The sequence below is a fragment of the Grus americana genome, chromosome 6, assembly GCF_028858705.1.
Source record: "Grus americana isolate bGruAme1 chromosome 6, bGruAme1.mat, whole genome shotgun sequence".
Taxonomy (NCBI): Eukaryota; Metazoa; Chordata; class Aves; order Gruiformes; family Gruidae; genus Grus; species Grus americana.
Window position 1 is genome coordinate 17,157,313 of NC_072857.1, and position 72,089 is coordinate 17,229,401.

Genomic DNA, 72,089 nt, shown 5'->3' on the forward strand with positions numbered 1-72,089 from the left:
TCTGCCCTCTTCTCCAGGACTTATTCACATCCCACCCAGATGCCAGAAAAGGTTGAAAAGAACACTGGAAAATCCAAAAGATGACAGTTGGGAGCATAGATATTTTCCAGAGTTACAACCTATTGACCCATTTTCATCAGGCTCAATGGCATAGCCTGTATATCAAGATCAGTGAACATCACCAGAAGAAGGAAAAGGAGAGTCTAAAAATCAAATAAAAATCAAACCATTCTCCTACTATATTTAAAGCAGCCAAATACTACCTTCCTTAGCTCCCCAAGATCTTCCTGGAGATCTAGCATCCATTCTGACTCACGTCACAAAAAGATGCTTTGGAGTTCAGCAGGGGACTGACATCTATTATCAGAGCTTTTTTGGGGGGGAGAGGGGGAGGGGTGGAATATGAATGTATATGGGTCTATAAATCCTTCTGCTCTTACTATTATATCCCTTGTTATCTGTACATGCTCAAGTGCAAGAGTTACAGAAGCAGGCAGGAACACAGCCAGCAATGGGAGAAAAGCAGTATTGGAAACCTGGAGTGGGCTGTGAGTTCCACTTAAATCCCAGTGGCATAGGTCTCAGAAAGTTTGCAAGTTCACATCTGAAGCTCAGCTTTGCAGCTGCTTCTGCTCTTTATGGGATGCAAAGAATTGCTAAATCCTGGATCCTAAAATTGAGCATTAGCTCTCCTTCTGTATCCCAGTCCACAGCTTGGTTTCATCTAAGCTCTTGGGGGTTGGAGGCCAAGGTAGACCACTGGAGATGCAAATACCTGATTGTTTATAAGCACTAGGCACCACCAAAGCAACTTTTTAAAAATGTTTTTTCCAATCTTCTGAGTTTCTGGAAACAGATGTTTAAAATGAATTCTGTGGGACTCATTGCCACAGGTTACTCTGGAAATCAAAGGCAGAAGTGCATTAAAAAACAGATAGGTTTTGGGAGAGTAAGTCCATTGGTAATTAATACAACAGCCTAAATCCAGCCTCCAACTTGAAAGGCTCCTAAACAAGTGATTGCTGAGAGGATATCATGGGGAAATACTACCTTATAAGTGACCTGATTTTATGCTCTCCCTTCGCACATACACTATGGGTCATATTGCTGAGAGTGTCCTGGGAGAGATGGCTCATCTTATCTGAAACTTGGAGAAAAGTGGGGAGAAAAAGTGAAATATGTCTCCTTTTTTACCCTTTAAAACATCCTCCCTGAAGAAGCCTGATTCAAAGTGGGAGCTAGTCAAGTTCAAACTGGAAAGTCAGAGAAAATTCTAACTTCCTCCAAATAGCTGTACGTAGGGTCAGGGGGAAAAAAAAAAAACAACCAAACAAACATGGCCTTCCACAGGGTTTTGTTGCCTTGGTACTCTCATGGGAGCATTGCTGTGATATTTGAGAACCTATAGCCCTTGCAACTAAGATCCAGCTGTGAAAGTGATGATATGCAGTAGTGACTAGGAATAGCAGGGAATCAGTGACCCAACTGCCTCTTCTAGTCCTCACTTCTTTGTTTGCTTTCTACATTAATAGTCAGATATTGAAAGCTGGAGAGGGATTTTTTACAAGGGTATGCAGTGATAGGATGAGTAATGGCTTTAAACTGAAAGAGGGGAAATTTAGATTAGATATTAGGAAGAAACTCTTTACTGTGAGGGCACTGGAACAGGTTGCCCAGAGAGGTTGTGGACATCCCCTCCCCAGAAGAGTTCAAGGCCAGGCTGGATGGGGCTTTGGGCAACCTGGTCTAGTGGAGGGTGTCCCTGCCCATGGCAGGGGGGTTGGAACTAGATGGGCTTTAAGGTCCCTTCCAACCCAAACCATTCTATGATTCTATGATTCTATGATCTTTCCATTCAATACCATTGTGGTGTATTGGTGTGGCATGGGACTTGTACCTGGGGATAGGTGTATATTTCAAATAAATTTTTTGGGGGTCATACAGGGGGTTTTGCGCTCTTCTCAGCCCTTGGCTTCTGCCAACTACTATCAGTTGGGAAGAAAAAAAAAAAAAAACACCAGAAAAGCATTTTACTTTGCTCCAGTTGGCTTTAGCCCACTAACACGTTCCACACAGAGTCAAATCCAGCTGTCAAGCAGTAATGGATTTATTTTTTTTTTTCCTTTCCCTGATCATTCCTGGGCTGAAGCTGAACTGATAACCTCAGAAACTGTCTTTTTGGGCTGGCTGCAGACCAAGAATGTCATTTCACAAAGAAGTGCTGAGGTTTCAGAAACAAGGTTTCGCTGCAATGTGGAATGAAGCTGGGACGTTTTAAATGCTGTCAAAAGACAGTGAGTACCCTCGCTGCCTCGTGCTCCTCGCCGAATTCCCCACTTTCCTCCTGGAGAGCAGAGCACTGATCTGCATTGTGAAAAATACGGGTTTGATGGCTCCTGAGTGAGTTCCTACTTACTTTTAAATTTTGCATGCCCAGAAATTCATTGGACTGTGGGGCAGAGTGAGTACAATGTCTTATTTCTTGCATGCCAGGACAGGTTAGTGGAGCGACCACCCAGCACAGCCTCCCTTCAGCAACAGGAGTGGGACTCCCTGGGGCAGGGGCACCAGTGCGTTGTCTCCAAGGAAGCAACCAGCTGCTTTATCTCTCTCTGGCTCCTAAAACTCATCTTATCCCCGTGCCACAGACTTCTGCCTTTTCAGTTGAAGCTGCTCTTTACGTGGCTTTGTTCAGCTGAGGGGGCAGAGCTGCCCAGCAGGAGCTGTCAGTGAACAGGGACCACTTCTAAGAGCACCCAGGTGAAATGATCCTGGTTTGCACCCAGAAAACCAGCAAAACACAGCCAGAATCTCAGGCTGAACCTCCCCACTTCAAAAGAGCACATACTCCCTCCTTTTTTGACCACATCTGCCATTGCAGATAAGAGACACTTTTCTCTGAAATCAATACATTTCCACAAAAACTTTCTGTTTTAATAACAACACTCAACAACGAAATTTTCACAAGATCCCAAGCAAAATCCACTGTCAAGTGTGGTAAGATAGATTCATCGCTTCCATGGAACCTGCTTTAACACTGCCAGAAAATACCCACCCTGATAATCAGTTCACAATAAAGCCACTTGGGCCCCTTTGCAAAGAACTAGACTGAGTGGCAACTCAGCCTAACAAGACAAGGGTGATTTATGCTAATGCCATTATCCTTCCCAGGAATATTCAGAAAATCCCCAGGTGAATTTTTCTGAGGCTTGGATATGCCTATCAGCCCCACACCACCTCCTGTTTCCTCTTGCAAGCCTTGAGATGGTCCTCAAAACTTGCACCTTTTTTTGGCAGGGGACAAAGCTGCAGCAGAGCATAGTCTGTGCCTCCCCATCTTCCCTCCCTGGTGTCAAAAGGCACAAGGGAAATGCTGAACATTGCAGATTACCAGCTTAATCAGAGACGCATGCTCCTGCCTCTGCTGAGGGCTTTTCTGCCCTCCCAAGTATGGTGCGGCTGAAGAGGATTCTGGAGCTGCTAGAAAGCCAGGTGCTAAAAGGCGTCCGTATTTATCTGGATGCATAGCTGAGTGGCTTGCATATGTTCCCTGCTGCTGATCTGCACTCTATTAGTCTGCTTAGTGGATCTGTACGACAACAGCCAGCCTTGCGTGGTATTGCCACGTTTCCAGACAAGTAAAAATGCAGCTAAAACTTTGAAGGGTTGTTTGTAGCTTGAATTTTCCCTCAGTGCATTTGTTCCTTTGCTTGTGTGCATGAGCATGCATGTCAAGGAGGAAGGGAATGGTTCCTAAAAGAAATAAAAAAGTTTGTGGAATGGTGTCTGCTGTCTTATCTGACAGTAGTTCACCAGCCCCAATGGAGAAATCCAGGTCTAGACACCATGGTGTATGTGTGTCGGGGGGGGGCACGTTGTGAAGGAGAGGGAGAAAAGAGAAAAAGTGCAATATTGTTCTTTAAGTGGCTTATTTCCTTCCTCTCAGATACCAAACAAATTTTTAATGATGAAACCTGCTAACAGCTGGGGCTAATTTGAAGGGGTTTTTTTACAGCAAGAGCAACAAAACAATAAAAGGCCAGCCCCAAATGTGGCTCAGTTGAAGCGTTTGTCCCAGCACACCCTCTAAAATAGTTCTGATTCGACCTCCTCCATCCCCATTGCATCACCTCTGCCTGGTAGCCATGTGTCACGGGGATGCAATCCCATGCTACATCTCTCCTCCAAAGGATGCGGAAGCCTCTGTAGCTCCTTGCTTAGAAAATTGCAAGGCAGGGCCTGCGAGGTTCATTTGGGGAGTCCCTAGAAATGACGTCAGTGCTTACATTTATATGTCACCAGATTTTGAAAACTTTTCCACTTTGCTGCTGTTTGGCCCCTCTCTGTCTAGGGTCTTCCACATCTACTGTGGAGGAAGACTTGTCCCAAAGTTGTTCAGGGCTCATGGGAGCTTCAAAGCCATTTGTTACCATAGGATGCATGGCTCTCGCTGCGTAATGACACAAAATGCAACTTGCTCCTGGGACTTTGAGAAGGGCTGGGCTGCAGTCAGCAGCCAGCTTTGTAGGATTACCTCCACATGGACCTGAGCTCGGGGGGTTGAGAGGGTTGGGGTGTTTGGAAAAGCTGATTTTCTAACCCTGACCCTATCTGTACCCAGGTCCCCCAAGAGAGCCTACGGTGGGGCACGGATTGGAGGCGGAGTCCCACCAGCCATCAAGGGAGTCCCTCACCCCGGGACGGGGGGAAGGAACGTGACAGACACAAGCTTAGCATTCTGGTGTTGCTTGGAGCCTAAATAACCACCATAGGTTGTTAAACTAAAGCCATTGGCTCCGGGGATAGAGGAGGGCACCAGCTGAAGGGTGAAGAAAGCCTCCTTTCACGAGCGAGAACCAGCGCCTCTTGCGACGCTGCCATATAAAATCACGCAGCACCTGTTAGATCTTTTTTCGCTCCACTCTCAAGACGCAGGAACAGCTTGGCTCTATAAAAGCCCCGATGTGTTTGTTTTCATTCTGAAGACCTAATCCAAACCCCTCTCTTCCCAAAGGACAGGGAAGGAGGGGCTGGAGGGGGTATTTTTATTTTTTTCCTTCTGCTGGGGAAACAGGTTGGAGCTGTTAAAATAATTGGCAGCAATAGATTCCTGCAGATTTCTTTGGCTGCATTTTAAAATAGAGAGGTTTTCTTCTTCCCCCTCTCTCCCTTTGTTTTTTTGTCTTCTGATTTAGCCATAAAATTGCCACTTATGGCATTAGCAGTTGCAGAAAGCAGGAGTTTTCCTCATTAGAGCGGTTCTGCTCACGGGCTCTGGTAATATCATTTGGTGGGAAGGACCTTGCCAAGAGGCTATAAAACCAGCTGAGGACTCACACGGCAGTGTCAGGAGGTTGCTTTCTTGGTTACTTTGGTAACACGCAAGCAAAGCTTCCCTCTCTTTTCAGGACAGGGAGATGGGTTTAGTTTCAGATCTACCTCCACCTCCTCTATCTTGTGAAGGAGTTTGCAAGCAAGCAGCAGTGGGGGACGCAGGAGGATAGGAAAAGGCCCACAGCATGTGCCAAGCCCGTCTCTGAAGGCTGTGACTTTCAGGATAGCTCAGCTATGTGCATACCTGCCTGAGTCCTCCTGAAGTCCATCAGTGGCCAGCGGCATGCAAGCCTGCACCTTTCCCAGTCCCCAGAGCACACATGTCACATCCTGCAGACCCAGATGCTGCCCACCTAAGGCAGCTGGCAAGTGTCACCTCCTGGCTGGGACCAGACCTTTTCATCAGTGGGCAGTCAGCAGGGTGTATTGCCTTCACAGCCCTTGAGCATCATTGCTGGCGGCAGCGAGCACTCTGCCTCCTTGCAGGTGTAATCAGCAAGACACCTAAAAAAAAAAAAAAAAAAGAAAACTGCCTTCAGCTCACCAAATTGTACCTGCAGCCCTTTTACCCAGATTAGAGTCTCAGCAAAGACCTGATCTTCATGGGGTTTCCCCAGCAGTTTTATTGCTCTTTTTCTTTAAAATAAAAGATTTGAAAGGGTGCTTTAGTCCTCAACAAATTAAAAGCTGTGTTACGAGACCAGATGCGATCTTATTCTGAGTTAATTGAGTCCTACCTACAACACCCCCACCCAACCCTACGAAATAATTCAGGAAAAAAAAAAAAAGAGGGGCAAGACAGAGTCCTGTTCAAGCACACTACCAGCCTGCTGAAACTCCTCTTGGTGAGATAAACACACCTTGCAAAGCTCAGGAAAAAAACATGTCTGGAAGATATTGTAACATTGCAACTCCTGCAAAGATGTGTCCTTATCAAAGCCGCCTGGTCAGGTGCAGATTTAGACTCTCGGGGCCACACGGCATGGCTAGGAAAGCCAGAATTACTGGCATTTCTGCCATTTATGCCTTGCTTTTTACCTCCACGGAGTTCAACCTGGCCAGCCAAACACATGATGTATTGCAATTGAATACGTCTTCCTGTGAAATGGACCTAAATTTGATTCTGGGAGCTGAACATGTCCTGCTTTGGGGACAGACTTAGGTGAAATGCCATGTTCCTTAGCTGGGCCCCCTCCTCAGTAAGGCAACATGGGGCGAAGCCCAGGAGCTGCAGGTGGCCAGAGCTGCAAAGCCCAGAAATGCCTCTGCTTCATTCCTTGCTGTGAAATTCTAGGAAATCCCTCGTTGGGAAGGAACAAGCCTGAGAGTCCTGATTTAAAGAGCAGCTAGATGCTTGCTCGCCATCAGAGATGACACAGCGTGTTCAGTGGCTGTGTTTGGAGCTGGAGCACAACAAGCAGGCGAAGGACAGACATTTGGCTGTTCACTCACAAGAGTCAACCCTCTCTCTCCCAAACTGGGAGAACTTGTATCAGACAGTGCAAAACTGACTGATGCTTTCATTCTGATGCTGCATCCAGCGTGGCCATTGTAAACCTCCATTTGTTACAGCCCGATCAGGAGCAGTCCTCACACCACCTCCATAAGATCAACCATCTAGTCAATCTTCTAAAAATCAGGCTTTCAGCATGAAGTCTCAGCAAAGGGGTCAGGAAGACTGGAGAGTCCTCTGCCCTTTCCTCTGTCAGCTCCTCCTACCCTCCCCTGAACTTTCCTCCTCTTTGGCAAGACATTTCAGAAGTCAGTTCCATGACTTTATGGACAGATCTATATAAAACAGTGACTCAGTCTGCACTCACTTACTGGCAGAAATGTATCAGCTGCAAGCCACTTAAAAATGGTAAAATAGAAAAATAACAATTAAACAGAAAAATAAAACATTCTGGGCCAAAACTTTTGGGTGTAAGGTCTTCCATATGTGTCAGCAGTTTGTGCCATTTAATTTTAGAGATGGACCCAAAGAGCTTCTTTATTAATCTCTTCTTCCTCAAAGCCCAAAGATTGCCTCCAGTGAGGATTTCTGTCTATTTGTGCAGAACTCATTGCTACCTGCTTTCACAGTAAAGCTCATGTAAAAATAAAATGGGGTTGGTGGTGTGGTGATGGTATAAGCTACTCAATAGATATTCTTAGCACCAAATTCACAGCTGCAAGCAGGAATCTTAATTCAGGATCGTCCAAAAAGGTTCCTGTTCTGAATGCCTGGAGGATATTGTTCTGCTCATTGTCAAAAAATGCAATCATTTTTGGTCACTTGAAGTTACAAGTCTCAGGAAAAAAAGAAAACTGGTAGTGATTTCAGATGCTTTTTTCCTCCTCCCAGAAATTAAAAACAGTGCCTGGACTCGTGCCTTTGAATTTATTTATCTTTTTAAAATTAAAACAACCACTTAAAAAAAAAGTAGCAGCTACTGGCTTTTACTTAAGCTAAAAGTTTCTGGCAAGTGTAATGCCAGGATTTTTTTTTTTTTTTTTTTTTTTTTTTGGTGTGTGTATGGGAACTTAGGGGCAAGTTGGTGTGAGAAACTTTCCGAAAGAATCTGTGTAAACCACACCAAAACCCAACAAACTCAACCAGTCTGGAAAGGTCCGGGAGTGAGAGGAAGGCACATCTGCAGGCAGGCTGGGGACATCAGCAGTTTTCAGCTGGCTGCGGGCAGCAACGGCTTCTGCATCCCCTCAGGCGACAGGGGGTTGGATTTGGGGGTGCTGGAGCCAGCAGGACACCTGGTCTGGGCAGCCTTTGGATTTGAAGGGAGCCTGAGGAATCGAGGCACTCCTTCCTTGAGGGCAGTCTGAGCACCTGACTCCTGCGGGCTGCTGGGGAAATCCCAGCCAGCACCTCTTAGTACGGCAGGCAGGTGTCCAAATCTTTGGGCCAGAGGGCAAGTGAATCCTTGAAACTTTGCTGCAGACACAGGAGAAATCCCCATGGAGGACTGAACTAGAATTTCTCTGCAGCCACAGGTGAACAGGTCTCCAGAGGACAAACCAGAACAGATCTGTACAAGCATCTTCGGTGATGTGAATTAGGAAGGAGCTGGTACAGGGTTGGAGAGCACAACATCCCAGTTAAAATGTGGCTTTTTGGTGGGGGAGATTCAGAAAAACAGGCAATTCTCATTGGAGGTCTATTTGTTGCATGCCTTTGGACAATGCAGTGTCCTCTGCTCTGAGCTCCTGCATCCTCATCACATGAGCAGGGGCATTTCGTACCAGCACTTGGTGAGTTACAGAAGAGCCTTCCTTCAGACTTGGACAGGGTGCCGAGTGCTTCCACCTGCCTCCACAGAGAGTTTTGAAGTCTAAATACCCCCAACATTAGCCTCGTAGGCACCATCACAGTCTTTCTCCCCTGCTCCAGGCTGTAGAGGGAAGCGTGGTCCTACCTGTTCACACCAACACAAGCCCCGGTTCACCACCTTTCTCTTAGAGGTTGTGGTACGTCAGCCTGAAGCCAAACCTCTTTCCTGGCTGCCATTTTTTTCTCCCCTCCCCTTCCCAATTCAACTTGTTTCCTGTTCTGAGACATTTGCAGCAAATGTGTGTCTCTTGCTTTGTCCCATAAACTCCCTGTGACCATGGGAACGGTTCCTGACCCAGCTGGCAACCCATGTACTCTTCTCATTAAACTTTGGCTCTTGCCTCAACTGGATCTTTAGGCAACATCCAGGTGAGCACAGCTGGGAAAGCACTTTCATCCATCTCAAGGATGCATACAGCATCGCTTCCCAGCCTGCCTTTCACTGGGGGAAGCTTCGCCCCATGTCTGCTAAAACACCGTCCCTCTCCCTGCTCCACTGCCTCTCCTCAGATCAGTCCCATTACTCAACTGCCTCCCCAAATCCTTTTTTCAGGGCGCACAGCCAGAGAAAAAACAGAGGAGGTCTGCAAAGTGGCTGGTGCAGAGAAAGCCTGTACCAAATGAGAGAAGGCCAGAATTTACAGGCAATGGTATTTTGTGGAGCACGAGCTTCTTATTGAACCTGTCAGGGCATCTGATATATTTTTGCCAGTCAGAACCAGTGGTGCACAGGGTCCTGGTTCCTGAATGTGTGCAGAAAACTTCAAAGCACTGTTACATGGCTCAGAGGGCCACATGGATCCCACCTGTTTCTTAGCCCAGCCAGGTGATTTAGTGCTCCTTGGACATCTCCCTCACACCAGCTGGAAGCTCACAGCTTGAGCAAGGAACATCGCTGGCTGCAGTCAGCACCCACCTGTTGTGGTCACACCTTCTCGAAGCCCTGAAGAGGGGCTACAGTCACTAACGGGGTGCAAATGGCACAGGCTCCATGCTGTCCCACCAGGAGAGGGATGGGGAGGGAGGCAGGAGGGCTTGCAAGCCAGCCCTGTGCCATGGTTATACCCAGTGTTTGACAGAGGTGCAGGGCAGCCTTCAGCCCTTCCTGAGAGCACGAAGCAAGCCAGGGAGCCCACCTGAAGGCACTGGCACCAGGTCACCTTACAACCCAGCTCTGCACTCCCAAGGAACCATGGTCATCTGTGAATTTTCCCAAGTCCCTCTGTCATCCAGACCCCTGGAGTACCTGGCAGAGGTGGTCCTTCGTGTCAGGAAGGCAGACCACTTGCGAACCATTGCTTTCTGGAAAAAGCCTGCAAATCTTCCCTTAAACATCTGGGAGAGGAGGTGGGTTATTGACGCGGTTCAGCCCCAGCCGCAGCTGAGCACCACACCACTCGCTCACCCCCCTCCCCCGGCGCGATGGGGAGGAGAACGGGAAGCCAAAGGCAAAGCCTCGTGGGTTGGGGTAAGGACAGGTTACTGGGACGGCACGGGAGAGGGGAACAACGACAGCAGTACTGATAACAGATAGTCACAGCGGGTGATAACAGAAAGCAATTCACCGATCCCACGACCGACCGGACGCTGAGCCCGTCCCGGAGCCAGGGCGAACCCGCCCCTCCCCGACTAGCCCCCTTTCGTGGTGAGCATGACGTCACATGGCATGGGACAGCCCCTGGCCAGCTTGGCTCACCTCTCCTGGCTCCTTGGGAAGATTAACTCTATCCTAGACAGGACAGTTATCTACCTGCCCCCCCCCCCCCCCCCCAACTTCGTGTGTCCAACCCAGAGCTGCAGTGAGTAAACAGGGTGGAAGATGACACAGAGGAATGGGTTTTGACCATGGAAATGCGTGTCTCTTGCTGCTTTAGAAGGCTGCTGACATTAGCCCAGAAGGAGGATCCGAAGCCTGAGAGGGGCTGTGAGAGCCGTTTTTGTAACCACCGTATGAGAGTTACTGTAAAATAAACTCTCATGGCTGTCCCCGGGGAGCACTGAGCGGCAAGCTGCTGTGTGCGTGTGCACGCGCGGGCATGAACAGAGAGCACTGCAAAGCGTCGACTGCGTTTTGAAGAACGTGGTTTAAGGCCATTCTGGGGATTTCCCGGCTCTGACAAAGAATTTAATTTCCCTCCGTGGGGTGGGAAAATTCAGCAGGGGTTTACTCAGGACATTGAACAGAGCAGCTACTACGTGGAGGCAGGGTCTCCTGCCATCAGCAGCTGCGTTGGGTCCAACCACAGCAAAGTATTTAGGCACACTGAGAGCACTTAGGGTCCTGACGTCTGTGGGTTTCACCTCTTTGGATCTGGTCCTGACAGAGCTGGAGCCAGGTCTGTCTGCTTTATGTGCAGCAACAGCCCCCAAATCTCATGCTAAAGTAAGGAGAGGGTGGCAGAAGGTCATTTCCGTGGGTTAAGTTGGAAGCGCAAGAGCTTTCACTGACAGGGCAGATGGCAAGGCCAAGCTTGCCAGACCTCTACCCATTCCTAACAGAAGAGAAAATATGCTTTTCAAATCAGAAATCTTCCAGATTTACAGTGAAAAAAAGCAGAAACAGAAAATATGCAGGGAAGGGGGAGAGAGGGAAAGCGTGTCCTAACTCTGTGAAAGATAATTTCCCAGGGAAAAAAAAGGAAAGAAAAGAAAAGAAAGAATATCTCAAAACATGAAAAATCGTTGGCACCAGTTCTTACAGTCCAATTCATTGGGTGAGTTCTGAAAAGAATTTCACTTGGTTTGCAGAGTGAGGAGATAATTGGAGAGGCTTTGAAGAGAAGGGTGAGTCCCGGTTCATGCACTTTCCTGCAGAACCCTAGGACTGAGACATCTCCATGCAGCTCTCTGTCACCAGTGCCCTGTGTGACCTTAGGTAAGGAATTTAAATCACCTATTCTACAAGCTTCGTTGATATAATAGGTGATAGGGATGAAAAAATGTTTTGGTTTATGAGCCAGGCTTAAAAATCTACATTAAAAATATGTAGACTGGGATTCATCTGAAATGTTTCCAGTAAAGCATCAACAACAAAAAGCAGTTTGTTTTATTGGGAGGTCAAATATAAATACTCTATCCAGTCCAAAATAAGCCTTTTTGTTTAATTTTCACGGTTTGGAAAAAGGTGGGGAGAAAAGTATTATCTCTATTTCAGAAAAGTTAAATACAGATACATCCGTCTAATGTTTCAAAACAAAAACAGGAATAATTTCTGGGATGTCAGACCAATTTATTTTTTTTACCTAAGAAATTCAACATGAGCGATGTTAGTTGAAATTAATAAGCATTTTTGGAGGAAATAAATAAAAAAGTATATATATTGGGAAGAATTCATCAGTGCAAAAAAAACAACAGCACCTCCTAACCTTACAGGAGTTTGGGGAAGGTAAAATCAGACATATGAAATCCTCAGAAACTATGTGACAAGATGCCAGATAAGTGTCTCAGAAAGACAGGATTTGATTGTCAGGGGCCTGTTCTCACGGAAAATAAAAGGCTCCAGTTTCTGTACAATTATGTACAGACAAGACATGTGTTTTCACTGCATGGCACCAAGCCTGGAGTATATTTTTTGCTCCTGATTTACAAGGAAAACTTGGCACGAGGATGACCCACACAGCAAGAAGTGGGCAGATTTAATACAGATGCATGGAATAGCCTCTCAAATTCAAAAACCTTTAGCATCAGGCATAGTTGGATTTGCTCAGACCTATCTACACAATACCCTCCATAGGGGCTTTCTGAGCTTGGGCTGGGGCTTTTAGGCATTACCACCGTGGATTTATAAAGGAAAAACAATCTATCTTTGTGCGCTTCCACCTATGCCTGGGATTTTGCAATAGCAGGGCTTTTGGACTACCACAGGCTGCAAGAGAAGGTGAGGTTGGGCTGGGAATGGAAAGGATTCTCTGCCTCTGCTCGTGATTACAGCAGTCATTGAGGCTTCTGATTTGGGTGCTTTTTCACATGCGTTGTCTCCAATTCCTTCCAAGGCTGCAGGAGCAGGAGAGTGGAGATGCTTTTTCATCCCAGTCCTGTTCAGGACAGCGGGAATTCAGAGAGGTGGGGAGTAATTCTGCTTCCCAGCAGCACCAGCATGTCTGTGCAGCCCCTACAGCCATTCAGAGCAGTCACCAGGCTTGGAATGGAGCTTTTGAACTTCCCTCCACTGGTCCTCCCTCTCCTGCCTTTGACGGTGAGTCCCTCAGGACGGTTTTCCAGCTAGGTTAGCCAGATCACAGTCGGCCCAGGACCAGCAGCACCTCAAGGCCCTGATGGCTCTTCTCCCTCACAGACTGGCTTCTTCAAGACATGCTGCAGAGTGTTTGCACCACCAGCCTTCATGTCTGTGGACCTCCGCTGGCAAGCAGCCCATTCACCATCTTTCATGAGCGGTAACATAACCAACACAGAGAATTAATGTTGCTCATTTAAAGAGGAGGTTGGCAGTTAGTACCAGGAACAGCTGTGCCCCTTTCAAGATTTAATCAAGGTCTACAAACAAGCCAGAGGAAGAGACAACAGGCTTCGAGTAACAAGCTGACTAAGTTTGACTCTGACATTTTCCTTCTGTATTCCCAAGGAAGACCCTCCCCTCAGGGAAAGCAGACAGCACAGTTACAGAGTGCTAGAGGTATTATTTGAAACCATAAAATGGAAAAGTCTACCTTTTCAAGCAGGTCTCCAGGTGATCCTCCCTTGTGAATGTCACACAAAGCCATACCACAGAGAGATGTGTCCTTTGAGAGTTAAAAACATCAAGTCTGTCTCACTGAGGACAAGAATTCTAGTTTAATTTGTGTTCCAAAACATTGCTAATAGTAGCATGGATCTGTCCTGGCACATGAAGTTTTCAAGGACAGCATGAAAAATTTGCTTGTGTGCATTCAGGGTAACCATGGGTGTGAAGTATCACACACATAAGCACGTATCTCTGTATGTGTGTATGTATATATATACACACACATATATACATATATATATACACTGCAACTGTGATGGGCTGAAAAATCAGGCCCTCAATATTTATAACTTTGGCTCATATCCCAAGCAAAGCAGCCCTATTGCAGAAGCTCTATTTGTGGCAATGGGATCTACACACTCCATTTTAGTTCTAATCCTAGGCAAGCTGGCAGACGTAAGGTTTTATGGGAAGCAGAACAACTGATCCGTGCTGAAGTGCAATGCAGAAAGTTTCCTAAGTATAGCGTCCCCTCAGAAATATGAGGGCTCAAATTAACCCCCTAAATCCTCTTTATCAAAGTCAGCCAAGCCTGGGGATGGTAAATTGATTACGTGGCCAACTCCAGCAGCCCAGGCTCTTAGAGCAGATGGAGTACTTATGGGAGAGGGCTCTGAGGGAAGCGTAGAAAAAGGACCGAATTAGCACAAGTACTGACATGGAAATTTCCCGGAGCTCGAAGTCTGAGCACAGTTCTGCTGAATCCACAACATTCACACCAGAATTTGGGTCTTGCTTGGAAACCCTGATTAAGCTGTGAAGAACAGAGACGTGAGTCCCTGGCTGAAGCAGACCCTTGGGTTTTCCTTGAACATGAATAATTATGACCCTGGAATGTTGTCTGCTGCTCCTTGGCATCATTGCCCAGTGCGGGGGGGTGTGCTCTTTGGCCCCTGATATTCCCATCTCAAACCATGGCTATGTCCAGCCCTGCCCTAGTTTCTGGGCTGCATTAAACAATCAAAAAGGGGTGTCATTCTGCTTTGTGAGTACTGGCTCGGGGCCAGCTGCAGAGTGGAGGTCTGGTTACAAACTTTCTTACAACACAAAAGCATGGCCAGGTTCAGGCTTTGTGCTTGGACACATCTCTCCCAGTCAAGGAGAAATTTCCAGTTGTTTGGATGCTGAGTCAGCAGAAACGTTGGGAATTAGCAAAGGTTTTTTTTGTTTTCTTTCCCCTTTGAACCTTGAAACTGGCTCAATTTTTTTTTTTTTTCCCCCAGCTTTGGCGAGTGGTTCACATGGCCTCCCAGCTGAGATCTCTGACAGGAGATTGCCAACTGTACTGGGAGTCTTCTGTGACCCTGACAATTGGTCCCGAAAGGAGGGAGCTAAGACCTATTGCACTCATTTCATGTGAGATCCTGGAGGGACTTACAACCAAAGGTCCTTCTTACCAAAGTGCAGCTCACAGACTCAAAGCAGCAAAGCGGGGAGAGGAACACAATGAAAACATCTAATGTAGAGGAGTTCTTGGATAATATTTCTCTGCTGAACAATCAGTAGTTTGTGGGATTTTTTTTTTTCTTCAATGGGTAATTCTGGGAGAATTAATATTATCTAGAGGAAAATTTTCTGATAATGAAAACCACAGATTCTGGCACAAAAATTCAGCCTTATGAACCCTAAAGTAGGAACAGGTTCACCGCCTTCTCCCTTCTTAATGCCCATAGAGTAAAGAAGAAAGACTATAGAGCCAGCACTTTAAAATTCTTTTTTTCCACTACTGACAGCTGCCACAGGAACCTCTGCTTCTATAGCACTGATCCAAAACTGAAGGCCTGACCCAGGGAATAGCTATGTACTGACAAATATGCCCACTTATCCTGTGACTCTTCTGACTTAAAGTCTCAGTGAAGATTCAGTGTAGTCCCAAACTCACCTAAGAAAGACTAGTGTAATTTGAAAGCTAGGGAAAAGATACTTCAGACAAATTAAGGGTCTGACTTGGGGGCTACAAATAATAAACCCCTAAAACTAACAAAATATAGTATGTAGAAAAGTCTTCTTGCACCAATTTATCAATGATGCCAGACAAAACCCCTCGTCTCCCTCACTCTGACAGCTGAGCACCTAAATGTCTAGGAATAATGGTTGTGATTTCCTCTAAACTCAGATAACCAGATGAAAAAAGAAGTAAAAGCATGCATCCCTTTTACATTCTTTTGCCCTTATTTTTTCTTCTCTTACTTTTTTCACATGTGAGACTTTTCAAGAGAAAGTGGTGTCTCAGGTATCCTGGGAATGGAGAAGTAGTTGGGGCAAAAAACATGGTGAAGAATTTCCCGGGCCTCTGCTGGGATGGAAGTTCTGTGAACTGCAGCCCAAACAGTTTTTGTGCACCCTCAGAAACCTATAAATGTTTTCAAAGAATATTTACTAGCAACCTTTTCACTAACATTTGCCAAACTCATTTAAAAAGACGAGAGAATTTTCTGTCAGAGGAGCAATTCCTAGCAAGGGAGTCACAGGCCCCTTTGAGCTGCCTTGAAAAAAAAAAAAAAAAAGAAAGAAAAAGGAAAAGGAGAAGGAGGGGGGAAAGCATCTGTAAACCATAGTCTGCAATTTTGGCTTTGGAGCTCAAGATAATAAGACCACTGACTGACAAATTCCAAGACTATTTTCCTATTTATATTAGCTTATATTTATTTGTTCAATATGTGAGGATGTGATTTCTTGCATTAATCATTAGCTTGGTAGAGCTTTTCCTGCTTCCTTGCCAAGACTAAAAAAGAAAAAAAAAAAAAAAAAGATGCACATCAAAAAAAAAAAGTAGTTTCCATGTAGATATAAGTAGTGTTACATGGAATAAGCCCCTCCCCCAGGAAAGGGCAGGAGAAGTTGTCAGGACAGCCCTGCAGTCTAAGGTTTTATTTATATCATTGTTGCTGGGAGATTTGCTAAAAGGCGTGCAGATGCTCTCCTCATGGAAACAAACAGGCCAAGTTTGAGCTGGATTTCAGAGAAGGTCTGGATAAACCTCTCTGAGCCATGTCACCCTTGAACTCAGTCCTCCATGTCGAATAACACAAATTACCGCTTTGGTTTCTCTTCAAGGATAGGGTGTTTGAGACCCCAGCCTTCCAACCTGCACCACAACAGCGGCCATCATCATGACACACGCCCTGGCTCATCTGTCTTCCATACCCATAGCAGCTCCTCTGGAGATGCCCACCAGCCTAATAATGTGCTTAGTACCATGCCAGGGTCCTAACTTCTGGGACACGGTCCAGTGTACATTGACACTGATCCCATTCAGACCTCCAAGTGTCATTCTGGTGTGGAAGTATAACTGAGATGTGTAATAGGAATCTGTCCCCATTTCCTCAAGAATTTGCCCTTTCTGTGTTTAGTGCTGGAATTAATAAGTATGTCCACTCAGTGCAAACATGAGCAATTGTTTCCATCAGTTGCCAGCACCAGTAGGAGGAAGCAAGCAGTTGGGAGATGCCTTCCAAGAAGCTGTAAATGAAAAGGGAGGGGGAAAGTGAAGGTCCTATACTGGGATCCGCTGAATTATAGCGGAGCCTTCAAAGAAAAGGAGACTCTGCCTTGCACCTAGAAAAAGTCACAGGCCACTAGTAGAATCAGGCTTGGATTAAATAGTCGAGAGCAGCTATGTGAGCTAGTAACTTAAGTGTCTATGAAAAGATAGAGTTCATTTGGGTTGGGTAAGCAGAGAAGATTCCTCTCCTGAACAACACACAAAGCAACTGCAGGGTGAGAAAAAGGGAGAACTATAGGTGGGCTCAGTCTGGTGAATGGAGGAGCTTTTGAAAATGGTTCTTGGGGTTCTTACGATGCTGTATAGGGCTGTTAAAAGTTGCACCCTCAGTCTTCCCAGGCACTGAACCATCTTCCTCTCCTCCATTCCTATGTATTCAATGACTTCAAACAGTCTCTTCTGCACCATAAACATTCATCAGCTGTCAGGGTCGGAAGCAGGAAAGGTAATGTTTTCTGTATTTCTTTCATGTTGGTGTGTAGAGGTGGCTTAACAACTGCTGATTTCTGGTATGCTTGCAGAGCAGGTGAAACTTTAGCGCTATCTAAGCAATGAAGTCTTCCCCTCTCAGCAGAGACACACGTGTCCTGGCAAGCATTGCTTAGGCAGTTAACCCACCAACTTAAAATTCATCCTGCACTTTGAAGTGAATCATCTACTGGGGAATTGAAATCTCTGAGGTACACAGGCTTCTCCCTGCCCATGTGGGATAGCTCACCGCAACAGTTCTTCAGAAACAGGGCCAGTCCAGGCTCTATGACTCAAACAATCAGGTTTCCATCTCCTGCTTTGGGAGACTAGTCCACTCGTAGGAAAGTTTTCCTCAAGCTAATTTTTCCTTTGCTCAGCCTCAACCCACTGCTCTTAATTCTCTACATCTTGCGTTAGCCCCTCTCCACCCTGGACCTCCCTGAATGACTGATCTTTCGTCTTGGATGATCTTCAGATATTTGCACATCATTATTTTTCTCTCCTGCTAAGTGGTCTTGTAGCCCATAGTAATGTTTTTGTGTCATAATGTTTTGGGTCTTGTGTTTATCTGGAGTCATTTTCTTGTCTTCTTTTTCAGAAAAAAATGTCAAAAAATGTAAATGGAAAGCAAAATCAACCAGATTCACTCACAAGTCAGGATGCCATCTGCCAAAGTGTCTTCCAGAATGCTTTTACTTATGGCTGACTTTCAAAACTTTGCAAATGAAGCTGCATAATGGAAATGTTGGCACCACCTTATCTTTTTTCTACACTATGAACACACCAGGGATTCATGGGTGTGATACTTTGACCCTGTGGAAGCCCAGCTGGGAAAAAATAAACATCCCTTTGTCTTCACCTTCTTTCTTAGAACGTCCTTGGGTTCATTAGTAATCATCCTCACCATTATCTTATATATCTAGAATGTCGGGCATCCCAAAGGATAGTTATGTCCTGGACACTGTATCCATCTGTTTTTATACTAGGAGCAGCAAATGCTATAGCAGAGGAGCCCCACATCCCATTTAACAAATATCAGCTCCTTAAACAGGAAGATGCATTAATGAGAAGGTGTAAAAATTCATGACAGGGCCAGTGAAGGAATCTCCAGGGAAATATTTTGGAACTGGTTAAACATGTATGTTTAGACAGGGGAGTCACCTTCTGATAGTGACTTCTCTCCACTCCTTGCAAACAAGCTTGGATAACTTGCTTAGCCTGCAATATCTCCCTTGTAGACATCTAAAATTAGGGTAGGAAGAAACACTGAAGTGTGAGAGTTATACTTTAACTGTCCTCTGTAAAATGCAAAATTAGCAGCAATGCATACTAAGCGGAGAAATATCTTACAAACATTCTGAAATGCTCAGATACTTCAGACACTGAGACCATGGGAGAAACTGCTTTAGACGGATTGTATTGTAGTTCATTTCCTCTTTCTCTCTATGGAGCTTTTGACTGAAGTCGTTCATACCCAAAAGGTAGGATGCCACTATTGGAAGCACTCCATTCCTTCCTCTGGAGTGGATTGTGATGGCTATTTCACACTGAGGCTACACAGAAGCTCTGAAGCACAGTGCTGCAAGTACAGGTCCATGATTTCCATCCCCGGTTCTGTGGATTACTTCTAAGAGGGACATGAACGATGACTGCAATAAAATAGTTCATCTCTGCCGTAAGACAACCTTCTCATGTGACGTTTCTAAGAGTCAGCGCCTTCATTGGAAAACCCATAAAATAAGCCACAAACTGAAAGGGACATCACTACTGTAGGACGCGTGGTGAAGTGGCAGTGATATAGAAATTGGCCAGAATCTGAGAGTTAACGATACTGACAACTTAGAATTTCAGTTTTCAGGAAGAAAGTTTATCTCCATTTCTCCCCATTGGCTGCAGTGGCCATACCCATAGCATAATGCTCCAGGCCCCAACTGCTTAGACATTATCGCTGCTGACTTTTTTTCCTGCAACATATTGCATTCTTTCTAAACATCTGTTTGCACAGAGAGATGTGTTGAAAAGACTGTGGTTATTCATTTACTCACATTTTGACATGGCATCACTGAGTGATTATATTAGCAAGGCTGATGAGTTTTCTTTACAAAGGGAAGCCCTGTGGAACAAAATGAAACAGGCATTGTTGCAATTTTGCTGGAAAGAAAGAGGGGAAAAATTCAAACCCAAAAAAAGCCTTAGCTCACGGCATGTCCCCACCCAGCAACAGAAAGGCAAGCCAGAGATCTCTGAACAAGTCCTAATTAAGGCAATAAGTTCACAGAGCAACAGGCAGTACCAGGGGGACAGGGTGCCTGGTCTAAGAGTAGCAGGGCTGAATTCATGTGCCTGATGCTGTAAAACCCCATTATTCCTTCGGAACAGAAGTGGCTTGGGCACAGCACTGCGTGATCGCATCTGGACTTCTGCACTCACATCAGATGGAGGGAGAGGCTGTGAGTCATGCAGTGACCTGGACATCAAGAAGCCTGTGTTCTGCTCCAGGTCTGGTAATTGATTTGCTATATGCAAAAAACCCAGCTATGTACAGTTCCATTATGTGTTTGGTACTTCAGTCTCCTCTCCCATACAGAGGCAAGGAGAGTGATTTGAGGCTAACCCCTGAAGATCTTGTACTGTGAGGATCTTCCATCTACAAGCAATGTGAATGACTGCCATGAATAACTTGTTTGATTGCATAATTGGCTATTGTTTGGGGTCTGCAGCCTTTCTGTGGCCTTCAAGCTCTGCATCTCTAGGAAGCATGCTTTCAGAGCATTTTCCTACCATTATAGTGAAGGTCCAACAGAAACCTTTCTTAAGTTAAGCCTCCTCTTTTTTTTTTTTTTAGGTTGAAAAGTAAAGAAGATTTAGAAGAGCTTTGTTTCTGCTGCTTTCACTGTGAATTTGTTGCTCATGAAAGGGACTAGGCTGATAGTTCCAACAGCTTCGTTTCATTTTCAGAAGAGCAACTGCAGAGGCGGGCATTGGCTGATCCCGCGGGGCTGAGCTCCAGCACTCGTGCAGAGTCAGCAGGTGCCCATCCTCACCACAAACTCAGCTCTCCTTCTGAGCTGGCAAGCTGGGCTGGGACAGTCACGTCAATGCTACGTGCCATGGCACAAACAGGATCATCTCTCCTGCAGTCGTCACCAGGAGGGTTAGAGGTGGGGGGGCTGCTTTATGTGTGCTTTAATCTACTTTAAATCCAGTTCCTGGAGGGCAGATGGTCCTCCAGGGCCAAAATCCTGAAGCCAAGACTATCTTGAAAGCTTGTCCCCAGTTCAACCATAAGTCCCCAAATTCTTTTCTGTTCTCTCCTTCAGAAGGAGAGGTAAATATGTTCTCTGAGAACATTTCAGGCTAAAAACTATGACTTATATAGTGCCAGAAGCCACACTAGATAATCTGCTGGCTTTCAGAGGAGTGAACTGCTTCCTTCCCACAGCACCCCACTGGCAATCTCAGTAGAGATTAATGGTGCAGACAGATGTGCCCTCTGCCAACAGCTGTGCTGATGGGAGAAATCATTTCCCCTTGTACTTGTCACACCTCTCCTGCCAACAACTTCTCCCATTGCATGTTCCCTTACCCGTTTCAGCCACAATGAGCTGGATTAGTTAACTACTTAAATAACAAGGTCTTTGCAACCTTGGGCCAATCAGATTAGAGACAAGTTGGGGAACTTTTACACAAGAAGCTCTACTGTTGGATGGCTCAAAATAAAGAGCATGTGTCCACAACCTGGACACCTTTTCTTCTCCAAGGGCCTTGTGCTCAAATAGTACAATGGACACAGGTCCCTGGGAAGCACATCAGGGGAAAGTTGCTCTGCTGTTAATTGCTTCGTTTCTTCCTGTGGCTAAAATCAGAAGACTGTGCTGGACTGCAAATCCCAGCCTTCCTCCCTTTTGGAGACCAAATATAAAGGTTCCCCGTGGAAAAATCTGTAACACTAATTTGACAACCTTTAGGAGGTGGCTTCATAGCAATCCTGGAATCTTTTTTTTTTTTAAATTTCCAGCAATGCAAGAGCGTTCAGGAGCAAGGATCATTTGAGATCACAGATTTTCAGCAGAATCTGTGTGTTGAGTTTCTTTCCTTCTTGTGGAGTGCCCCATTTAGGGAAGACACGCTGAGCAGGAGGCATTCTGTGCACACACAAGGGTGCCCCATGCAGCCCCATACTTCATGCAGCTGTGACAGCAGGGAAACATGTGGAAGCCAGTGGACAGTGCTCATGGCAAAAAATCTACCAGTCTGTATTTGATGCAATGGTCTGTCCTGTTCCTTTAGTCTCTGGGTCAGGCAGACCTGTGACTGGGACACTGGGTGCACAGAGTCCCATACTGGGAGAGAAGCCATGTAACCGAGGGTGTGCTAGACAGCAGGACCCTGGTTCATGGGATCTATTAAAAGCAATTTCCTTCCCTCCTTTCTTAGCACCCCAGTTCTTCCACTGTCACATGCCTTGACAAAATGTTCTTTCATGTGTCAAAGTGGAGCAATTATTCTACACATATATTCATCTTCAAGGACAGCTTGAGTCACTTGAGGTTTCGTCAAGGCACTGGGGTAGCAGCTAATATCTCACAGAAGAGCTCCAGCTTGCAAACATAGCGCTGGGCAAGTCAATATACTCACGCCTCTTGGATGCATGTCAGGAGCTCACTGCTTTGTGAGGCTTGGCTAAGGCTCCCAAGCTCTCTCCCAGGGAATTCATCAGTACAGATAGGATCTTTCTCCTTTGTGTGTGCAAGTTTATATTTTGCTTTGGCCCCAGCATCCATACTGATATCATATGTGATTTTTCACAAATCAAACCCCTGTAGGTGAATGGATGAATCAGAAGGAAGCTAATCGCATCATTTACCTCCCTTTCCTCCTCAGCTGTCAATCACCTCTCTGCTTTTGTGACCCGGAGTTCAGTTGTCTCAAGGTTTATTTTCATTTTAATTTTTGTGCTAATTAAATTTGGATTCCAGGCTTAATAAAAGCAAAAATGGTATTGCTGAGGCTGGGAATCAGGAGTTATATTGCTGTTATCTGAGTCCAACCAGGGGGCAAGTGATACCAACTTTGCTGGAGGCTCAACAGGCCAAAAAACAAAAAGGGAGAGAAAATGCAAGATCCCTCCCAACTTGCAGTTTGCCTAACTTTTCTGTTTCTTTTTCTTTTTTAATTTTTTTTTTTTTTTTTTGCGGGGGGGAGTGTTCTCTGTGTGCTCTGGCACTTTGCAAGGTTTATTTAAATCAGCGTATGTTTCCCCACATCTGTGTGTATCTTACCGTATACGTGCCAGCATAGCAGGAGAAAAGCCATATGTTCACATCATTGGTCTACTGTTTCTTTATGTGCCTGTGAATGTAATACTGGATGTATGTGAGGCACAGAAAAGAAATGGGGGAATATGACCAAACTATTCTTTTCTGGTATACTATGGAAGCAGTTAAAGGCTTAATAAGGTTTGAACCAGCTGTGATATGTGTTCTACATGCAGAGGATAAAGGTTAACTCCAAATGACCTCCCTGCAAAAGTGGTGGCTGAACAAATGCTCCTGGCTACATGTTCTAGCTTCTTATCACACAACCTTCCTTCTGAGCATGCAAAACATGTACATCTCTTTCCATGCACACATGTAGGTCAGAGCAAGGCAAGACACCCTCCTCCAGACCTTGCTGTGCTACTTGGAAGATGTCTAGCCCCTGGTTGCTACCAGCTGAAAGGATCATGTGAGCACTCCCTAATTTGCCCCAGTGCAGAGTCAGCCAGCACCATTCAAGCAGCTGATCCAGGTGGTATGAGATAATCCAGCTGATTTTTGCTCGAAGCTGTAGGAGAGGTAATCTTTGGCTGGAGGGCTGCACTAAGCATCTGCAAGCTGTAATGGCTTCAACCGACACAGCCACTTGCCGACTGAACATCTGCTTGCAGCTATTTATAAAGGATAATTGGTATATCGGCACGCTCGTGTGCCTGGCTGTGCATGACACAGGGTTCCACTTGCGACACTGCTCCCTGAAATCGGGGTTGCCTTTCCTCTCCTTTCCTTTCCTCTGCCCAGCCTTCACAGTCAACTTTGCTGTGGGAAAGCCACCGGCTGGGCTCAAGGTGGAGTGGGATGGAGTGGAGAGGGGAGCAAGGTGAGAGGATTGCACTGGGGCACTTCTCACCCTGTTCTCTCTTTCTCTCTGTGGTTCACATGTATGCACATGGACTCGCATGCTACCAGCTAGGGTAAGGCCACAGGCAGGGAGAGCCTCGGATGAAGCTGATCATTGGGGTATGATTCCACAGGAAGCTTCATGTTCAGGTGCAGGCTGCTCCTCTTAGGTAATTGCTAAAGCCCCAGCCAAGTCCCTATCTGCAGGGAGCTGCACTTCCAGTCCATAACACCTTGGCATTATTCTGCTCTCATGAGTCAAACCACTGAGCAAGTCAAAAGTGCAGAAACATGGAACGAATTATCTTTATAGATCAGCTTGTTCAATACCTCCAGCTTCCCTGACTTTTCCTTGCGGGATGTTTCCCTTTCAAAATGATGAAGATTATTAGGCTTGTGGGCAAGCCGTGATAGCTCTCTTTAGAGAGGGCTGGGAGTGATGGATGACTTTTCTATGTCTTCCCCCCTCCTCCAAATTAATTATGGTATCCCATCATTTCCTTCCCCAGATCTTTTTTCCAGTCTTTGCTTGATCTCAAAGAAACATCTTTGCACTAGGAAAAAAGGCAAGCCCTTTCTGAGAAGAAGGCATCTAAAGAATAACGATAATAAAATATTATCTGTTACTGACTAGTCCTTCTAGGCACAATAATGACCACTGTTGGGGTCCAAACCCTTCAGGAAGGGGTTAATCAGCACAGTGTCTTGGGTCCTTGGAATATTTTGGAAGAAAATGACCGTTCATGCAAGAAGGAGACTGGATGGGAGCTGGTTGTTGGATGGTAACGACACATGGCTCACATAGCGTTAAGCTTGCATCACTCTTTCCGTTATAAATCCTGAGCCCGTCTGGGCTCCAAACTATCGGCTCAAGGATGAGCAATATTTATTTTCAAATATTGTGCAAAATACTTTGAGTCTTTTTGGAATCCCAGGGTGATGGCGGGGGGGGGGGGGGGGGAGGCATGCTGGATCCTTTCCTCTTTTGCAGAGCGTCCAAACTGTTTTGTTGCTGAAGTTACAGACCAAAATGGGCTTAATTTTAAGCAAATATTTATTCTTTCTTCAGTCAGGAGGGCTGAGGCAGAAATAAAAGCATCAGTGTTTGACCTCTAGCAAGCAAGTTCAGGCTGTGCAAAAAATGCATGTGGTGGATGAACCAGACTCCGGAGAGAAGCAGAGAGAGAAAGATAGGGGAGTACTCTGTGGTGGCCTGGAGCTTAAACTAACAGCAATATTATCTTGTAGGAGCTCTTAAAGGGCACCCTCAGATTGCACTTGGTCTTTATATGGGTGCAGGAAATGACAATTCCTCTTCCAAACCCAGCATCTAATTCTGATGTTGTCTAACTGGACATAGCTCAGATGAGCCTCAGTTTCCCCAGCAGGACAAGGAGTCAGTGGAAGTGAGAAGTTGACAGGCTGAGGAAGAGAGTGAAGGAAAGGAATTCCTTGCTCCTTCTGTTCTCTTTCGCAAGAACAACGTTTAAGAGCAAATAATTGCCCAATAGCACCCAGGTAAGGTGGCTCCCTGCAAAGCATTTCATAAAATGATTAACCACTTGTAATATAAATATTAAAGCTATTATTACTTCTAAAGATGCAGGCTTCCTTAGACTATCCGGCGAGGACAACCACCTTCTGGGGAGGTGGTTGCTGATGCTTAACTCAGACTTGGTGCTGTGCTACTCATGCTACTAACCTGCCTCTTAAAATTCCCCACTGCTTTCTGATTTGAACATACCATTTTATGCCACTGTTTCCTGTGGAAGACCAGGAGAAAAGCTTGTCCTACACACAATGGAGAATACAATTTCTCTTGAAGACGTTACGATTTCCAGAAGATTTGCCATAGTTAATAGTGTTTGCTTGCATAGGGATCAAACTTGAAGCTTATTTGAAATCTGTGGGGTGATCCCCATGTTCCTCTGAGTATCTGTTGCTTCTGATGACCATTTTGAGTAGGAGCAATAGGGAATATTTATCCTCCCCCTACTACCTGGTACCATATAGCTGACGATTACTACTACAGCTAGGTCCCCAGCCTCTGGAGCCCATGACAGACCCAAGCACTCCAAGCCTTCATACTAACACTAGGCACACTGCAGTGAGTAGCAACCTGATTTTTACCCAGACAACAGCTGAGTACCTATAGTCTACACAACTGTAACAGAAAGTTGGTCTGTGCCCCTATTTCTCCAACCAGGGGAATCACCACCAGAGTAATGCACAATTTCTTTTCAGTTCAGAAGGCTTCTCTTTGGAGTCAAGGTGGGATTATGGCCATTTTTCCAAAGAGCCACAAAGAACTGAAGACATTGCCCAGGTCTATCCATTTACCAGGGGAAATGGGACAATCTGAAGGCATTAGGGTCTGGTTCAAGGTGACAAGGCTTACTCTGGGAGCCTGCAATAGCTCTTCTTACAACAGGGGCAACATTAAGGTTTTTCACTTGAGCAAAAATCTTCATTCTCATTAGGCCCTGGACCTACACAAACAATACTGCTGTCTAACTCCATTCACCTTTGGAAACTTTCTACAGACTTGGCGAGGTTTGGATCGCACCTACAAAGCCTTCCACTGGAGCTTGATTCAAGTCATCAGTTCAGATTTCAGTCTCAGATGAGGTATCATACCTCAGGCAGTGACCTGCACATGGACAGCAACAGATCTCACCGTCAACAGCTGGCCTGTGCTAATCGTCAGTATCTACTGACACAGACCTCGTTATAACTCCCTTTGCTGGTCTGATCTGTTTATATTGCAGCGGTGGTAAAAACGAATGTATTGTCTTTTGGGGAACTACTCAGTAGTTCCTGCTCTTGATTGCATGATCCATGTGATCACAGAAAGAAATGTAAATTAAGTATACCAAAAGATAAATGTTATAAATAATAATATATTTTAGAGGCTGTGTTTATAGAGAAAGCCCCCATTACCTTAAGAGAGGAAAAAGCCCTCATCTACTTCTGCCCTCTTTTCCACAAAAGTAAACTGCTTAACTTTGTTGTCCTGGCTTGCTTTTATTTACAACAAGGATTGCTGACCTCCCAAGCCCCTCACCTATCTCCTCCTCTTTTTCATTACAAACACTACTCCTCTTTTCTGCATTTAAAACCATTGTGCAACACTGAGGGCACAGAGCTAGCAATTTTTTTTTCCCAAGCTTTCTGTGGCACCTTATGCCCTTACTGCTCTGTTTCTACTACAGGAGCACTGAATAGTAGATCCACATATTTTTTTTGGTGAAAGTGTGAACTAGAGACAGTTACAGGAGGCAGCTGACACAGGACAGATCTGCAGAAAGGATGAAGCCACTGCACTAACACTCCATGGTGCAGCCTGGGTTTAACCTCTGATCTCCCTTTTGTTCAGTTGCTATCTACAGTTAGCATGCTTCATTTTTTGGTTTCAACTCAAGTTTTCAGCTTGGATTAAGCAGTCCAAGTTTAATAAAACAGATTTTTCCTCCTTGATTAGAGAAGCAAAGTGTATATGACACTTCAAAGCTTCACCTTTTAGGAGATACTGTAGGACCAGAGAGATAAAAAAAGTCTCAGAATCTGGGATATTTATCCTGGCAAAGGGAAGATGAATTTCTCTGTTTCATAGCTTAGGAACTGCTGCCTGTCTTTATGAGGCAGAGAGCTGGTGGCCCACAAGTGTGCCCCAATACCACCTTCTCCTCGCACAGGGTATTAGAAGGTATTTTTTGAAGGGGAGAGGTTTGATTTTAAAGGAAAAGAATATTTTGGAAGAATGTAGACTCGATTCTTTCCCTTTGAGATACTAGTAGCAGAATTCCTGTCCCTTTCTGAATGGTTCCTCGTAATCCCACAGGGAAAGAACAATGTTGTTAGTGGGAAGTTTTCCCCTTACAATTCCTTCTCCTTCCCTAGGCCATCTTCTCTTCCAAGCTGAGACACCAGCAGCAAAATTTTGGGGGACAGAGTTCAACACTCATGATTCTACCCTCTTGTTTCTCTCCCCTGCAGGAGCTGGGACAACAGACTGCAACATCCAGCAATTAAAGAAGAATAACTGTGGGATTGGTCTTAAGATGATCACATACTCTGTGTTATACATGCTACTGCCAGGATCTGCAAATATTTGTGTGATCAGGCTCCACAGGGTTTAGAGCAATAAGGACTGAGTTGCTCTCCCACAACCCCCCTCTTCCCTCCCTCTCTGTTACTCCTCCACCCCTGCTGTTTCCCAGTCCTCCCAGGTTTCAGGATAAGACACACAACATTTTATTATTCGGTCAAAACACTTGGGTGACCTTGGAGGTAGAAGCATCTGGCCAAATGACATCCGAGCATTTGCTCAAGCACACCCTTCCCTACTCCACGGCTCCTGTAGATCCTGTGGCTTGCAGTTATGTTTTTAATATTATTATTTTCTTTTCTCTTCCCCCTCCACCCTAGAGCAATTAAGTTAATTTTTTTTCCCTTTCAAGGTTTGTGTCAATGAACAGTCAGAGTGAGATGTGAACCTGTGTAGAGAAACCTCTGGCAAAACCTTTGAATGCTGTGCATCTGTGAGAAGAGAAATGTCAGGAGTAGTTAGCAAAAAATGAATAGCCCTGATCCAACTCTGTGATTCTTCTCCTGCCAAGTTCTCCACTACTCACTGGATGATCCAGCAGAGCTTTGGCAAGGCTCTCTGTTAAAGCTTTCTTCCTCCTGTTTACCTGATGTCCGGCTTAATTGGGAAACTTTGAGTTCAATAGGAAATGGTCATTAAGGCTTCAGGTCATGTTAGCAACAACAGACTAGAGTCAAAACAAACCTAGGTCCTCCACCGCAGCAAGGTGATGTGGTCCCAATCCAGGAGAGACCGGGGGCAGGGGGGAAATCACTGCTCAGAGCTCCTTCTGAGCTGCTCTTGTCCCTGTCTGTTGGATGTGGAGCTGTGCCTCTGTACAGCAAGGAGACGACCTGGCACTCAAGAACAGTGAAAGCAGGCTCCCTTCCAGCTGTGCAATGACTGCTTTCTCATCTCCCTGCTTGGAGTTTACTATCATGTCCATGGACAGTTTCACCACTGTTCAGTGCTGTTGCAGGAAACCAGGCAGCTTTGCCAATGCATATCTTGCCTCATCTGTAATATCCCTCAGTTTTTCAGTCATCTTCTCCTGTGACCAGTCGTTCCCACCTAAGTGGACCTACATACAGCTCAGCCTCAACACGGCTGCCATTTCCTTGAATTTTCTTCCACATCTGACAGCCCAGCTGTTGATTTATTAATACCACCTAAAAGATGTGTTGTTTGGGAAGAAAGGAGATATATGTATGTACATATTTTAGGTGAATTGACTTGTCCCAAGTCTTTCTCAGATACTTGACAGTACATGCCTTTTTTCCCCCCCCCCAAGAGGCTCATGCTGACCTACCAGGAAGGCTCTGTTTAACACTCTCCAAAAAGGGACACATTGCTGATGTTTAACTGGGATGGAGCAAGTCAAAGTGTAGCAAGGAGTTCACACACGGAAAGAAAAGGTACTGCTCAGTCTACGATAAACCTTGTGGTGCAGGAGAAGCAGACAAAGGTCACAAAATTTCCTCCTGCCCTCCACCCCCATTTGAATACTCCCCCGTCTTCCCTCCATCACATGTAGCCAGAGCTGCAGAGGGAGGCAGCAATAGCCAACAAGCAGTATTTTACCAACTCCTTATTGGAAGTGCTGCTCCTACAATACAAAGTGTTTAGGCACTCCAGGCTTACCTTGAGACCTGACTCAGTCTTCCAAGTTACCTCAGCTCCAGGGAATAAATTCAGCTGGTGGGAACTATCCCAGCTTCTAAATTAGGTAGACAGATTGAGTCTTTAATGTGTAGCGGACCCACAGGGCTGAGCTTAACTCCTCACTCACTGGAGATGAGGCAAAGTGCTTCTGAGGTTTGGGCTCAGATTTTGATTCTGAGATGTTCTCTCCCTCATCCTAAGCACTCCTGAGCAATGCAGAGCAAAGCTAAGAGAAGTCAAGACCCTCAGTAAAGTGCCTTACTATGCATCAATCTTTTTTATCCATTTACTTTGCTCATTTTCTCTCCCTTCTCCCTCCAGGTTGCAAAAACATTATGCAAGGCACAGTCCTGTCTTGTATCTTTGGAACATGCCTAATGAGCTCCAGATCCTACAGCAACCTTAAAACACACAGTGGGAGAATATTGTATAGTGGGGGAGAGTTTTCTGAGCTAGTCAGCAAAGGCAGGAGATCCAGTTGTTGCAAGGTGAAGTCAGAAGGTAAACTAGAAAATAAGCTGCAATCTCTGACTTTCAGCATGAGGATAATTAACCGCTGCAAGAGATTCACTAAACACTTGGTGAAATCAAGGCAGGGAGTTGTCTTAAAATTTGCATGCTGGTTCAACCACAAAATTACAAGCATAAAAATGGGAATTATTGAGTGAGGCTTTCTAGCCCATGAGATGGAACAGAACAATTAGAAGATCACTCCCCCCCCCGGCCTCAGAATGCATAAATATTCTGAGGAAATGGAAATAAAATACTTTTAAAAATGTATTTTTTTTTAAAAAAGATCATTTTAAAGCAGCAATTCTAGAATACATCTGACTTTCTGAAAGAGTAGGGGAGAGGTTATTGAAGGGCATCTTAGAAAACTCCTAGGTCAAAAAATATGAAGACGGGGGCTGAGGTGGGGAGAGTGGATGGGAAATTTTTATTTCTTCTTCAACATGTGTATAAATTGTTCACCCAGATTCATCTTTACACTAACATCTATGTAAAAAAATAGGGTGAGCTTCTTTTCTACTGCTTTTCTCATCTCCCAGTTCAATGGTATGCATCATATGGGAAGGGAAGGGGAAAGGAGTATAATCTTGCAAGCTCCTTTCACCATTAAACTTTTCTTTCACACAGATATACAGCAAAGGATTTCCAAAGACTGGAAATTAAATAATCATTCTGGTCTCTTCAGCACTCAGATTATTTTCCCTATGGCATTCCCCAGGAGCCATACGTTCTGTAGTTTGCTTTGGAGTTCTTTCTGAAGAGACCAAACTTAAGATCCACTCAGCTATTCCAGCTCCTGCACGCCTGCTCTAATTTTGTGGTTTTGTACATGTGGATGCTAACGCAGCTTTCCAGGGCTCTGGCCTGTCAGGGTGCATGAGAGTCATCATGGTCAGACCTAGGCAGAGGAATGACTTTGTGTTGATCAGATCTAGGGTAGGGATTAGATCAGCTGCACAGTGAGAATCCAATTCCCCTTAGGTTCTGGGGTAGCAATGACTGGTTGTCTTCAGGTGTGACTGTTATTACTGTCTAGTTTCTTGCCAGATAATTTGGCTGTACCTCCAGATTTTTGTAGGGGATAGGTTGAGGGTGTTCACGCTGCTATACTGAGAGTATCAGCTAGATTGCACCACGATTAGCTCCAAGGCCTTCCCGCAGACAAGTAATGTGGACAGACTGCATATTTGACCTCAGGATCTCTCCTACACCTTAGCATAAACACAATCACTGTGCCCTTGAAGATGTCCTTCAAGAAAGCTCTTACATAGGCTCCCTAGATCTGAGGGATCTGGTTCACCTCACCTTATACGTTGCGCTGCATTCACATCATTGCAAGCACACCATCCTCGGGGGTACATTGTGTTTTGTAGCAAAACCCTGCACAAGTGCTTTAGCTTCTGAGCTGAAGGCTTGAACAAGTCACATCCACACTCAAGAGCTTTCAGGCCTCCTTGTAGAGCATCCACTGAACCCAGAGAGGGGTGTGACACAAGAACACACCACTCCCCCCCTGTATTTGCCAAGAGGCCACTGGGAAATTATTTCAGGGCAGAGATAGGAGGATGCAGACAGCCCATAGGAAACCAGGGTAGATGCCTGCCCCACAGCCTTGCTGCCCCTGTATCTTGGGACTGCCATGCAACAAAACAATCTGTGGAGAGACTCAGTCCATTTAACTCCATGTCAGCAAGTCCTGAATGTTTAAAATAGATTTGTAGTTTTTACAGGTAATAATTTGTGGAGAGATATTAAAGCTTTGTTGCAAGCTCAGAACAGTTGTAGAGAGTACTGAGCTGCTCAGAAACACAGATTTTTTTAATGAGTTACAAAATCAAACTGTGAGACTGCAAATCAGTGTGAGATTGAAATTAATTATCTTCTGGTGAGCAGTGGAAACTGTCCATTTCCCCAGCAAATAGCCATGTGAACAAACTAAAAAAAACCCCAAAAACCAACAGAAAGAAAATGGAGATGGTATGAGAGGAAAACAAACCCAGGTGACTGGATTTATTTGGGGGGGGGGGGGGGGGGGGAGGTGTGCCTGAAGGTGTGTCTAAAGCACAGCTTCCACCAAAAATGTGTTTCCCAGAGCAAAAGAGGAGCTAGGAAAAGTGGACATCTTTACTATGAGTACAGAGTGCTCCTGAGCAGAACCACAGCAAAGGTGAGGTGTGATAGATACTAACAGGAGGCAAACATGCACAAGCCCCGGAGGGTGCTGTGACTGCAACAGAACAGGAGCTGCAGACCCAGTTTGGCGGTGACTAAAAGGAGGAACATGACTGTGTGCATGCTGTAGGTGCCGAAGTTTCTTTTTATGGTTTTGTTTCAGAGCTACACAACTGAGGGGTTTTTTTTGTGGAAGAAATAGTGTCGCGGTTCAGCCCCAGCCGCAGCTGAGCACCACACCGCTCTCTCACCCCCCTCCCCCGGCGCGATGGGGAGGAGAACGGGAAGCCAAAGGCAAAGCCTCGTGGGTTGGGGTAAGGACAGGTTACTGGGACGGCACGGGAGAGGGGAACAACAACAGTACTTAACAGAATACACAAAACTGGTGACACACGACGCAGGTTCTCACCCAACAACCGTACAGCTCAGACCCATCCCGAAGCCGGACTGGCCCTCCCCGACTAGCCGCCTTTTATAGTGAGCGTGATGTCACATGGTATGGAATACTCCCTTTGGCTAATTTGGGTCACCTGTTGTGGCTGTGTCCCATGCCAGCTTCTGGTGAGAATTAACTCTATCCTAGCCAAACCCAGGACAAATGGTTACATCTGAATCCACCGAGACACGTGTGAGCTAGTGGGGAATAGAGAGTGAATGAAGCTGGTCTAGTCTACGAAGGAGTTCATGTCTCACACCCTCCTAGGAGTGCTTGGCTTCCCACTTTTTACTGGAAGTTATCCTCACAATGCTCTGATGAAGTAGGGAAGCATTTGCTGTGTTTTTCCAGACAAACAAAGCACTGAGTAGATACATAATTACCCTGGGGAATTTCCTTTGTCGCTACCCACAAGTGTTTTCAACGTGATGTTGCGTTTTGGCTGGCCCTGGTTTTACTTTGATCCACCAGACCATCTCCTTCAGCTTGAACTAACCAAGAACTGGGATCTTTCTTCAGTGGCTAAGTCTGCAAGTTACTGGTGCAGCAAAGGTTTTATTACTGGATGTTAGCGGTTCTTTCTGTGAAATTCTGAGTAAGGGGAAGGAAATTCCAAACCAATTATGTAGCAGAGAAAAGGAGCAAAATTCATCAAAGAAACAAAGCCTTGTAAATTAATCACTCAACTGATGGTCTTTTTTATTTTTTTCTCCACTCATGTGGACAGGACCCTACATGGCTAGAGGAAAAAAATCCCAATAAAAAGCTTTGGTTTTGCCTACACAGCACAGACTGATTAAAGGCCTTTTGCAGGGTTGTTACCCTTTTATTAGCATGAATCTAATAATAATAATATCACCACAAGTATATTTACTTTGCTGATGCCAGAGGGCCTCCAGGCAACTTAATAAAATGCAGCTCAAAGAGTGCTTGATCATTAATAGGACAATGTGCTGAAATAAAACTGAGAGCAAGGGTGAACTAAAAGCCAAGGATCCATCTCCAGTGCATGTAGGCTGATAAAAAGCCAGCTAAAATGTCTGTCCTCTTTTAGCAGCAGCTTCAGTGCACTGTGTATGATGTTGAACACAATGGATGTGTTAGCTATTGGCATCTGCAAAATAAACAGATCCATATATCCCGGTCTTAGGCTTCTGAAAACAAGATGCTAATCTGTCTCTGCTCAGAGCTCTCTGGCTCTGGGATTTATCATGAGGCCAAACCCACAAAAGGGCAGAAAGAAGACCAAATCCAAAACTGGGGAAGGCATCAGTAAGGCTTCCAAGTTTTCAGGTGGGTTTTGGCCAAACCTAATTTTCTCTTGCCTTTCCTTCTTACCCCAGCACAAAGACAAACCTTTGGCGTAGGATGCTTTTGAAGGCAATCCGAGTTCATTAATGACATTGAGAGGTTTCATCTGACAGCCCTGGAGACTGAATGTGACCTTCTGTTGTTACCACATGACACAGAGAGTACAATGCCAGGCTCCATGTCCCCCCTTTTTCAGTCCTCACTCACTGCTGTTGGCACTTCATAACCCTTGAAATATTGCGGCTCAGACTAGGAGGAGGAGCTGCATGGACTGAATTCTCCAGCTGCGTCTAGTTGGCATCTGCCACTGGGCAAATAAAAGAAATGTCTCTATCCCAATGGTTTGAGCAGGATATGTCATTTGTCACCTATGCACCTTTTCTGCTGTGTCCTTTGGGATGTGCTCCTAGTCATTCATGTTGGTAACACAACCTGCTGTAGAAGACTGCATCCAGAAAGAGCTCATTCAGAAGGTGGAGGAGGCAGCGTACATTTTCAGAAATAATAGAGAAGTGGATGGGAGAGACATGCTGAAGAGGCAGACACTGATGGAGCTGAGTGGAGAGAAGGGAAAAGGACATTGCTCCTGTGGAGATTCGGTTTTGTCTTAACCTCCACCTGCTGTGGACTTTCCCAGCTTGTCCTCCATTTCCCCTTGCCTTTTGGATCCCATCCCTATCCTCTGTGGGAAAGCGCTGGCAGCAGACAGCTGCTAGGGATCAGATCCAAGAAGTGGCTCCATGCTCAAAGCCAGATGTGTGGCAACAGAACGTGGATGAGGAGGCGGAGAGGAAAGGAGCTGGGAAGAATAACCTTGAACAGCTGGGAGAGAGGAACTGAGCTGTTTGTCCCATGCCCGTGACACAAGCGGTGAAAGAACAAGAACTCTCTGAAGCTGAGCTCTGATATCAGGAAGAGCCTCCACGTGCTGCTGGGTTAGATGTGATGGCTGTCCAGGAGCTGAATGGACACTTCACTCAAACCTCTCGCATTATATGTTTGAAAGGATAGGGAAGTAGGAGGTGGCATTTCTTGCCTGGCGTTTTTCCAAAGCAGAAGAACAATACGAATCCATAAACGTTCTCATGTGCTGCCACAAACAGAATTGCTAACTGGATCGTATCCCCGATCCTTTAACACTGCAGTATGCAGAGCAGGGCGGAGGGACCTCATTGCGTGGTACAGTCTTGACCATACCACAGAAGTGCTATTTAGTGAACCCATAGGCTTGTTCTGGACAGGCCATTGGGGAATATTGCTCAAACTCAAACACATTTACATCCACATTGATTTTCAGAAGCCATTTTTGCAACATGTCAAGACAGAAATCACTGCCAAAACATCCTCTCGTCCATCCATTCAGATGTTTTGGATGATGGAGGTTTAACAGTCTTCACTTCACACCCGCCTAATTATTTGAGGTTGCTGCCACACACAGAGAGATCCCACCACCAGGTTCAAAAAAACAATAGAAGAGGCATTTTTTTCAATAAGTAAATTGATTCCTAATTAAATCAGGTATAATTAGAAAATGGCTGGTGAGTTTCTGTGATGAAATTCTCCTTGGCTTCAAGAGTCTAATGCTGCTAGCTCAAAAACCACAAACTGTGCATGGAAACACAGTACATGTAATTAAATTACAGATTAAAAGAGATTTTATCAAAATGTTTGTGAGAACTGAATAAAAAGTTGAAATTTGGAAAAAATAAAAATAAATACAATACAAAAAATTAAATCTAAACAGTAGTTGTAAAATGTTGACCATTTGGACAAGTGGGGCACACCATACTGAGTTATATGCGCTCTGTTATCTGACAAAGATGAAGCCAGACTCCACAGATTATGTATTTTAAGGTACAGACACATGATGAAAAAGGGCAGAGTTAAGGCTGAACTTTTCCGCCATCCTTCTAAATTACCTTAAGATTAGTGCTACGTAGACAATGGCTTTTTTGTACAGGATGTTTTATTTTAGCATTAATCTCAAATCTCTCCCTCCCCTTCACCTCTCTGGATCTCTGGGAATGAGAGTGGTTCTCACAGGAGTGCTTTCCTGTGACCCAATTATCTAAACAAATAAAAAAATATAAAAGGGTCCCCACCTAAGTCATGTCATGCTAACTCAAACTATTTTTTATCTTCCCTGAAAGGAGAAGCTAAAAATACACATTGTTTATTTGTGACCAATGATAAATGGACCGTGCCTCCTGCTCTCAGGGGGTAAGAAGCCACATCACAAATGAAGTAAATATCACTGCATATATCCTTGCCTTCACACTCTCAGCAGAAATTTTTTTTAATTCATAAGAAATGAGCTTCTCTCCCCCCATACTCTACATGCCCTTACCTATATAGAGGTAAATCTCTGTGTTGCAACCAAAAGGTGCCTGAGAGGAGGCCAGTTTTAGGGAAAAGTAACCTAGGTGCTCAAGGGGGATCCAGGTCATGGCAAGGGACACTGGTATCAGCGTGTTGTACTTCATATCACTCAGTATATGTATGGAAGGAAGGAAAGGTGGTTTTTTTCTGCCCAGTGAGTTATCTCCCTGCCTTTGATACATAGGAAGAGTAGCTGAACTCCATTTACCCCTATTTACTCTCTACCACACCCGTTAGCTCTGGCTCTGATTTACAGTCGGTATCTCAAGACTTTAGAGAACTGAAGTGAAGCCACAAAGTCCTCAGGGCAGGGACTTCAGCAGCTCTGGTGCCTGTGACACACAAAAGGTGCAGTAAAATGGAGTTTTACTGGATCACTGCTGAAAATCTGGAGCTATGATTTGATTCTGTGTGAGATTTTATATATTGCTACTTGGCTCAGGGCCAGTCTGCTATTTGTGAGATGAATTTCACAGTCAACTCACAAGGAAGAGGATGAGTGTCAGGTATTCAGGACTCTCCTCATATCATCTAATCCACTGTTTATTTGGAGAGTGTGATATATTGTATTTGTTATTCCATATCAACTATTCTCTAGTTTTGAAAACTGTGGTCAACCAGTCAGGAAGGGGTTGCAGCATCCTATAACTCTGGGTCCAGATTGGCAACCTAGCCAATCCACTGTCAGACACTGTCAGACATCACCAGGTGATTATTCATCAAAATCATGGGTTGAAAGGAACACGAACTGACAGACAAGAGCAATCTGGGTCCTCCCCCCACCCCAAGTCCCCTTTTTCCTCCAAAATCCTAACACTGTCTTTGGACAGAATATCTTCTGAGGTTAGAGAAGAGGATTTATGGAACTGCTCTTCAGTGATCTAGAAATAAAAGAAATTTGCTCGTAACATCATTCGTTTCCCCCATTTAAAAAAAAATCCTCCCCCTTCACTGCAGAACAATTAGTACTGAAGTTTCCCCTGGAAGCAAGCAACATCCAAACCAAGCCCTTTGTGTAACCACTGACCACTCTGAACTCCATCAGCTCACTCACCCCACCTGCCTTTTTCATCTTCCCTGTGGGAAGACTTTCCCATTAGCCAAAAGGAAGGTTTTTTTCTTGCTTTTCATATGTCAGCGTAAGGAATTAAGTGCAGCAGGGAGACTCTGCCATGTTAAAGGTCAGTTGCATAAGTTCTCTTAAATGGCAATTAAATGATTCTGTGACAAACAGGATGCACTCGGAGTGCAGACATCAGCTCCGACCTTGGGACCTGGGAGAGTCTGGGAAAGAAAAAAAAACGCTTTGGGAAAATAAACATAACACCCAAAACTGTAAAAGCAGATGAATCAGCAGAGAAACTCTATCATTTTCCCTATGTCACTAGGGAAATGCAAAATGTAGTAACACTTTAATTTCTTGCTCAAAGAAACAGACTGTCTTAAGATCAGCTGTTCGTCCTACACTGTTAAAAACAACCTGTCGAATTACCCAGTGCCAGCCCTGTGAGTGATTAGGCATTTCAGAAATTTGAGGGTAGAAGAGTCATATTAAGGCCACATCTGGTAAAATATACACAGCTCTGTGGTCTGAGTCTGGGAAAGGGGTGATGCATGACTACGGAGAGTTACGTGAATGAGAGAAGAAAGAGCAACACTTCCTGGGAAGGAGAGGGCAGGAGAAGCTGTCCCAGACCTGCTGCTCCTGGCTGGTAGCTGGACCGAAGCCTCAGAGAGGAGTGTTCAGACACATGTGACATTCCCACGAAGAGAACGAGTCCGAGCCACAGCCTCTTGCAGGGTACACCCATTACCCACCCGCCCCATCCAGTTGTGCTGTATGTATCTCAGCAGGAGACTGACTAGCCTGGAGGGTTCACCTAATGCTTAACCTTTTTCCTGTGTAGGTTTTTGCTGGACCCTAAGACACTTCAGCTCTGCTGGACAGCATTGGAGAAGGTTAAGGTCTGCATGTAGAAAGGTCTACAGTGGGATGCAGAGTGGATGCATAAGGACCAAATGTCCTGGATGTCTCATATTTTCTGCCTGGGTAAAACAACGCACAAGGCAAAACAAACAGGAGTTGGAGGACCCCAAAGAAGGCTTCAGTCAGACTAGGCATAACCTGATTAACAGCACAAATCTGGAAAGTGTCAGCAGGGCAAGTGTTTTTCTGACAAACAATGAGATGTTGACTTGCCTTAAAAAGCTCACTGGGCACAATATGATGAGGAAAGGAAGGAAGCAATAAAAAGCGCCGTGAATGAGGATGGAAAAAGCCATGCTTGCCAGCTAGTTCCAGATCTACAAGATCTGGAGTGGATTTCAGTGAGGAGAAACGTGAATCAAAAGATATTCTCTTGAGAGCCATTTTCCTGAGAAAGTTTGTGAGATAGATAGGCTTCCTTAGACAAAGTGACTGGCAGCAGAAAGCAGGGAAATACAATACAGTTTGGTCTAGGATGTGACTCCTTAGAAGACAGTTCTGAGTTTGGGACGAGAACAGGACAGAAATGGGGAAAGGGCAAGGTAGGTGCAGCTGAGCAAAAAAGGGGAAAATTAAAAATAAAAAGAGGAGGAAGAGTTTCCTTGTCCTTCAGTGAAAAAAAAAAAAAAAAAAACAAAAAAAAGAGAGAAAAAAAGATTAATTCCTTATGGAGGGCAAGCAAAATCCAAAAAACTTAAGGACAACTCAACACATTGGGCTGCAAAGTGCCAACAGCTTGGGATGTAGCACATCATAGTGCACTGACAAAATGATCTCAGGGATGAGAAGGGGAGTCTGAAATTACAGAGAGAAAGAGGTAATCCAGGCCTGGACTCTCCACTCTGTCTCTTCTCTCCAAGTCTTTCCTTGCCAATGAGAGGTGACTTTGGAAAATATGAAGAATGGGATGGGGAAGCAAAATTCACTTGGCAACATCCAATTTCAGGGGCTAGAAAGGAGAACTGAAGAGGATCCAGAGGCTGAGTTCCTGACCTCAAGAAAAATCCTGAGGGATATTTCAGCCACATTAATTCCAGCAGGCAGCAGGACATCCTGGCAGGAGATGCTGTGGGGAGGGAAAGACTGGAGTGAAGGGAAATGCTCTTGTCTAAATTAGGGCTGATTAATGCCTTAGGAACCAAGGGTCTGCTCTCTGCTTTTGCAGCGCACAGTTATTCACCAGTCTGTCCATGGCAACAGGTGAAAAATAGGCAGTAGACAACAGCCTGTAGGATCCCTCAAGGAAAACTCAGACCTAGCATGAATCACCAATTCCAAAGTTTCAAGGAATAACTGGTGTAAAAACTCCTCTGTATTCCCTTCCCTCCAGTTTTATTTTTTAGGTCCCAGCTTGAGAACAGAAACAGAGATGCTAGAGAAGAGCTTGTTCTTGTTGTGTTTTTCACAAAGACAGCACATTCCTAGTTTGCTAGCAGAGCTGGGAGGCTCTGCATGCAAACCTCGGGACTGAGCAGAACCAAGCCAGCAGATGATAATGATAACGTACTGCATCAGACGACACTTTGATCTTGACACCTGGCTCTACGCTTGAGTCCTTTGGTTGACTGGAGCACCTTGGCAGCAGCAAGTGTACAACTGGGGCCCCGTACCCTGGAGATCTCTGTCCACAGTCAAGATCCTGTAGCACAGGAGTTCAGATTTCACCTGGGATGAAAGATGTGAGCAAGGACAAACACCACATTCACCTTTCTGTGGCACCGTTCATCAGAAACACCCTAGAATAAATGTGAGATTCACTTTATTTTGGCTAGGGAGAAATAACATTTATCTGCACTAGACAGAAGCTTAAGACCTGAAGAAGAGCACAGCATCCTATTGAAACAGAAGAGAGAGTTCGAGTCAGAAGAGTGTAAATCAGCAGAGCTGGAATACAGCCAGAACACTGGCATTTGCACCAGAGCTGCAATCAAACGTACTAGAGAATTTCTAAAGACCAGAGCTGGTCAGGATCTCAGATTTATATCTATCAACCCACAGCAACCTTGAATACCAGGCAAGGGTGTTGGCCGACAGTTGATTCAAGGAATAAAAATGCCACCTTTGGTTACACTGCCTATAGCAACCAGGCAATGCTCTGTAGGTCTCCCACCCAAGAAGCCGTCCAGTTCTCTTTATGGGCTCTGACAGGATTAGAAGACCTGAGGATAAGGGTAAAGGTCTCCTCTGAATCATGTTGGCAAAGTGGTGTTCTTGGTCCTAAACTGTGGGGAGAGGTAGTGCTTTCTAACTGGAACAACCAAGCTATCTGGAAAAGAAAATTAAGTTTCAGGGGCAAGGCTTTCTTCAGATCTAAGAGATTCCGCAGCCTTCAGACTACTTACAGAATAGGTCCAGAATAGGAAATGGAAATCCCTGTTTTAGTTATTTTCTCTTCAGTAGTTTTAATTAGGGGATGTTTTAGAACGGCAAGTGGTATCTTCCAAGCTTTAAAAATTGTTATCATAGCCTAAGTTTCACAGTTATGGGATAGGGAGGATTTAGAGGGGAGAGACTATTTGTTCTGAGACAGCTACAAGATTATCACTAACAATTTTGTGCATACCTAAATGATCTCATTGGGTACATTAGCTAATCATTTCTCCTTCATTAATGGATTTTTAACTTCCCAGCACCAGTGTCAGACAGAAAAACTCACTATACAGATGGGAAACTGAGGTAAGGGGCAAATTAAAGTAGTATTTTCCAGGGTTGCCTGCAAAAAAGAAAATACTTGTATTCATTTTGGAGAACAGCTCCTCTTCATCTTAGTAGAGTTAATGCTCTCCTGTAAGATCTCACCCTGTGAACTGTTGCAGTTTCTCCTGAGTCTATAAAACGGTGACAGCGGCAGAAGAATTATCTCACTGTAACAGGGAGGGAGGGTACTGTATTTACTGTATTTGCTGATACACATCAAGAGAAGAGAAGTGCAGGGTGGGAAGAAAGAGAAAGAGGCAGCTTTGTTCTTGCAGCAGTTTGCTCAACAAAGCCCAGACTGTTCAGTGATAGTGGATGCTGCATGTTTATTCCGAAAATTTATGGTTTAATTAATTTTGGGGTGAGATAGCGAACATGGTTCAGTGCCAGATCAGGTGAAATATGATCCTAACATTTCAAGAATTCAAGCAGCTGAGGGGGTTGACTGAATGGCACCTGAAATCCAATAAAAGCCAGCACAATGGAAAGCCCTGGTATCTTAAAGGAAGATCTTTGGAGATTTTAAATATGTCGAGCAGGGTGGCAGGGGGGAGGAGAGTGGGCTAGATTCATCCAGGAGTTCAGACTACCACGGTGCCTGATGAAAACGTGCTGGTATTCCTTGCCTGCAGTTCTGCAACTGAGCTCATGCTTCACAGAAAAACTTCGGAAAAGCACAAACCCCATAGAGCATAAAAGCCACCAAAACACTGAATTGCAGGGCAAGGGGAGTAAGGAAAAAAAAATAAAAATTGAAGCTCCTTTTTATTTGCTTTCCAGTTTGAGGTCATATTCAGTCATTGTTCGTAACTTTCTCTCTTCTGCCAGGAAGGCTGGGAACATACCTCTGGCTTTACTTTTTAAAATATTGATATATATTTTTAAAGGCCAGATCTTCAGTCAGGGAATACCAGAATCCTGAGACTGAAGAAACAACCCAAGTATTGAAAGACTGATTCTCACACCCCTTGTGCAAGTAACACTGTATGAATATATTTTATGTATGAACATGGCAATATTTCACAGCTGCAGTACTCCATGGTTTCCACAGCTGTATCAGAGCATCTCATAGTAATTGCTCTACACTTTCTTCAGAACAAGGAAGTGATATTTTTCACTGCTTATGAATGAGGAACCATGTCACAGGACACAGAGGATTTGAACAATAAAAATAAAGGCTGAAGGTCATATCTTCTGCAGTGTAAGTTACTGCTCTAAATACTGCACAGCTCTTCCCCTGGGCAGAGCGGGAGGAACCAGCAGTGACGGTGCTGAAACGGGACCAACGTCCCTAAGTTGGACCCCTGGCTTTTGCAGTGTGAATGTAGATGAGGGAAGAGCAGGAATTTAAATCGCTCTCCAGAAGTGCCCAGCTCTCCAGAGGAGAGTGGGAGGAAGCGAAGAGTGTGGGATTACCTATAGCATCTCCCTTTACGCTGGAAGAGAATATATGGATCTCTCGGGCCAGCCCCAGTATCTCATCTCCTTTGCACCCTGCTGCCTTCATTTTTATGATAAGTAACCACCCCAGCTTGTCCCTCTCAGAAGCAGGCACTGCAGCCTGGCATCCCAGGCCTGTCCTATAGGGAATTCAGATTTCTGTAGATGCTGTGACCCTCTAAGATGTCTCAGCTTTAACTGGCAGCCTCAGAGCAGGGATGTAAGAACTTGGTCTTTGGAGAGTCTGTTCTGTTATCCACAGAGCTTGTCCCAGCTAATGACCCACAGTATTTGGCAGAGAGAGGGGGAAGTAAATAAAAAAATATTTCCTTTCCCATCTCCTTGTGGATTTTCCCATATACTGGTTAAGTTACAGCTTCTGCTGCATCACACATGTACCTTTTCATTTTAGTGTCTGGTCCTGACCTTTGCTCATGGCATTCAGTCTCCCATGCACACCCTGCTTACTCTCCTTTTGTAATTTATGGCACACACTGTACACCCATTTCCTTCTGCCCTTAACTCTCCTGTGTGTGTTCTTGTTATCTCAGCTGCTCAATAGATTTGCCATATTCTAGCTAGCTTCCAAGCCTGTTCTCATAACGGCCCCTCTCTTGGACAATATTCCACTATTTACAAGGGTTTCAGCCCAATCTATGAATTCACACAGCTTTCTATGACTTCTCAGCCTAGCCTACAGCCTTCCCTCTTGAGCAACGGGGAGTGAAATCCATGCAGTACTCAGGTCTTGCTTGGCTTTTGGGGTGTATAGGATTCATCCACTTTTTGAGACTGTCACTCAGATTTCAGCGTTGACCTTTTCCAAACTGAAAAATCAGCACTGAATATGACTGTTCCTCAAAGGTCTGCTTCTCTGCTGGAGACAGGTGACATTTGGCTTTCTTTGCTTAATGTTTCTCCTATTATTTTGGGCTATAAATGGGAACATTGCAGAAAATGCAGGCTCTAGTCAGCCTGTGAATCTTTAGCAAGAATTTATTCCTCCTCCGTGCTGGCTTTGTAGAAAATCATCACAATGCTCCAATTATTTCTACTGAACTTCAGTTTCCCACTTGTCCAGCAGACTCTTCCTTTGCCTCCTCAAGCCAACAAACACTTCAGGCTGCTTCCTTCCTCGTGGGAGAGACAGGTCATGGAGAGATCTGGAAATCCCTCAGCTCTTGCTGAAGAGCTGGGGAGCAGGGTAAGGGGCAGCCAGGAGAAATGTGGGGACACAGGGCAGCTGTGTGAGGACAGGTAATACAGGGTGGTCAGCCAATGACTCCAGTAGGTTAAAAACAGCTCTTAGCTGAGCAGCAGCGGGGTTGAGCTGTAAGAAGAAGGTGGGTCCTGCAGTGATACCTAGCCTTGGCTTGTTTTGCAGTGGAGAAGCTGGAGAAAGTGGGAGTCCACAGGTGGACTTCTGAGAATCCCACTTCCCCTTTACTCTTGGTCTTATGTCTCCTACTCACATAGCTGTGTTGGTCTGAGACCTCCACTGACCAACTTCTAGTTATGAGTCTTGTGCACGAAGCAAAGGATCTGGTGAAGGAAGCACAGCACTCGCTGTCTGCTTTGCTCAAAAATCCCATTCTGTGCTTTCTTCTCCCATGGTCTCCTATTCTCCCCTCTCTACCCACAGACGAAGCCCTATGTTACACATCTGCCTTTCTACAACTGGCCAGGAAGGGATGAGGATCTGAACAATGGTTGTGTAACTCTGCCCTTGTTTATCCAGATGGCTTTTCTATGGCAGAAGTTATCTGAATGATGAATGCATTTTCCTCTTAGGATCCGTTTCCTGGGATGTATCACCTGGCTCTTTCTTCTCAGGTCATTTCTCTGAGCATCTGAGCAGCTGTCTCACATTTCTGGTGTCTTTTGGTATTTAGCTGAGGTTCACTGCAGGCTTTGAGGTGCGGGGGAGGAGTGAGAGGGGAAGAGGAGGGAACTCCCAGAAGCAAACCAAGACATAAATATGTCTCTACTTCAACCATAGGTGTAACTGGAATCTACAGAATGGTACCCAACGTAGCTTTGATCTTATTGCCTTATGTCTCTGCATGGAGCGATGCTGGTATCAGATGAGGTCTGAGCTTCCAAGGTGGGCTGAGGCAGAGAATGGTGAAGACCAAGCTGTTGCAGCCTTGCTGCAATGCATATATCCCCCAAGTTTCTTCAAGCTTCTGGCCACTTTCCTTCTAATGCAGCTCAGCAGGCAATTTGCCTTATTTGCAGTGACAGTGCACTGCTGGCACATCTTCAACCTGGCATCTATCATAACCCCCAAGTCCTTCTGGGGAAGGCTGCTGCTCAGTCATTTGCTTCCCAGATAGTACCAATGCCTGGGGTTATTCTGCTTTATGGGTACTTCTTCTTCCTGAGTGTTGTGAAGTTTCTGTCAGTCCAGCCCTCAAATTTCTCCAGCTTACCCAAAAGTTCTGTGATTTTAAACATCAACTATTCCTCCTAATTCAGTATCACCTGCAATTATGATGGGGATTCATTCTGTGTCATCATCCAGGTCATCGATGAAAATATTGACCACAGTACAGATTCCAGAGGTGTTCCTTTAGTTACCAGCCACCACTGGTAGACACCAAGCCATTGAATGTTACTGTTTGAACTCAGCACTCCAGACAACTTTTTTACCTAACAGCTTGATCATCTAGCCCATATTTCTTCAGCTTCATAAGAAGAATGGTCTGGAAGACTGTCTCCAAAGCCTTAATAAATTAAGGTATATTACATCCACTGTTCTCCCTTTGTCCACACTCAGTCGTTTCATCACAAAAGGCATCAGGTTGAACTTGATTTGTATGTGGTAAATCCATGCTGATTGTTCCAGTTTTTTAAAACAGAATTTATTAGATCTGATACTAGCTTTATGGTCTCCATTAACATGGTTCTTAGAGGCATCAGATTTAAACACTGACACATCTCAATGAGAACTGGAAACCTGTCCTCTCCAAAAAACAGTTGGAGCATCCAGGTTTTACTTGTGTTTCTCCCATGGGGTTATCAATGGAACAAATTGGTTTTTTTACCTTTCTGAGGCCTGTTCTGTTGTCTATGCAGCACTCATTAGGTACCACTGAATGAAACCTTTTAAACTCCTCAAGAGATTATAGCCAAAGGTGCTTACTTCAATATTGTTAAAATAAGCCACTGTAACCCCTTCAGGAATATAATTCCGTGACTTCCTAAAAACATTTAAAAGGTCATAGCAAGTAGGAGAATGGGGATTTAATGAATCTCACTGACAGCAGCCTTTTCCGGTCCATTTCCTGGAGGCATGTGATTGTCATGATTTCATTTCAGAGCCTGACAGCATCATATGGTGACTCACACGAAAGAGGCCAACTTCCTCCTTCCCCACCTCTCTCCAGCAGCGGTGATTCAGGCCCCCATGCACTGACTGCTGGAGCTCTAGTTCTCCGTCCAGTGAAATTAAACCAACGTCCTGACAACTGTTTCAGTGACCTTAAGCACTGTGCAATTGCTGGAGAAGCTTTACATTCCTTGTAAAGGCTTGACACAAATAGAAAGATATTTGTCATTCACCAGTACAGGAAGGGTTAACTCAGGTCTATTCTTTGGAGGCAATTCAAAGTAGTGAAGAGACTATATGGCAATACTGAAAAAGAGCATCAATTCCCTTCCCAGTTAGAATAAGCTAGAAAGATATCTGTCAGCTGGGATTATTATTGTGAGTCTTGCCTTTATTTTAACAATTATTCTTCTAAGAAATAAATAAAATCACATAGAAGCTGATAAATATCCCACCACTGTTAGAATTACTGCTTGCCTTCCATCACTGATGGCTCAGGGCACTGGTTTCTGTAGACTTTCAAGCTATGAAGTAATTTGGAAAAATCTGTTCTGGTTAGCATACTAATCATGGAATGGAATTTACAGGTGCCTTTGTATCTACTGACTTGGAGAAGATTTCTTACCTTTGTGCAAATGTGTATTTGCCTGTATTTTCATTTATTACGGTTAGTTTTAGTCAGGGCAGGAAAATCCAAGATGACTGACAACGCTTCCAAGTTGAAAAGCTTAGAGGAAACCACATTGCAAACAAAGTCATGTAATCAAAAAATAGATCTCTGCAGAAGCCATAGGCTGGAGCACCGAACCTTCTACTGCAAGGGTGGCTACTGCTCCCACTAAAGCCATATGGTGATAAAAAGGCCATCCCAGAAATAAGATGTTAGTTCCTCACCATAATCTCATCTTGTCTCTGGTTGGTTCTTGCACAGGGAGGGGAAGAAATGGATCCAGTATCTTCTGCTCATATTGCTAGGCAACATGCAGTACTGTTGGGGAGCCAGGTGGCTGCATCCCGGCGCTTGCTTCCAGATTAAAACCAGATATATATCAAAAATAACAGAGCTTGTACCTATGCGGCCTCTGGGAGATGTGCTCATGTTCCGGATCTGCTTTGCAGAGCCAAGTCCCTGGAACCAGTTTCATCCACACTGTCTGTAGACACAGAGCACAGATGGGAACCAGCCATTCCTTCCCTGTACCCAAGATTTCTTGCCTGAACAGACAGCTGACTTGCTCCAGACTGGAGCCAAAGGAGCAGCCATCATGTGGGCAGTGCAGTCAGCGAGTTAAGCTCTCATTTGAATTTCTAGTCTCATCCGCTCAAGAGATTACAGGCAAAGCCAAAATCCGCTGTGATATTCTTGCCAAGGGTGAAGGAAATCAATAGGCTGCAGTATAGGCTTACGCATGGAGACATACCAAGTGTGCTTGGATGCATGGTTCCCAAATTAAACAGGGGAAACAAACAGGTCTCTGTTGCAAGCCTGAGAGCTGTTTGCAACATGCTTCTCACTGTGCTTGTCAAATTGCCCTGGCTGAATGGAACAGCAGTCCCCCAGCCTCAAACCTTGCCACCTTCCTCCTCTTCTCAGGGAAGGCAGAACTGATAAATGTGTCCTACTTCAGGCTGCTTGTCCCCATGCTGCAGCATGGACAATTCTTGCAGCCTGTCCCTAACTCCCTCAGCTGGCTAGGAATGAGGTTGGTCATCTGGGTTCAAGCAAAACTGCAGAGGTCTTCATGCTGGTGGTGAAGGGAAATTAGAGCATCTTTCTTTCTATAGACCCATAGCAAATGCGGATGTTTTCTACCACAGGAGAAACCCAGCCCATGACATGCAGGTTAGGAGTGCAAAACCAATTAATTTTGCTATTTACAGCAGTCCCGGAACAGAGGCAGTCAGTAAACTCCTCCCGAAACATTAAGAATTTGGGTGTGAGGAGGGAAACTGCAACAAGAATTGATTCCTGTTGGACAGTTATAGCAAAATAAAAAGCTAAACAAACAACCCAAAGTTAACACCCCCAAACGAATAGAGAGGAAGAAGAGGAAAACGCTGCCACTTTTTACAGCTTCCCACTCAGAAGAGGAGCTGGCATCTTAAAACTGGCAACATTTCAGTGTCCCCTTAAAAGGCTACATTCTCCTTCCAGGCTAGGAAAAATGTGAAAGGCTATGTGTAACAGCACCCTCTGGTGAATCCTGTCATAAGAGTACCCCTGGCCCTACAGAAGGAAAGAGGGATACAGCTGCAAACCATCACAGAAGAGGGCTGTAAGTATAGGTGACACTTTGGAGATAGGGGGGAACGAAGAAAAGAAGAGACACCCCTGTCTAGAAGGATAAAGCCCAGATCCATTTGATCCTGCCAGGAATCCCCAGCTGTGATGGCCTCCTGTGATACAGCTGTTGAGGCATCTCCGATTCAAACCACTGAGTCTCCTGCCTTGGAGAGAGAGGATATGCTAATACTTCCAAAGAACTGGCTTGCTCTCCCTTTCCTTCTTGGCCCTTTGCTTCCCAGCCCACGAACTGAGAGACTACCCAGGTAGAGGGGGAGCATGCAGCACAACGCATTCTGCTGGAGAATCCGTTCCACAGACCGAGGCATTGCTGGAATTACCCAGAGCTAATTTAGGCTCTGGTGAATGCAAAGTGTGTGCCAGCAGGGGAAGAGCACATGGAGTTTGCCACCCAAGGTGGATTAAACCAGCTTGGAAAGTTTCATGAGAGAAAGCATTTCTTTGAGACAGGCTGAGCGGCTGGCTGGTAATTCAACCATGAGAAGATCTGGCCTCTATGCAAGTCTGCAAATAATACATACGCTTACTCGTGCATTTCCATCTCAGAGGGGAGAAGAAAGTGGAGAATGAGGGCAGCTCAGTGCAGGAACAACAACATTTCCAGCAGTAGAAAAATGCTCTGACTGCATACCCATATCCTGCACTTTCTAAAGGTATTTTAAGGCCACCAAAAATGTGTACTATGGTGAAGGGAAACCAGCCCAATCCCTAATTTACGGAGCCTCTCCCAATTGCTTCTGCTGAGGCACTGTCTCCAGAAGTAGCAGGAGGTACAGCCCCCAAATGCAGGTCTGTTCTGCCATCTCTGTATTGCCGGGTTATCGTCAAGGTGCTTGACCGCTGCACCTCCATGCTCCTTGCAGGTTGTACCAGGGGCTCTGCCCATCTCCTGCTACACAGAGCTGTAGCACACTCAGTTTTGCTTGATCTACTCAAGATGGGAGTGCATGGGACCACGTTAGGACAGCAAGCCTGAGCCTGAGCTTTCTCCTCAAGACCACTTTATATCTTGGCCTGTGCCTTCTTGTGTGCAAACAGTGTGCATGGTCAGCAAGTCCACAGGCCCAGACGCGCCCTTAATCCCTGTTGCAGACACAGCTTTAAAGCCCAATGATTTGGCACCACAACTCTTGAAACACTTTCTTGTTTTTTTCTGCCCATTGTTGCTTCTGGAATTTCTCCTCATCACAAATTCTCTCTGCATGAAGACAACCCCTTAGGCTACCAGGACAGAAAGAGATAGCACTTACCCTAGCAGATGATAATCTGGTGTCTCACAAAGGTCTACAGAAACCTGGATGGCTTAGTGGCTAACAGATCAAGCTTTGGATCTGACAAGCTGGCTTGGCTGATAGATGCAAGGTGTACAGGGAGAGGGAGATGAGTCCAACGGTGATGGCACCAGGAGGCTCAAGGAGTAGATGTTCCCGGTGACCTGCTGCCTGCCTCCTCCTCTGTCAGCCTCCAGCTGGAGTACAGCAGGCAGCTCACACCAGTCTCCAGGTACTCTTCTGGAGCAGTATAAAGGGTGGTCTTTCAGGGACCCCTCCTCCTCAAGTTTCTTCTGCTCCTGAAACCATGTAGCTTCCCCAGATCTGTGGCCCTTTTTCTGGAGGAAGGGCTTTTACTTTCTCTAAGTATAGGCTTAGTCTTGTCTGACTGAGGGAGACAACAGGGACAGTGGCCAGAATAGGTGCTTCAGAAGAAGACACAAGGACCTTATCCAGGACAAAAAATTATTTCCAGTCCCAAGGAAAAGGGAGAATATGAAGATGGTCTTTTATATTTTTGGGGACTTTTAGATAGTATAGTGAAAATCAAAAGGTCAGTTGTTGTGGGTGCTGTACACACAGAGAAGGCCCTTCCATTGTGAGTTCCAACCAAATGGGAAACAAGTTCAGAAGGGAAGAGTCTTATGCAGAGTCTTCCAGGAGGTCAGGGAAAGAAGCAGAAAAAGAAACTCACTTCCTTGATTCTCAGTGTGATTTATCTCAAGGGTCATCTCTTCCATAATATCTCATTTTCCCCCAATGCATATTCCTAACTGTAAATGTTTCTGTTGCTTGCCGAAAGATTCATGCTTTCTCAAAAGCTTGTTGTGCTTGGCAAAAAATATCTAATGGCAGAAAACTCATCACTTACTCCTGATCGCTGTAAAAGCTGCTTGTGTGTGTATGGTGTACATCTGTCTACAGACTCAAGGAACAAGCAGCACATTCAATTTCCCCCCTTTTTTTTAGTTTCTCCTCACAAGGAGATCCTCTAGATCAGATCATACTGCCACCTTTTTCCAGTCTCTGTCTTTCAAAATACAAAAGGAGGCATATAGTAGCATATTGCTCAGTTTCAATGGTTTTCCCTTGATTCACTGCACAAGACAGCAAATAGAGAGCCACAGGAGATCACTTACCTATTTCTAGCATTTTCTTCCCTTATACCTGCAGAAAGAGTAGGTGTGTTTGACTGAGATACCTACAACGATGCTAAGGTGGTTTGCAAAATCCTGCGGTTGACTTGATAACTGTTCTCTATTCAACTAAGTACACCAATGAGTCATGCAGAAATGCCGAAGGGTAGATAATATGGAGACTAACTTTGTTCTTTGAAGAGCCTGACTCCATCTGCAAAGAGAGGACTAGCAAAAGCAAAGCCCCTCCCATACCCAACAAAGAAAGTTCCCCACTGAGCTGTATCTAAAAGTAGGTGGTATACACCACTAACAAAGCCTCTCTCATCTCCTGCTAACTCCAGCCAGCTGCCAGATGAGCCCTGCTGAAATGAAAGCTTGCTAACTCTGCCTGCTTTTATAGATGCCCCAGTTGCCTAGCCTCACCTCCCTCACCTCCCTGTTCCCCTCTGTTCTTAATCAGCCTGCCATTTAACTCACCTGGGATGCAATTAGCCAGGGAACTCCACTACAGAGTTCATTACAGAGAGAAATTCCCTATCTCCGGTTTTGAGCTTACCCAATCACAACACTGAACCTCCCACCAAAATGTCCTTCCAGCTACAGAACTGCTTGTCCCAGAAAACTCTGAGCCTGAGGTTTGGGTTCACAGCACTTTCCCAAGTGGGAGAAACGCTCTATCCTACATGAAATGAGACATGATCAATGACTACATGTTTCAACTCTCAGTGGAATAATTTACATGCATAGTGATCCAAGTCAATCTGAGAACCAAAACAAAAAGCTCCATTAAAAATCAATAGAAAGTTAACTATCCCTCTGCATTTTGCACAGTGCAATTTCTAACTGAACACTTGAGTATTTACTATTCCAAACCAGCTACATCCTTTTAAGCTCAGAACTCCCCACAGAGGTGCAGAGCTTGTAAACATTTCTACCCAATTTTTATTCATGAAGGGGGAAGCTGAGGCACTAAGAAGTGAGAAATAGCTCTAGGAACAGATCCCAGCCCTGCCAATGTGTTACCCAGCATCCAGGTTATCAGACAATGCTGTCTCCTCTATTTGTTTTCCTTTTGGTAAAATAAAATATTTTTTGCAAGTAATCAATGGAAGAAGAAAACAAACCCCAAACCTCAGAAGGCACAGCCTCAAACTCCATTGTGTTACAACAGCTAGGATGGATCCTTTCAACTAGAGAAGGGTCATATTGAAGCTGGCATAACTGTGCTGACGCTATGCAGGAGGAGTCCTTTTCTGGGCCCTTTGCCTCCATTCGGTCAGAGTGAATTGCATCAGCGTCAGTCATCCATATCCATTTCCATACTGCACACGGCACAGCTACATGCCATTTTCTTCCTTATGATTATGCTTTATTATTTCTATTACATCAGTGCCTGGAGGCCTTGGGATAGACCAGATCTCTATTGTATTCACTGCTGAATTTACACAATGACGTACAATCATGGCAGCAAAAAAAGTTCCTGAAGCACAGTATGCTGTGAGCTGGAAAGGCATTTGGGGTAATAAAAAAGGGAAGTTAATGATAACATGTTCTCAACCAAGGCACAGTGAAATCATTTTAAATTCCATTATGGGTAGGTGATTTAGCTTCGATGGTGCATCACTGTGGGGAACAACCTTGATGTAAGTGTCATAAAGGTTGGCACAGCATCAAACCCCCACACAATAAAGCTACAGGGCCAAAGCATTTCAGCAGATCCTCTCCAGGCCCTTCCTTCCCCTTCCAAGCTTCTTCCCCATCAACTCCCTATTGTGTAAAATGTGCTTGAACATCATAGCTGTGCTAGAGGTGGGAAACCACAGGGTTAGGACAAAGTTTGTTCTTAATTTTTCTTCTTCTTTTCTCTTCTTCTCTTTTTCTTTTTCTTTTTTTTTTTTCAGTCTTCTGTGTTTCCTGGCTCTTGTGGCTTGAAGTCACACCCTTGATGTAACTTCATTGCGGTTCATTTTTCTTGTGGTCTAATTAAATCTGGCTCCAGACAGAGTAGCGTGTTAGCAACAACGGGAGGAGGAGGCAGGAATCCGGAGATCTAGGAACAGTCAGGAATGTCATGGTCTGAAAAGTGAAAAATCAAAGTGGAGGTAAAGTAGTCCAGGGAAAATGGAGGAAGAAAATAAGGAGTGGAGAAACTCCCTAACCAGTCTAAAGGCAATTGAGTTGCTTATCAGAGTATTGATAATCCAGGGCAGATTTGGGTGTGGTGGAGAAATGTGAGTTCCTCCAGCCTGGAACAAAGCAGCTGTACACAAGGTCCCGGAGGAGTCCTTGCCATAACGCCTTTGACGTTAACAGAATTACATCAAAGATATAAATCCCATGGGGGGGAAATCAAGTTAAGTGCTATGTGTTGTTAGCAATGGAGATTGGGGAAGGGTCCAAAAGGGAGAATTTGAGGGCCATCTCAAGGACTGACTCTTTCTAAAGTGGTACAGTGGTAGCTCAAGCAGCTGCTGGGGAGAAAGGAAAGAAGATCATTCTGAGATAAAGCCTCCACTTGATTTTGGACCCTGGTTCACAATCCTCTTGTTCCTGCCTGTGAAAGTTCCAGACCCCTGCTGGAGAGGAGTGTTGTAAAAACTTCATTTACCAGAACAAGCAGAATTTTAATGCAGAAAATAGGTTTTCTGTCTCATGAATCTTTATATTTCATTAAACCTTTTTAATACTGCTCAGCTATGTTACATTTATTGAATATTTAGAGCTTTCCTCCTGTATCAGTAGCTGCTTGGCTCTGAAAAAAAAAGGCTTCCTAAGGGAAAATAGTGTTCAGCTAGAGTAAAGAAGGCGAGAGGGAGGAAATCAGTGTATTATGCTGCATGTATGGCTGAATCTCTTTGAATCGAGAGCTGGTTATTCATAAGATGCAAATCTGCACATCAACTCCTGCTGGACATGTCTGCACTGTGCAGATTTCTCTGTGCAGTACTGACTAGCATCCCAGTCCTAGCATGGTGAAATACAGGGTGCAATCCTTATTGACCTGAGAGATGTAGGATCTGTGATGGCTAAGAATGGAGAAGGCAAAAAGTCTCTGTTTCCCTCCTTGTGGTGAAGATAAGATGATGAAGTGATTTAAATGCTGAAGTGAGGTTTAAGACACTTGCTTCTATGCAATTCTCTGTCCTCAGTGTCTGATAATGGTAAGGACTTGAATGGAACATCTCCCACATTGGTGAATATTTCTGCTTTTCCATGTCTGTCATTATGAATATTTATTTGTATCCCATTAGCTCCTAGGTGAGCTATCATGAGAAGAAATAAAAAGGTAACTGTCACAGAGTCAGACTTACAATTCATGATCCTGCATCTTGTCTCAGACAGTGAAAGGAAAAGAGTGTAAGAAACAGAGTCCGGGTGGCATGTCCCCTAGGATCTCCTCCAAGCTGCCGCAGTTGGTAGTTCAGGGATTTCCTGAGTTGTATCTTGCAGCTGGACTTGAGACATTGTTAGTTACACCTCTGGTTTTCCGCAGATATCTGTTCTGCCATCCAGCAGGGTAACAAAGCACAGTCATAAAAATATGGTTCATTTTTGGTCTGTGTTGTTACCTGTGATCCTGTGATGGCTGGTAAAGCTGTAACAGATACTGGATACTTGTAGGGGAAAGTAGTAGGCATCACCTCAGCCTGAATGTCTAAAATTTAGTTTTCTAAAGCTGAGCCAGTCACCCTAGACTACCTTTACAGGGGGAAGGGAGGAGGTGAAGGGTCGGGAAAGAAATGGGTGCCTTCAGCCTTTTACCTGTGTCTGAGACACGTAGCCCAAGATGAGATGAATTGCTCCCTGAGGGTGCATATCTATCTCCATAGACGATAAATGGAGTCTAGAATCCTAAACTCAGCCTTAAAAGTCAATGCCAGCAAAACCAGGTTGTTCAGTACTAATGAAAATAGATGTTTCTTCACCAGCAGCATAGCTAAGCCATCATCACTGCCACAGATTGATTACCTGGGTTCAAAACATAACTGGAGAGATTTTAGGAAGAAAATACTTTTTCTGAAATACCACCTCTGACTCAGCAAGAGCCACAGAGGACTGGAGGCATGAAGGGTGTCCACAGGAAGGTTCACAAGAAGTTTGCAGTGTCCTTGATGTCCCTTGACATCTGCTGGTCATGGATGGCAGCACAACTGAACTTGTGGTCTGACCCCGACATTGCTGTTATGTTCATGTCTGGAAGCTTAAGGAGGGACATAAGGATCCTGTCCCTTAACCCTGAAGGAATGACTTCCTGAGCAATTCTAACATTTAAAAAAAAATGGTTTTCTTTTCTAATTTTGTAGAAAAAGGGCAGACATAATTTCCCATGCTCTAGAGTCTACTGTTTGATTTTCATTCTTTTTGGAGTGAGAGGGATAGGAGAAATTAAAAGACCTCTGTCTGACTGTTTTCTGAAGTGAAAAACAAGACCAAAATAAAATTTAAAAAATCATCCAACTGCTCTGAATTCTGGGAATTCCGGTGCTACTGTCTTGGATCCCAGGAAAATGTGGGGAATCCCTGCCATTCAGGGAAATCCCCCACTTCAGAGCAGTTTCCTGGTGCCACTGAGGATTCCCGGAGCATGCAGAGTTGCCAAGAGCTCCCCAACAAGATGCTCATGAGGCCAGGGAGATCGGAGAGTTTTCATCAGCAAGCCTTCTGGCTGCTGAGAGGACTTCTGTTGGAGTAAGCCACTCCCTGGATGTTCTCAACCAAGGAACATTGTCTCCTTCCCTGCCACAGAGGTCACAGTCACAGTAGAGAAGACAGGCAAAAAGTAGGAGGAAATATGAGTCCCAGGAAAGGAGAGGAACTTGTCTGGGCTTACACAGTCTGTCAGGGTTACAGTCAGGAGTAGGACCTTCATCAGCTGAGTCTGAATACAGTACTTTGTCCAATGTTCCTCTCTACTTCATCGAGACAGCCTGATGGCTGACTTAAAGCAAAAAGGGACAACAGTTTCCCTTTGGAAACCTTTCTGGTGAGTCATGTTGCATTACAGCTGCTAACTCCTTTCACTAGTTCTCTGTTTTTATTTTTAAGATATGTTTTATTATCACTATTCTTCCACTACTGTTTTCCTTCTTTTCCCATGCTACCTTGCATGACTCAATTCACTGAGGCAGTCTCCAAACCTCTCCTCCAACATTAGCACGTAAAATAATTTCCCTTGTGAGGAAGCTGGGAACATTCAGACATTCTAGTTGAAGAAAAAGCAGTGAGAACGGTGTACATTTTTTTCTTTTTCTTCCTTTTGTTGTTTTCTTTCCCCTTGGGCTGATTAGTTCTCTTGACATAAGACTGTCCAGTGTTTACTTTTTTAATGGAAAATTGATTGGTTGCTCTTCACCAGCCTCCAACATCAGCTTGGAATCCAGCCCTCTCGATGCCATGGATCCTCAGTCCAGGATTGTTGTGATGATGCCTACAGCTTGCAGTTTAGTCTGACACTGGGGCTATGCAAGGCTTATTAGGAGATGCAAAGTGTTGTGATGGGTGTTAAGCAAGGATGTGCCAAGTTGAAGCAATGGGTGTTAGAAGATGTCCAGAAGAGCAAACAGCAAAATCCTTCAGAGTTAGGTTTGCCACCTCTTAGGAAAAGAGAAGGGTAAAGTCTATTCCAGACTTCTAATTGTTGCCTTACAAATGAGATATGAAAATCCTTTAAAACAATTGGAAATACTTTGTGTTCCAGAAGGGAAGGGAGGATGCAAAAACTGCTGTTAGGCAAAAGATTGACATCTTGGATAAAAAACACATTCTCTTCACATGCAAGGCATTGCCTCAGCTCTGTTTCACAGAGAATTTCTCTTAGGCTGATGGGAAGGGACTGTTCAGGCTCTGTAGAACATGTTATTTTTGGTTTCCATATTGAGATGGCCAACTAGCTTGGGTCCTAACTTAATGTCTTCAGAGCTGGCATCCTTCAAGTTTTCTATTTGATTTTCTGGATATGTCTTTACTGTCTGCTGACAGTGGCCTCAAGACTCTGCTTGCCTCCTGCCCACATGCTAAGTCTTTGACCATGGCCTCTCGCATAGCTGGAGAGCATCCTTCCAGGCATGCAGGACTCAGCATGGTCAAATCTGCCAGCTGGATAGAACAGGACTCAGCATGCCTGCAGAGGCAGTCTGCAGGCAGGCTGGAGGTATCTGTGAGGCAGCCCAGAGCTCAGGTCATGGGTGGGACCCAGAGCAGAATAGGTCTAGTTTCTATCTTCAGGGGTTGAGAGGCCTGAGAAGGTGGTGATTTTGTCCATGAGTGAGAGTGGCATAAATGCAAAGTGATAAACACTTGTAGATTGTCTCCTGACAGTGAGTTTGCTTGTCAGGCCACTCCTGAGAAATGCAATGGCATTTATGAAATGGTGGTCCAGTCCCCAGACAGGCTGCTGTAGTCAAGGGACCATCTTTAAAATGTCAGCTTCCCCATGAACTCAAGGGGGGATGGAAAGGCAGGTTACTCTGTTTCTGAAAGTCCCAGTCACCTTCAGCTTGTTCCTTGGGTGCAAGTGGGCTCCTACTCTTTCGGCTAGAAAACTCTCTTCATGCCTGTCTTTACAAGAGCACCTAAAGCCAAAAAGACGTATCAGTCCAAGCCACTGGTATCTGTTGGGGGCAAAGGACAGTACTGTGGAGGTGGAGGAATGTTGGCCTTTTTCCATGCCCAGCTGAGATCAATCATCTATTCCTTCAGAAAACCAGTGTCTGGTTGCAAAAATTTTGTGTGTTACAGGAAGATAAAAAACTTTTTTGGGAAAAAAAAAGTTTTTCTTAATGTGAATGTACAACATTGAACCCAGTTCATCCCATATCTCAGAGATATTGTGAAATAAATAATAAGGGTGTAATTCTAGCAGCCTTGACATGATTTTTAGCATTCATACCTTGTCTGTCATCTTCATTGCACTGTGAAATACACCCTCCACAAATGACTCAAAGAACTGCATGTTCCCTGTACACTCAAAATTATCTCCTCTGGGACTTCGCTGTTCAAGAGTCGAAAAACAAATCCATCTGGGATGTTGAAAATACCTCAGTCCATCTTTCAGAGCTGCCTTGTAACGTCTGTACCCGTCTGACCATTTTTGACTGTACATATTAGAAATTCCTAGATTAGGTTGTTCAGATCTTGTCAAATCTGTTAACCCAATAACACAATAAATTTAGAGCAGGAGGTGAGAGCTACAACTTCTTGTTCAGCAAAAAGTCTACATCTCTCCAGGGCCCTGGGCCATGAACCTGCTGATCCAAAGAGTTCTGTTAAATATAGAGGTAAAGCAACTTTATTTATGTGATGGTACAACAGGACTGTTTAATTTAGGGAGGTTCAAGTGGGTGCCTCTTAGCCAGTTCCAGATTGTAGATGATGACTCTAGCAGTGTCCCATCTTTGCATGGGGTGGGATGGGCAGTGGCTGTCAGGAAGCATGCAAAGGCCAACAGCCCAATGCCTCACATCACCCACACTCAGAGTCAAAAGCCCCTGTGGCCAAAAAGGATGAGGATAATTCATGAAGTAAAGGTCCATTGGTGGCTTCCAAGTGTGATAGCCTGATAGAGCTTCACACTAGTGACTGAAGAAGGATGCTCTTGTGTTCATCAGCCTTGTGCTTTTCTGCACCTAAACACAGCTGGCCTTTGGACCTGGGACATACTACCATGTCTGGGTGGTCACGTGTGAGAAAGGTTCCAAAACAGGTGTTTATGTTCTGCCACTGGAGTGCTTGGATTATCCAGAGTTAACTGAAAATAATGTCCAGCTCATCTGTATTTCTTTATCTTTTTAGTTTGGTGTCCGTGTGGTGTGTTGGGTTTGCATGACAAGGTTTTGGTAGCAGGGGGGGCTACAGGGGTGGCTTCTGTGAGAAGCTGCTGGAAGCTTCCCCTGTGTCTGACAGAGCCAATGCCAGCCGGCTCCAAGACAGACCCGCCGCTGGCCAAGGCCAAGCCAATCAGCGCCTCTGTGATAACATATTTAAGAAGGAAAAAAAAACAGTTGGAGAGAGCTTTTGCAGCCGGAGAGAGGAGTGAGAAGATGTAAGAAACTCTGCAGACACCAAGGTCAGTGCAGAAGGAGCGGCAGGAGGTGCTCCAGGCGCCGGAGCAGAGATCCCCCTGCAGCCCGTGGTGAAGGCCATGGTGAAGCAGGCTGTCCCCCTGCAGCCCATGGAGGAAGGATGAGGGGGTGTAGCGATTCCACCTGCAGCCCGTGGAGGACCCCACGCTGGAGCAGGTGGAGGCACCTGAAGGAGGCTGCGGCCCGTGGGAAGCCCACGCTGGAGCAAGTTCCTGGCAGGACCTGTGGACCCATGGAGAGAGGAGCCCAAGCCAGAGCAGGTTTGCTGGCAGGACTTGTGACCCCGTGGGGGACCCACGCTGGAGCAGTTTGCTCCTGAAGGTCTGCACCCCATGGAAGAGACCCACGCTGGAGCAGTTCATGAAGGACTGTAGCCCGTGGGAGAGACTCACGTTGGAGAAGTTCATGAAGGACTGTCTCCCATGAGAGGGACTCCATGCTGGAGCAGGGGAACGATGAGAGGAGTCCTCCCCCTGAGGATGAAGAAGCGGCAGAAACACCGTGAGATGAACTGACCGTAACCGCCATTCCCCGTCCCCCTGTGCTGCTGAGGGGGGGCAGAGGTTGAAGCCAGGAGTGAAGTTGAGCCCGGGAAGATGGGAGGGGTAGGGGGAGGTGTTTTAAGATTTGATTTTATTTCTCATTCCTCTACTCTGTTTTGCTTAGTAATAAATTAGATGAATTTCCTCTCTAAGTTCAGTCTGTTTTGCTCGTGACGATAATTAGTGAGTGATCTCTCCCTGTCCTTATCTCAACCCACAAGCTTTTCATTATACCTTTTCTCCTGTTTAGTGAATGAGGGGAGTGAGAGAGTGGCTCTGGTGGGCACCTGGCCCCCAGCCGGGGTCAACCCACCACACTTGGCCATATAAAGGGTGGCTTTTTCAGAAATCCATGAAGGCAGTAAAAACATAAATCCTATTGTCATTGTGCCCATTCCCCATAAAGCAATATCCACACATAATCCTCTTGTAGCTCATTCCCACCAATGTATCGCTCAATGCTTGCAGAACCAAATCCCTCTAAGGATGTTTGTACAGAGTGAGTTGTGACAGTAATCCAGATTTATGCCGCTTAATTACTTACAGCCAATAGGACATGTGACTGCATTTGCCATACTTGCTGAGATGTCTCCAAAGCTTGCATTGGGCCAAGCTGTCCAAGGTTGATTTGTTGGGGGGTTTTTTCATCCATCAGACCTCACTCAGGCAACACTCCCAATGACTTCAAGACAAGAGCTTCCAATTGTTCCTGATTTTCATTAATCAGGCTAAAATCCGATACAGACCAAAGGGAATTTGCCTGCTTATAGGAGTGAAAACTAAGTCTAGAGACAAGAAGAAAGTTGAAGAGGGACTGTTTACAAGGGCATGTATTGATAGGACAAGGGGTAATGGCCTTAAGCTGGAGGATGGTAGATTTAGATTAGATATGAGGAAGAAATTATTTACTGTGAGGGTAGTGAGGCACTAGAATAGGTTGCCCAGAGAAGTTGTGGATGCCCCATCCCTGGAAGTGTTCAAGGCCAGATTGGATGGGGCTTTGGGCTACCTGGGTTAGTGGAGGGTGTCCCTGCCCATGGCAGGGGGGTTGGAACTAGGTGATCTTTAAGGTCTCTTCCAACCCAAACAATTCTATGAATTGCTACGTTGTATTGTGCTATCACCTTCTTCCAGTTTATTTGCATCGACTACCTGTTAATTTCAATCCTGAAATGGCCTGAAACATCACAGGGACTGGGACACATAGGTTTCTAGGTTCTCTTGAACATATGATCCTCTCTTACAAAATCCCTCCCACCCTCTGAACATCCACCCATACTTCAAAGCAAAATGTAAATGCTGGGGCCAAGACATTACACTAAAAATTGGGCAAAATTCAGAATTTTCATCCTGCAGCAAATCCTGACATTTCAATGTTTGTTTTTATCCCACACTGGAACAAAGAGCTGAAATGTCAAGACTTTTTCTCTGGGTGGAAATTTTGGGAAAAAAAACCAAACAAACTTTTTTCTGGCAAAGTCAAAGCATTTTGCCTGACATTTTCAAACAAAACAAAATATTTCAACATTCCTGAAATCAAAATGTTTTCTTGTGGTGTGTTAAAATGACCCCAAAATGCACTGTTTGAAGTCACTTTAGTGTTCAAACTATGCTTTCCCCTTGTGTTACAGCCTTCTGGGATATGTAGTTTGGAAGTTTGCTCTTTGCAGTCTCCATGCCTGGATTGTGTGAGTTGTTTCATGCTAAAGACTCTGAAAACCCATATAGATAATCATCCTTGCACAAGGCAAAAAGAGAAACATCTGCATTGCGTTATAGGATAACAAAGAGTGTCCCATCTACTGAGAAAATGTCCTGAACCGTAACCCTGCGCTGTTACTGGAAAGTAATTCATTACTGAACTCATCTGACTCAAAATGTTTTGGGCCAATTCAGAAATAAAATATTCTGTCTTGGGTCAGTGATTTTTTTTTTTTCTTTTTTCCAGTATATATGGATTTTCATCCAATTCCACTTACCATTTTAACAAAATAGCAATATTTCTGCAGAGACTGGTTTCCCTTTGAGTTAAAAATGGCACATCTGCTTATGTCCAGGAAAGAAGGAAAAGTGTGGAATTCTGGTATTTTCTTGATGCTTAGAGCAGGAGGCAGGATTTAAGGTCACTCCTGGTTTTGGCATTTCCGATAGGAAACTTACGACAGCTCATTGGGGATCTAGTTTTTTATTCTGCTTGAGCCAACCTGCTTCTAAGGGGAGCCCGGAATGGCACAAGTCCCACTTGATGGCTGATACACCTAAAAATATGTGGATCTACTTCTAAGGAGGCTGCCCACCATCACATGCGAAGGTTGTAATAGCACAAGAACTACAATCTAGGCTTGCAAGTCCTAGGCTTAGAAGGGTGGTGTAGTTTTACCTTCTCTTTGTGACACCAGTCAGACACTCACCAGTTTTCCTGCTCAGATCCACCTTCCTTGTTCTCATGGTCTCCAGTGAGAAGGCAACACCTGATTACCTTAACATAAAAGTATCAAAAGCACAGTAGTCTTGGTAGTCTGTCTCCTGAGAATTCATAAATTACTGCCTTGAAATTTGGAGTGCTCACAGTGCTTTAACTCTGACCATTGCCTAATGATAGCTCCCACTCTCTGTAAGGTCTTCACCTTATGAACTGATATAATCCCTCCAGAGAGTCCAGTAGAGCACTGCAAACTAGAAAGGATTAAGCACACAGGATAAGATGCCCTTACTGCAGGGTAAAGCTCTTAAATGGACTGCTGCTGGGTTATAGACCTTAAAATTCAAGTAATCCTCCTGAGCATGAGCTCTCCATTCTGCTTTGAACTTCTGCTTTAAAACCCAGACTCATCCCATCTAATTTTAAGCACTCAAAGCCCTGCCTCTGTAGTCTATGAACAGAATCATAGAATCATTTAGGCTGGAAAAGTCCTTTAAGATCATCAAGCTCAACCATAAACGTAACACTGCCAAGTCTATCACTAAGCCATATCCCTAAGCACCACGTCTACACATCTTTTACATACCTCCAGGGATGGTGACTCAACCACTTCCCTGGGCAGCCTGTTCCAATGCTTGACAACCCTTTCAGTAAAGAAATTTTACCTAATATCCAATCTAAACCTCCCCTGGCACAACTTGAGGCCATTTCCTCCTGTCCTATCACTTGTTACTTGGGAGAAGAGACCAACACCCACCTCACTACAGCCTCCTTTCGGGTAGTTGTAGACAGCGAGAAGGTCTCCCTTCAGCCTTCTTTTCTGCAGGCTAAACAACCCCAGTTTCCTCAGCCGTTCCACATAAGACTTGTGCTCTAGACCCCTTCACCAGCTCCGTTGTCCTTCTCTGCACACTCTCCACCACCTCAGTGTCCTTCTTGTAGTGAGGGGCCCAAAACTGAACACAGTACTCAAGGTGTGACCTCACCAGTGCCGAGTGCAGGGGGACGATCACTTCCCTTGTCCTGCTGGTAGCACTATAAAGGCAAGGTCGCTTAGAGAGTGCTTCATGTCTTAGCTGTGATGAACCTTCCTCAGCTGACTATGGAGGGAGACTCTCCCCTTAATTTTGCACCTTTATTAGGAGCCTGGAGATGCGAGGAACAGAAGCATGTGTGCCTCCTCAAGAGTCCACTTTGTCTGTTTGGTGTGAGCTGGCTGAGAGGCAGTGAAGTGTAGCTGATGTGTGTTTTCTCAGCAGTATAATAAAACCCAAAACTCCATGGTAAAAAGCCAATAATGTTTTACATGTATCTTTAAACACTGAATCTACATCAAACTCATTCATATTGTATTTGTCAAATTCTGGACGCACATGTTTGTTGACAACATGGTATGATTGCATCTTCCCTCATGGAGAGCAAGACAGTAATGTCATAGTTTTCAGACAGACTGTCCTAACAGGTTTACCATAATCTGCTGAGGCAACACCTGGATAAAAATCCACAGTAGTTATTCAGGCAGATGCTGTGTTTGCACTGTACTGCCCATTCTCACTCTTTGTACATTGCCAGCCATGGCATATGAGCTTTTGGCAAAGTGGGTCATATCTTTCCACACATGTGGAGATCACCCTGTGTACACAGTATAAATAACAAATATTAGCAATAATCTCATACTTCCAGTATCTGTCACTCCCATGGGTGCTGGGCAGCTAACTAGTCGTCCTCTGGCACCATAATACTGCAGGATCTGTGTGAAATGAACATTGGCTCTGGTTTGGAAGATGCTGTTTGCATGTCTGTACTTTCATTTCATTTGCAGCTGACCTTTTATTTTAGGAGTTAAGAACTAGTAACCAAGAGGTTAAGGTACAACTGGTGGTGTCAGTAGTTTCAAGCACATTCCTTCATTGATACAGCACTGATTTTACTGGAGATGAGTTATATGGGACAGAGCAGGTAACACAGCCAGACTGGTGACATGTTCATAATATCTAATGACCACAAAATAGAGATTTCAATGAGATCATAGTTAGTCTCACACATATTCATTACAAGGAAGAATTTGGGCAGGAGATCACTTTTTTTTTTTCCTTTCTCCTCTGGCACTGGTCCTGAACCAAGGCAGAAAGACTACAAAACATTGAGTGTGTCCACTGTGAACTTGGCACTGATTTCCAGAAAGTCCAAAATATTATATCCTGCCTCTGCAAAGGGATTCATGCACACCTATCCAGCAGGAGACACCTTTTACCTCCGGACATTCCTTTTTTGGAAAAACATGCAATGATTTTGGTAGGATCTCAGATCAGTTCCCAGTGAAATAAATGATGATTACCTGTAAAGTGGAACTGCTCCTGAATGCAGCATGGTCAAGACCTTAAAATGCCCAGAGCATTTGGAGCAAATGAATCTTCATGAATCATGTGGTTCTGTCAGATCTGCACCCCATGTGGAGCAAATATTAACAGATACTTGAAAATGAAAAGAAAAAAAAAGTAACAAATATTTAAAAATACTGAATGTTTCCTGGCAAAAATATATCCCTCTCCTACAGATGCTATTGTCAGAACATATTCATCTGCCTAACTGGCTCTCACTGTTCGTTCTATCTAGGACAAGCAGAAACCAAATTCATCACTGTAAAATAATGTCAAATCCAAGAAATCATAAAGTTGCTCTTCCAAGTTGATCTATTACTCTGATTAACAGGATATCCTGTTGCAAACCTCCAGGAAAGGGGAATGTTTTCTTACAACTGTCAAGATTTCTTCTCACAGTATCACAACTGAGGTTTCTTTCCCTAGAGGACAAGATCTGCCTTCATGAGCAAATCAGGTCTAGGCTTTTACCTAACGGGGAAGAAGAGTGTTGTTCCTAACTCCTGTAAGGAGAAAGTAAAGTTCATAACAAGCGCCAAACTGGAGCGAAAGTATTAGGATGTGTTCATAGATCCTCATAGATTATTTGCATCACAGAGAAGAGAAATAACGTGAATGCAGGAAATATAGAATGAACCCTCCTGTTTCTTTAGCCACGAGTGAGGCAGTAAGACTTTGATGCAGAGCTGCTGAAAAGAATTTTTTTATGGAGTCAGAGATTACTTTTCTAACTAAACTCAAGATTATGATCCTCTGACAATACAACTTCCTTTTAAGGTCCATTTGCCACTTCATAAAGAACCTGACCTTCCTAAATGAACTTTGGAGCTACTGCATAACTAGTAGTTCTAATTATGCAGACCATAAAAATTTAATTAAAAAAATCCAGTTGCATTACTTGCCCCAAAGAGCTTTCTTCAACCCAGAGGACACAAATTCTTCATCCCATCGTTTTCCCTTTCTAGCATCCATTAGGCAAGAGAAACACAGTGAGGCTGTGCCCGTAGTGGCACCGTGTTACCTGGGGTGGGGTTGGCTGAAGTCTCTCTGCTCAGTAATTGTGGGAAATTGACAGAGAATATGCACTAAGAATAATTCTTCCAGGGTTCCAAGATGAAGTTTGGTTGTCTTAACCTATCCATCTTCCGTAATTAGATCTCCCACATTTGACCTAGAAGACATTTGTTTAAGAGAAGCTAGAGAAGAAAGAATGGAGGAGTGGGGAGAAAAAGGGTTTTCACATCAATTTTTGGTATCTATTTATCTGGTTGCTAAATTTTGTTCTTTTCACAGCCACTTGGTCCAAATAGCTCCTCCAAAGGGCAACTAGGAACAGGGTTGTCACTTAGATGACCATTTCTCTGCATTAAACTCAGAGGTACTTGATTATATTGGGTAGCCAAAGTTGAGTGGGTTGTCTACCCACTACCATCCCTTTCTCCAACATGCACCCACATTAGGACAAGTGTGTCTTTCTACAAAGGCATCCAACTTGATTCATTAGTGACAAGACACATATTAATAAGGGCAGAAATGTAAATGATATCCAGCCCAGGGCCTTTCTCACATGATATTTTGTGAAAACCCACAAGTTCCCTGCTGACTTTCGTTCTGCGGTTAGGAACAAGTGTGTGAGCTGCTCTGAAGAGGATTCTGGGGAAGTAGCCATCGTTACTGGATTCAGATGATTGGAAGCTGACTGATGTTGCGGTCACTTTGGTATCACTTGAGGAATTGTTTTATGCAGAGATGAGTCATGTTATTGGTGGAGCAGGACCTGACCCTAAGGCCCGCAAGCAGTGTGAAGAACAACCGTTGCACCACCCTCTAATAACACACAGACCCAGGCAAGAGCACTGGCCAGCCAAAATAAATTAATTGCATCATCTAGTGGATATTGTGTTATATCAAAGCCTCCTTCTCTCTTTAATAAGGGCAGTAAAAATGTCTCCATTAATTGCTTTCATTTTAACTAGCCAGCTTGCGCCTTCCAAGCCTGCTGAGGACAAGAGCTGGTGTGGGGAGATGAAGCACTAGGAGAATGAATTCCTTGCTCTTTGAAGTCACAGGAACTTTGTGTTTACCAGAGACGGCTAACGTGTACCCAAGATTTTCTAAGCTTTTAGTGATTTTCCCTCTTTATTTCTGTCATTCCAGCGGCTGCTGTTCAGCAGCAGAAGAACCATGAGGCTATGATGGAGAATTAGACATGACAGAAATCCCTCTCCACTTCCATCACCAATATGTTCCAGGGCTGAGAGTCCACATCATCATTTGATCTCTCAAGGAGAGAAAAGAAACGCAAAAAAGGAGCCCTTGGAATTTAGGGCATTTGGCCCTCAACCAGATTTGAGCAAATGAATAATGAATAAGAGGGAAAGAGCCTGGCTAGGGTGAACTGAGAAGCCAGTGCTAAGCCATCCTGGCATTGATAGGAGCGTGCAGCAAGGCAAGAGGCTAGAAGGCTGGAAGCACAAGTAGGCAAAAGGCAAAAATAAGGTGACGATGGAGTTTCTGGCGGAGGGACAAATGTAGAGCTCTCAATAAATGTAGAGGTAAAGAAGCAGGGGAGACAAATGTCTATTGGTAAACCTGTCTTTTCCTCCACCCCAAAACCTTCAGAATATGGCTGAATCCCATCACTGCTCATGGTATTCACCCTCCAAATTTCTTTTATGCTTCTCATAAATCCTTGTTTGGACTTTGATCCACCCAGCAACTTTTTCCATTTTGACTTCATCACCCCTTTCCCGGCTGCCCTCCACCCCACCCAGTATACTGACTAGTCTTGCAGCTCCCACACTCCCCTGTACTTTCAAGTGTCTGCATCTGCCTTGAACCAAGATACCTGATCCTCCCTTCCTGGTCCTAAGACCCAGCCTATTCTACTGACATCTCTGGTGGCCTCTTTCTTACTTACATGTTTGAAGTCAGCAGTTCCCAAAGTTTTACTCTTAAAAGAGATGAGACATTAGAGTGTGAGATGAACAAAGCTGAATTCATATTTAAGACAATATTTTTATATTCAGTAGAGATAACATGATATTGCTGAACATGTATAATGGTATCATAGACAGAACTAGACAGCACTTCTGAAATTCATACTGGACTGGGACTGGCACAGCTGGAGATCTATAATACCTATGACTTGAAGATCAGCTGATTCTGTCAGTGTTGGTTACAATTTAAAAAGTCCCTTGCTTTGGGAAACCTGAGCCCAGGGACTAAGGTACATGCTTTCTGTTGAATCACTGTAATGTGTGTAGCTAAACTGTCTCAATGTGTCAGCACATTGGTATCCTCCTCCCAGACTAATTTCTCATTCTCTTTAGGTTTTGGAATAATGTTCTCCATTCTATTGTGTCAAATAAGATCCTCCTGCAACTTCTTTCTGCAAGACCTTTCAGCAGTTGGTTATTTTAGATCACTGTGCAATCTCGGCTGGGATGTCTGTTGAGTAAAATAGGATGGACCAGGTGCATACATTTGGTTGCCATTAACATAATGCCAGTAGCAAGTCTCTTCTTGCATGGTTCCAGTGGGAAACAAATGTAAGATGAACTGCAGAAGAATACTATAGGGATGGAATCAGCTAGGCCAGACACCCAGGACAATACCATCTGCCTCAGTCAGAGGCCGACAGTTGTGGGCATCAGCATGTGAATCCCTGGGAGCACAAAAGAGCAGATGCTTCAAACCCTTTGAGGTTGACCCATTGCTGAGCAACGTTTCTAGTGTTTGGCTCTGCCTCAAGACAAGCCTTGAGTTTCATGCATTTATAAGGGCAGAAGTCAGCTCTGATAGAATCAGAATGGGTCGCCTGAAATGAAAGCTCAGCATTGGGTGTGTAGGAAAAAACATGCCAGATGTCCAACTGGGCAAAACATGAAAGAGGTGTGAGTGGGTAAGAGGCACGAAACAAGCCTTTCCTCGTTGCTTGCTACACAGCTGGTTGAAATGTGTCAATACAGGTATTTCAGGGATTTTGCAACTCTCCTCTTATCCTGGTAGGGGCCTGGAGTTTTGGACACACCTGATTCCCATTCAGACATAACACACATCGGAGCCGGAACCATATGGTGTGTGATAGAAATTAGCTTGTCTCAAAACTTGGAAGAATAATTCTTGCTGCAGAAGCAAAGGGAAGGGACCCCTGATCACGGCTGTGCATGGACACAGGCTTCATGGCAGACCCAAAGTTTCCCATTCACCTCTGACCAGGATAAGGGTGAGCAGGCTTCTTGCAAGTAGAACATGAATGATACAGCACACTAGCAGATACAGGCAATTAAATGAGGGTTTATATAACTGATTCCCATGTCTCATGAAATGATAGTGTCATATCAAAGGGGTGCAAGTCTTCCAAATGGAAGGTATGCTCATAGAAGCTGGTGAAACCAGAGACCAAACCTGATATATGGACCTGGGCAGGGTATATTCAACAGGAGCTATTTGCCTTGTTTGTCTTCTCAGAACAGTCATGGGCTTCAGCAGGACAGAGATGTTAAAACTGGACTGGAAGAACAGGCTCGACAATCCTCTTTCTCCCACTTACCCAAAAAGGAGCCTTCTTCTCCATGATGTACTCATACACATGCACAGAGTCTTTTCCTCAAATGGACAGAGACTCTGTGACACCAGAATAAATGAATTGCATCATTTGATGGATTTTATCTTCAATCAAAGTGCACCTCTTCCTTTAGCATAAAAGCTATAAAAATGTCTTGATTAAACATGGAAGCTCCAAGGTGATTCTTCTGACTGAGTAGTGAAATGGCTGGAAAGTGACCTCTAGGTTAACTCCTTTTAGGTTTCTGGCCCTGAAGCTGATAAAAGAATCCCCCATGAGAGCAGAGCATTGTCTTCTGAAACCCAGTAAAAAAGAAGATAAACACAGATGCTTTCAGTTGTCAGGAGGGAGGTGACAGGTCAGATGGAGAGTGCATGTGTGATTTTTTTTGGGGGGGGAGGGGTTAGTCCTAGGCTCTTGGATTGGCATTTTCTTATCAGCAAACAAAGGACATGAGAAATACAATCCAAGAGAGTTTTCCCCTAGGTGTTTTAGCAGTGAAAGCACTGCCTTGGTTTACTCACCACAGCTGGTGTTGATACAGCAGACCTTGCAACATGTACTGAGCAGACTTCGCCTGGCAGGTTGGGTCAAACCCGAGCACATGAATGAACCCAGGAGAATAAACTCTGCCTATCTGACACTCATTTTAAGAACATCCAGGTGCTCCTTGTGCCTTGGAGAGGTCCCAGACCCCTGACATGCTTTAATGGGTCAGAGAGAGGAATCATGGTCACATCACAGCCTTGTGGGCTTGTTCTGAGAGTAAGCAGAGAGGCTCATTCCCTAGGGCTGAGAGGTGAACAGTTTTAAAATTCATATGAATACGCTGTATTTAGCAGAAGAACACTGCAGAAGCTCTTTGCTGACCTGGACTGGGCTCTGTTGGCCTTGATGGCATAGCCACACCAGAGAAGGCTTCTCCCCAGAGTGGTGGCTCTCAGGTACATCAAATGGGCCAACTATGGCTAGCAGAGCACATGGCAGCACAAAGTGCCCTGTTGTGCTGCCCCAGCTTGTCCTTTGTTTCCGCATAGCCTTTTCTGGCACCTGAACTGCCTTGTCATCACCCAGCAGAAGTGTGACCAACTGAGGGAGTTACCCAAGCTGGAAAAGTTACTGCTCATTCCTCCGCACCCAGCTGACCATGCAAATGCTCCTCGCTCGCCCTACTTGTAAAACAGTCACTCTAATTGCCTTCCTGTGAGAGATGTGGGAAGCAGGCAGCCTCCAGACCAGCCATCAGCCTGCTGAAATGGCTGGGTAAACCTTTGTGTTTGTCTTTTCTCCTCCTACCCTTTTGTCTGGCTTGTATCTGTAAACCATAACTCCTCAGTGTGGGAAGTGTCCTACTAAGCACAGATCCCAACACAACAGAGCAGAGTGAAGCCCACAGGTATGACTCGAACAGTAATGCTAGTGGTAAAAGCCTGAGGACCCCTTTTGAAAAAGTCCAAATATTACATCTTTCATCCTAACTGAATTCTAGTCATGCAGTTATTACTTCAAATTACTCTGTAATTTCAGATGATGGCATTCTGCTCTTTTGGGCTTAAACTGTGAGAATTATGTTGTTAGTTGGTATTTAGAGGGTGAGCCCCTCCTGCAGATGGACAGACAAACAACCAAGAGCAGCCCCATGTGGATGAAAGCTCTCCAGGGAGTGATGCAAGGAAGGCTGCATCCACACCTGTAGTCTTTACACTGCAGGGAGATCACCTTCTCTGGCAACCAGCTAAGCTGCAGGTACAGGTACAGACACTAAAACTGCCACCTGCCACATGCAGAGGAGGCTCTAACCTTGACAGTCATCTCTCTTTTGGGTTTTCAACCATAGCTCTCCTTCATCAGGCTATTGCTCATCACAGCTGGCAGAGCAGAGTTTAAACATGAAGCTTAATCCTGATGAAAAAAAAAACAAACCACCAACCAAAAACCCCCAAACAACTCCCCCAATTTAAAGAGGGGAAAAAAAAAAACAACCCAACAACAAAAAAACGTGGCAAGGGTCTGCCCACATGTATTCAGAGTTTCCATAGAACACACGACGTCTTTCCCATTTCCAGCGGTTGATGGGATGTGGCATTCTTTCTCTGTCAGCCCTAGCTGTCAGTATCCAGACAAACAGACCTAGCCCCTTGCTTCACTCCCCCTCTTCCTCGATGAAGAGTCAGCAACACTATCTGACATAAAATCCTGGAAAGACAAAAGAAAGAAATAGCTGAATTCTGCCTCTCCCAGGCTGTGGTTGAGGGGGCGAGACAGGTAAAATGCATCAGGCCACAACATCTGTGAGATCAAATTCTAGCTCTCATCTGTCTTGGAAGGGCTGACCCTGACAATTTCTCTCTGTGCTGGTCTGAGTGTGTGTATATCTCATCTGACCGGTCTTTGTTTTATTTTATTTTATTTTACTCTGCTCTCCCTCCCTTGTTTGCAAATGTTCACAATGAATCTAAGACAGCTTTCCAGCTCAGATTTACAGCTGCACAGAAAGCAAGATTGTTACTATTTATAGTCATCTCAAGTTTGTTTCATCTGCCTACACAATCAATTAACTTTAGCTCCAGCTAATTTTGCAATCAGCCCAAGAAAAATGTCTCTGGCATAATAGCTTGTTTTCTCTTTCTTCTCCCTGGAGCTATAAAAAACTCTGTTCCCCTTCCTTATCCAAGTTCTACACCTGAGTACAGCACTGACTGGACTTACCCTCCATGTCTTTTGCCTCTTAGCAGCTTCTTCCTGGCTGACTTGACAGAAGAACATTTACTTTGCATGATGGAGACCTTTTTTCCCCTCTCCAGTGGAGGTTTGGAAAGAATACTCCACCGTTTATTTTTCCATCAGCTAATTGCAAATATTGAAAGCGTCTAGACAGGGGGAAAATAGCTTTATAAATCATCAGCAAAAGGAATTTCAATGTTATCTTAAATCCCACACAAATTCTTTTTAAAGATGTTCAGTAAATATATATTTGTATATAGAAAAATTATGCTAACCTGGAACTCAGGTTGAGTGCACATCAGGAATTTACATGTGCAGGGGAGGGAATCACAGAACAAGGATGTTGTAACTATCCCACAAACAAGCAATAAAACACAGTAGATTAAAACTAAAGGTGTAGTGAAAAGCATTGCTGAAGATAGTCATTTGGGGCAACTCTTCAGTTCCTCATTACTGAAGTCTTGGACCTAGCAAAGCCTTGTCAATCTCATCTGAGCTAGGTCAGGAACTTAAGACTAAAAGGGCAGCGTAAACTCACTCGAGTCCCACTGCATTTATGAACTTACCATCAATCATACAGTAAAGAAAGGAAAGGCAAGGGAAAGGAAGGACAGGGAAGACTCCACACCCTGCCAACTGGCCAGTGTTACAAATTGGTAGCTCACAAGTGGTTCAAGTGGTATAATCTGTGGAGAATCATTAGGAGTCTGAACAGCAACTGAAATCTGTGGTGATCCTGGCATCAGAGCTCCTATCAGAGACACAAAGTGGAGGGGTGTCTCTTCAAGCTGCAGTAGTGACAAGACACTGTGAGGGCAAGCTTGCAATTCTACTTAGGACTTAATGCCAATATAACCAGTAGGGCTCATGAGGTGTCTTCTAGTCCATCTTCTCCCATATGGTAGGATCAGAAATGCTTAAATCTGTCCTGACAGGTGCTGCATAAATCTGTACTTTAAAACCTCCCACTATGAATGCATTGCTTCCTCTTCTCCTGAGCACTAAAATATACACTGTGGTTACAGATCTGAGTTGAGTTGTAAGTCCAAGACTTTGCACATTTACTTCTGTCAGCTTCCAGAGGGTCATGGACTGAAAACATTGTCCT